At 43.6% G+C, this 65067-nt stretch overlaps 1 protein-coding gene across 1 annotated transcript; it reads left to right on the top strand.

The window, feature by feature from the left end:
- The first annotated feature begins 39188 nt into the window (after positions 1-39188).
- Positions 39189-62692, top strand: SYNM (synemin). Its single transcript, XM_028705771.2, has 4 exons — positions 39189-40217; positions 48318-48442; positions 52334-52407; positions 54756-62692. Exons 1-4 carry the CDS (start codon positions 39204-39206, stop codon positions 58685-58687), a joined length of 5145 nt encoding a protein of 1714 aa, XP_028561604.2. The 5' UTR covers positions 39189-39203; the 3' UTR covers positions 58688-62692.
- Positions 62693-65067: the final 2375 nt, after the last annotated feature.

Here is a 65067-nt window from a genome sequence, read left to right as displayed (position 1 = left end):
TGTGTCATTTCAACCGGCCATAAATGCATGCAAGTTGCGAGTCGACTATACATCATTCTGAATAATGATGTACAGTCTAACTGAAAAATAATCGCTTCATGTGGCAACATGCCGAAAAATCTGGGGAAAAACTGGCAACTATACCACTATAAATGGCACGGAAATATTCCTGTTTGTAATTTTTGAAGTCTTACATTCAGTTTTTCACATTTCCACACTAGAGCACAATTCCTCCCCCCCCATGTCCTCATTAATATTCATCTGCATTTTAGTGTGAAGTCCTCTTGAAAGAAACATTTATTGTGCAACTTTGCCTAGTATACACATTTTTGTCAAGCAATTTCCCCATATAGGATGCAATTTGCTATGTTTCTTTCACCTATATATTCATTTCTATGCACGCTTCACCCTAATATATACATTCATTACTTGGCTGGAGAACTACATTTCAGAATTCTAGCAAATTTCAAATGGTGGCTGTGTTTCAGCTCATGTGTTTTTCCGAAAGCGCAGATTAGGTAAATTTACTTTTAAATGTGAACTGAATCAGCCCATTCTCAGTAGAGTCAGGTGGAGAAAGAATTCCTAGCATGGTTTCCTGGTCCAGTTCTGGGTTCTCACACTAGTGTTCATTGGGAGTTATAAGATGCTAATCACAAAAACTGTCCTTTCTTTTAAATAAATTTTATTTGCTTTTGTGACACAAACAAAACAACATATAACATCATAAACACATAAATAACAGAGTTAAGAGCATTGACTGAACCTCTGTTGTACTGCAATACATTTTTTTTACTTATGCCTGCAATTCTCCTTTTTCTTTTAATACGTGGGGAGCGGGGAGCAATTTAATCTGAAGCAATTTAATATTAAATGTATTTACAACTGATAATTTTGTATGTGCACTGTGTCCCTCCTCATCCATGCATGCAGTGGAATGAAATGTGAGTGGGATAGGCTGTTCCATTTCAGAATTTGGGGGTGCGGGAAAACAGTTTTTTATTTCTCCACCATATTAAAAATATATGTCTACAAATAGAAAGCTATCACAATGCAGGGAAGACTATGGTAACCTTTCCTCCTAATCTATCATTATTGCTACTACTACTATTATTATTATTATTATTATTATATTTATTATCATCATTATTTACTGGCAAAAAGTTTTTTCTACATGGGAGAAAATTAAAAAGAACATTCCCTACCTATAGAACGATGTGGTACAATTTAGGATTTCTACCACCTCCTTTTGCTGTATGTGCACATTGTAATTTGGAGGATTGCAAAATTGAGAGTGAATGGGCAGAATGCTTGATGCATGTTGGACATTTTGCTGATATGACTCTCCCTGAGCTCATTTTGTTTTTCCACCTGCAAATTTATGGAAAGGTTTCCTCCTAACCACCTGGCCTTGAGCATGCTTATCTGTAACTTCACCAGTGCTCACAGTTGTTGTTTTTTTCAAAATTATGTATTAACAAAAGCAACGTGAACAGATTCACCACCTTGATCAGGAAAGCCTTGTTTTGTTTGTTTCCAGAATTCCAATTTGCTAACAGGAGTTGGGTGATAACAAATGTCATTTGAAACCTGTATTAAATATAAGTAATAATTTTTAAAGCACAGGAAAAGGACTAGGTGCAGAGCTGAGAATCAGCTTTGTGAAAATGATAGGAAGCTACATAATTAAAGCAGTATGAGGATCCCACCCCAGCCACCCTCTCTCAGTTTTTTTCACACTCTACCACATCCTCTGTTGCAAACTCAATCATCACTGCATATATTTAAAACAAACAACCGAACATATTTTCAAGATCAAATTTCTGGACCCAAATAAGGCCAAATTCTTCAGTTGCCATTTTCCAACTTCTATTTTGGAAAAGCTGTTTCTAATCTAACACATTTGCATGCTTATAATCTGCACCAAACGGAATGATACACTCAGTTTCTCCTTTGATATGTAACTGTCTTTGGATAACTTTGGGAATAAAGCAATTTTAGTTAAATATTTATTTATTAATTAATTAATTCATTCATTCATTTAAAAACCAATTAAAGCAAGGACAGAAATGACTGAAGGGCAACAAATGGAAGAAGGGATGTTAAAAAAAGGAAGGAAAGAAGAAAGAAGGGAAGGAGAGAAAGGCAGAGAGGGAATGAGAACAAGAGCAGAAAAGAACTAAGCAGTGATTGACAACTTGTAATAGGAGGCTGGCAATTTTAAATTCAGAAATTAGGGTTGTTGTTCATCTAAACTCCGAAACCAAAGGTGGGAAACTCAGCCATGGAACCAAATGTATGCCTTGACATGTGGATTGCAAACTGCTTTCAGAAGAACTCTTATTGAAAAGCAGCATGCAGATTTATTAAATACAATAAATAATAAAATATAATCCTCTTATAGTAGAATCTTTATTTGTTTGTTTGTTTGTTTGTTTGTTGTGTTTGAGGGGCATTTTTATGCACCTTACCTTTCTCATTGGCGATTCTGTAGCTTTTCTATTCAAGAGCCACTCAGTTTCCTAAACACTTTGAAAGGCAGAGTAAGGCTAGAGGTCTATTTTGCCTTGCAAACCAACCCCCTCAGACAAGCTCTATGTGAAACTCGTGCCATCTTGCCAAGACTCCTGAGTATGTAAGCCACTTTGCACACCTTTTGGCTGAAGAATGGGGTACATGTATTCAAAATAAAGCATCCCCCCATTTTCCTTAAAAGCAAACCGAGCAACTTACCATAACTTGATTTAGAACAGGTCCTGCTAGCTAGGGATGATGGGAGCTGTAGTCCAGAAACAGCTGGACAGTCTAGGGTTGCCAAATTTCAAAAATTAAAAGCAAAAATGAGGCGTATGGCAGCCCTACTGGAGACCCAAGTTTGGGAAATCCTGATTTATAATTTTGTAGGCTTACCAGAAGCCTGGGGAAAAGTGCTTCAGTTGCTCATCCCTGATATAATAAAAGCCTTCTTGCTGGTGGACACAAAGAGGAGAAATGTATAGCCTCATCCTATGCACATTTACTTAGATGCAAGGCTCCACCTGCGCTACACATTTGAAGCAGTATCATGAGACTTTAAACAGTCATGGCTTCCCCCAAAGAATCCTGGGAACTGGATACGGAGAGTTGATAGGGCATCCTTCTTGCCCTCACAGAGCTACAGTTCCCACAGGGATTGCTTGTTAAACCACTCTGCAGATTGTACCCTTACCCAACTACATTTCCCACGATTCTCTGTGGCAAGCCATTACTGTTTAAAGAATGTACTGTTTAAAGTATGATACTACTTTAAACCTATAGTGTAGATGGGGCTTTAGTCCTAATGAGTTTCCTGGCACTTACTTCTGAGTGTGATTAAGACCACAGCCTTAGACAATATAGCTTCCAAAATAAATAAACTGAAATCAGAGGATAAACCTTTCTCTAGATCTTCTCACTTCCCCCTTCTAGTTAGAACTCTCTACAAAGTCAGGTCTTTTAAAAAATGCCAATTAATGCATTTTAACCAATTAAAAGATCACAGTGCCTCTATAAACAAATATGCATATGTCAGTGGAGGGATATTTAATGACTATTTTTCGCTACTGTTCACTCGCAAGGCAAATCATTTGGGGATTGAAGGATGTACACAAATTTGTTTAAAATGCTATCAGTAATTAGCATTTTTAATAGGGACAGCTGTGATTTTTCAATAAATACACTCTTTTAAATCTGTAATTAATGCAAGGATGCTACATGCAGATTTACCAAGCAATAAATTCCAGTACTAGTAACGGCATAATCAGTTTATATTTTAAAATAAATCAGAGGAATGTTTGTAGAAGTTACATAACTGGATCACATATACTGTAAATCACCTGGAATTATTCCTCCTTTGAATTCCTGTATCAGAACAAAAATACACACACACCCTAGAACTGGCTTCATCTATATTTACATAGCTGTTTAGATGCCAACATTCATTGTGTGTTCAGTCTCAGAAGATTACGTTTCTGTTTGGTGAGTCAACAACTCAGAATGGACTTGTTTGACCACATGCAGAGAACTACAGATACATGAATGAGAGACACATAAATAATTGCAGAAGGGATGGCAGTGCTTCCTTATTGAAAATGAAATAGCTGGGAGGGGGAATTTGGGTGGTGTTTTGCCTGTGCTCCCCAGAAAGAAATCTATAGTACTCAACAGCTTTACTAAAAATAAAAATTAAAAGTCTAAGGGGCTTTGCACCATAAAGCTATAACCCCAAACATATTTGCTAACAAATGAGCAAGGGGAACTTGCTTTCAAGGGGTGCACTTTTAATTTAATCTTCCATTCTAAACCTAAAATAAAATAATTCTACATTAATCTATATTAATTATTTGTATCTATATATCTGTTTTGTGTGTAAATTTGTGTATACACACACAGGTATATATAAAAATAAAACCAGTGGATGTTTCTCTCTCAGTAATACTTGCACTTGGGGAAAGAACCTAACTACTTTTGCTCTGAGCTTAAAGAATAATGCAAGACACCAGCAGCGCATTAATACCTTTGAAGAAGGTATGTTGCTACCTCTCCCAACCACCAGGGCACCTGTGCTTTTAACAGCTGCAGGATGGGTAGAGATGAAGCTCTTCCCACCTCTTGTCTTTTCAAGGTTGGGAAAAGCTGCAACTGCTGGACATCTGCCTGTCAGCCAGATGTTTAACAGGCACAAGAGCCCTGCCAGTAAGGAAAAGTTGGCAACCTTAGTTCCTGGAGGATTTGACCCACCGAAGTAAGTTCTGCTTCCATCCAGGTGTGCTTCTGGAATCAACACATCCCCCTCATATTGAACTCATTTTCCCTAGTGTGGGTTTTTAAAAAAGAAATAATGATGGTTGAAATGGCCGAATTCTCGTAGACGGGAGTATCCCCTTCCAAATACTTCCTGGCTGAGGCGCCAGACTGCCCCAATTACTTTAATTAATTGTACGACAACCGAACAAGAATCAGGGAGCCAGCCCTAACCCTCCCTTCTCTCAGACATCTGCTCTAATAATCACATGCACTCGGTTTCAAGGCACTTAAAAAGCCTTTGAGCGGTGGGGAGGGATCCTGATTCTGTCTGAGTGAAACTCCACTCCACTTTTTATAGCATCACATATTTTGTTCATGACATATGAGCTACCCTCTCTGCTCTGCAGAAAACCCGGGGCAGATTTCCCTTCCAGAATCTGGCTTTTGATTGAAAACCCCCATTCATCCAGAGTAAACACAGCTACACAAAAGCCTACAGGCAGCCTGAGCAAGGCTATAAATAGGCACTGTTTATTTTACATGGATTTCACTGGGCCGTGCCAGCGAGTCACGAAACAGATCACCCCCCCATGTGTGTGTGTGTGTGTATATAAATCTGTTTTGTTGCCCACAATCTAAATTAATGATAGTTAAATATACACGAGTCCATTTCTTTTGCTTTGATAAATATGCCTATTGACTGATAACGTCGCTGAGTTCAAAACTGAGGCAGCAGCCAAAGGCGTAATCCAACAGCAAACAATGCACATAAAAATGTTAATTTCATATAGAGCAACATGGAAGGGGAAAGACTGGGAAGGATTCTCGTTTAAATGTGGAAGATTTGTGTTTGCGCTAACATTTTGCAAAAACCACCATGAAATTTGAAATCACTTTACAGAATTTACGCACGCGCGCGCACACACACACACACACACACACACTTACACATTTCAGGTATACATTCTGGCGCCAAAATCCATCTTAACGCGATTTCCAGTAAAATACTGAGATGGATTTTCCAGTACTAAAACCCCCAGCTCTTGTCAATTAACTAAATGGATACAAATGTCACCTGTAACCTTTTAAGAACAATTTAATGGGCATTTAAAATTTGATCCATTTTTCTTTAAAGGAGGCAATGCTTAACCAACATTTTGCTATTACCCCCCCCCCAAAAAAAAACACCACTCTGTGTGTCTGTGCTTGTAAGTGTTGGGAAACAAACCAAGTTTTTGAACAAAATCTGGCGTCGAGGGGCAGAAAACATGGAGACAGTTGGGGTGGTGGGGATGTGAAAAGTGACTTTCGTATTACTCACCAGTTGTTTATATTAGTGTATTTTAAGTGTCTAAATGTGTCACGAGCCATGTGGCAACATCTCTCATCAGGAGAGGAAGAATGGGATGTGAATGCCAAGCTGAGTCTTTGGAAGGGGCCCAGAGTAATGGGAGGCTCTGATCTACATCAGGGTTCAGCAGACTTTTTCAGCAGGGGGCCGGTCCACTGTCCCTCAGACCTTGTGGGGGGCCGGACTATATTTTGAAAAAAACAACGAATGAATTCCTATGTCCCACAAATAACCCAGAGATACGTTTGAAATAAAAGAATACATTCTACTCATGTAAAAACACCAGGCAGGCCCCACAAATAACCCACAGATGCAATAAAAGGACACATTCTACTCATGTAAAAGCACACTAATTCCCAGACTTTCCGTGGGCTGGATTTAGAAGGTGACTGGGCCAAATCTGGCCCCCGGGCCTTAGTTTGCCTACCCATGATCTAGATGCTGAGGCCCTGCAGGTTGTCTGAGGAGAGGCTTTCCTTAGCATTATTGGATGTCCCAACTGCCCATGGAAAAGTCACCTGACTTGACTCCAGGACCACCTCCTGTCCCTGAAGCTGTTCCCCACTTCTAAGGAGGTGCCTGAGAATATATTCGCACCATACATTTAAAGTGCTACTTTAAACAGTCATGGCTTCTCTCTCAAAGAATTCCGGGAACTGTAGTTTGTTAATGGTGCGGAGAGTTGTTGGGAGGCCCCAATCCCCTCAGAGAGCTACTATTCCCCAGAGTTCCCTGCAATGAAGGATTGCAAACACTATAGTTGTATATCTGTACTACAAAGTTTTAGCAGTCCTGTTCCAGTGTAACAGTAATGATTTCCCCGCAAAAATCCTGGTTATCTATTTAGCGCCAGTGTGAGGAAACTGTGGTTCTCCAAATGTTGCTGGACTGCAACTCCCATCGTTCATAACCCATGCTTGTTTAGGTATGACAGACACTGAAGTCTTGCAAGATCTGGAAGGCCACAGGTTCTTCGCCACCAGTTTATAGATCCCTGTTGCCAGAACGACAATCCCAGTCTTCCTGCTCCCACTAAAGCAGGGTGGGAATTCAGCCCTAAACACACCTCACTGAACTCGATGAAGCTTACTTCTGAATAGACACACAGAGGACTGCAGACCCTCCAAATCCAGATTTATAGAAGCTGTCCCACTTTCTGATTTGATCCCAGAATGTCCTGCTTCATCCCAGAATGTCCTGCTTCTCCTTAGGAGTTACTAGAGAAATGTTGGAGCTTATAGAGTTATGCGAGCCCTGGGCCAAGGAGATAACTATGCAACCTTCAGAAGACATCTAAAGGCAGCCCTGCATAGGGAAGTTTTTTAAATGTTTAATGCTTTAAACATTTAAAACGGGTGGCGCTGTGGGTTAAACCACAGAGCCTAGGACTTGCTGATCAGAAGGTCGGCGGTTCGAATCCCCGCAACGGGGTGAGCTCCCGTTGCTCGGTCCCTGCTCCTGTCGACCTAGCAGTTCGAAAGCACATCAAAGTGCAAGTAGATAAATAGGTACCGCTCCAGCGGGAAGGTAAACAGCGTTTCCGTTTACGGGACGATATGAGATTGAGGGGGCAACTCCCATCTCTTGCGGGGGTGCAATTAGTGCCAGCACCGTCCGTTAAGAGTTTGGGTGTAATCTTCGATACCTCCCTCTCCATGGAGGCGCAGATTGCAGCTACAACAAAGGCGGCATTTTTTCATCTCCGCCAAGCTAAGCAGTTGGCTCCTTACCTCTCTCGCCCTGACCTAGCCACTGTGATCCACGCGACGGTCACCTCCAGACTGGATTATTGTAACTCGCTCTACGTGGGGCTGCCCTTGAGACTGACCCAGAAACTCCAGCGGGTGCAGAATGCCGCAGCGAGACTCCTTACGGGGTCTTCGCTGCGAGATCATATTCATCCGGTGCTATACCAGCTGCACTATACCAGCTGTACTATAGATTACAATTCCCATGCTGGCTGGGGCTGATGTCCAAAATACCTGGAGGGCATCAGGTTATTGAAGGCTATTCATTGGTGCAGATGTGGCCTTAAGTGCTGGTTTACAGAAACAGAGATTCTTGGGAAGTACATAATCCATTCCGATGTTGCCTTAAATTGGCAGGCCTTATTAGGATGCACTACTTTTTACAATGCACTATTTAAAGAGTCCCATCAATGTGAAAATACCACACACTGCAAAGACAACGTTCTGTCATTGTGTAGGGAAGAGTGTGTGGGAGTATCTTCCAAGCATAAGAGGAAGAATGGCAGCACAAAAGCCATAGTTACCACAGAACTGGCTGTCTAGATGGAAATTGTTTTAAAATTGTAAAATGAATGCAGTGGAACAGAGGCATCTGTTTGAGAGCCTATAATGGCTGGCCCAAGAAAATGCCAGGTCTCTGGACTTGACGCAAAGTTTCAGGGAGGGGTTATGGGAAACAAAATTCAGGGACACTTAAAAGCCCATCTCAAATGACAGGTGGGGTTTTTTCCTGTTTGTAAAATCATTTTCAGAAATACAAATAACAGGAACATCAGATTATAAAGCCCCTCTCTCTAAATTATTCTCCGGCTCAGATAAAAATCTGAGCTGCAGATGAATCCCCAGTTTTCCCCATTCCCCAGCAATTGCATTAGCCCATAGGAGAACTACTCCCATGATCAAGGCTTTTGTGTCCTGTGAGTTCCCTGGAAAGATGAGTTTATTGATAAGCCGCTCCAAGAACTGCAACTTTGTGAGGGGAATGGGGTCTTGTAACAACTCTCAGCAGTATTAACAAACTACGGTTCCTGGGATTCTTTAGGAAAAGCCACAAATGTTTAAAGTAGTTTCTGTGTTTGCAAGGCATGTTGCATAGATAGAGCTATGCATTGAACGAGATGATCCTTGTGGGGTCTGTTTCAACTTTACAATTTTATGATTCCATTATCATCTGCCAGTTTCTTTCTTAAGAATGGGGAATGACACGGACAGACAAAATCAAATGATCCCTGAAGTGTTGTGAGGGAGGATAATAGGGGAAGCAATGTCACTGTATAAAGCATGTATTTTAGATCAGTCTTCCACAACCTGGTGCCCTCCAGATGATTTACACTACAACTCCCGTCAACTCCAGTCAGGTGCTTTTGGGAGTTTTAATCCAAAATATCTGGAGGGCACTAGGTTGGGAAAAGCTGATCTGATATATACACAGTTTAACTCTGGAGTGCTTAGACAAATATATAGACTCTCCCACTTCAAAGACCCTCATTTGCTCGGTCCTTTTGCTTATTTCATCTAATCATTAATTAAGTCATTGATTAGATTTATAACCCGCCTTTCCCCTAAGAAGCTCAAGTTTCTGAGCAGAGTTCTCCTCCTCTCTGTTTTATCACCCATAACAACCCTGTGAAGTGGGTCAGGCTGAGAATGAGTGACTGGCCCAAGGGAGCTTCATGGCTGAGTTGGAGATTCAAACCTTTCTCCCCAAGGTCTTAGTCCAACACTCTAACCACTACATCACACTGTCTCTTATCTAACCAGAGTTGTTTCTTGGAACAAAGTAAAGCTATATCTCCCACAGCTTTTCTCCATAAACCTCCTATGAAGCCTGAGGCAGGGGGAAGAAATGTAGTTGCTTAAAGGGTCTTAAGATAATAAGAGCTTGCTGGATCAGGCCAATGGCCCATCTAGTCTAGCATCCTGTTCCCACAGTGGCCAACCAGAAGCCTGTGAGAAACCCACAAGCAGGACCCAAACACAAGAGAACACCATTCTCCTGAGATTTCCAACGACTGGTATTGTGGAGGCAGAGCATACCCATCATGGTCCATGAGTCTTGTTGTTGTTTAGTCGTGTCCGACTCTTCGTGACCCCATAGACCAGAGCACGCCAGGCACTCCTGTCTTCCACTGCCTCCCGCAGTTTGGTCAAACTCATGCTGGTAGCTTCGAGAACACTGTCCAACCATCTCGTCCTCTGTCGTCCCCTTCTCCTTGTGCCCTCAATCTTTCCCAACATCAGAGTCTTTTCTAGGGAGTCTTCTCTTCTCATGAGGTGGCCAAAGTATTGGAGCCTTTGCTTCTTCCAGTGAGCACTCAGGGCTGATTTCCTTAATAATGGATAGGTTTGATCTTCTTGCAGTCCATGGGACTCTCAAGAGTCTCCTCCAACACCATAATTCAAAAGCATCAATTCTTTGGCGATCAGCCTTCTTTATGGTCCAGCTCTCACTTCCATACATCACTACTGGGAAAACCATAGCTTTAACTATACGGACCTTTGTTGGCAAGGTGATGGCTCTGCTTTTTAAGATGCTGTCTAGGTTTGTCATTGCTTTTCTCCCAAGAAGCAGGCGTCTTTTAATTTCGTGACTGCTGTCACCATCTGCAGTGATCATGAGTCTTAAGGGGAGAAAATGCAAGCTGTGCCAAATTCAAGTTTCTTTAACCAGAAGACTTGTTCCACAGCACAGTTTTGAAAGGATGGGAAGCCATCTCCGCTACAGCTGGCCCTCTTCAACTCCATTATTAACTCCCTGGAGCTGTCTCCATCCAGGAGCTGGCCCTGAACACATGTACAACACAGTACACAAAGATGCTCAAAGCCTAATCCTTGTGTGAATGGGTTTCCTATGAGGTATCTGCGCAGTGGGTGGCCAGGCAGAGGCACAGTGACGCTGAGGGTGGCTGTTGAAGCGATGTGCCCAATAATCCACCATCGGCCTTCTCACAAACGGTGCTTAAGTGATCCAAAAAGGGGGCTTGGACATGGGCGTCCTCTGCAGAGCTCTGGCGAATGAAAAGGCCTTTTAATAATGCTCCAGTCAACTTCATTGTGGGTGCCGAAAAAGTATAATTGGAGCCTGCATTTATTGGTGGTTATGTCATGCACCATTCAGCTACAGGCCCACGAAGGGGGGATACAACGAGAGAGTTAAGGCTTCCCTCACCACTTGGAAGCCTGGAAAGAGACAATTAATGATCAAGGAACATCTCTGTTCGTGAATGGGGCCTTTACAGAAGAGATTTCAGGGCTGAGGGACCTTTTTCCAGCCAGAAACCTGTATTCCCATCTACGCAACCTACTGAGGGCCACATGCCAGTGGTGACCAGGGGCCAGAGGAAAAAGTGGGGGAAGAAGTGAATATAATTTTTACTTTTGTGCAGTAGGCTACTTTCAGACCCTCCAAGTGTCCCTATTTTCCAGGGAGAGCCCTGGATTTACAGAAGCCGTCCCGGTTTCTGATTGGATCCCGGAATGTCCCACTTTTCCCTAGGACGCCCCTATTTTTATCAAATAAATGTTGGAGGGTGTGGAGTTATGTGACCCCCCCAGCCAACTGAACACCATTTCCTTCTATTTTTCTTATGTAACAATTGCTATCCTGATACGTTTGTAATTTGGTGATAATATTGTGATGGTTTGACCCCTGCGCTCTGCAAGGATTTTCTTTCAAAACAACAACATGTCTATTCATTTTTCAAATATCAAACAATATGATATAACACAATAGAAAGGAAAAATAAAGGAGGGTGTTTCAATCAGTTCCAGTAAAATGATTACATAAGTCATATCTGCCTTTCAAATGTGTCCTGCCAAAGTTTTTCCATGGAAGTCCTATGGTCTATATCCATGTCCTTTTGTTGCTGAATAAATCATAAAACTTGACCAAACAGCATTAAATTGTTTCCATGCTTTGATTTTTCCCCCTATAAGCTCAAAGCTGATTGGTTAATTTGTCCATGAGTGCCAAGTCTCAAAACTGCTGATGCCAGATCACCATAAGGTCCAAAGTTCTCAGGAATCGAGCTCCAGTGAGTTTTGCTGAGGTCACTGAATATGTTACTAAGTCCTTGCAACCCAAATCTCAGTTGTCAGACTCAAAAACAGAGAGATGGGCAGTTTTTAGATGAGGTGGAATGACCTGGTTAGTTATTAATTATACCTCATGGAAAACAAGCAACCAGGGAGGTTCACAACATAAAATCACAATATAAAAAACCCAAAATACATAATAAATTCAGTAACAAAGACAACCCTATAATCCTCCCTTCCACAACACATTTTAAATGGGCTGCCTCGTGCTGATGGAACTTGTAGTCCAAAAAATTTGGAGTGCTCCAGGCAAAGGCTGCTTGAGAATCATGTGACCAGAAGGCCCTCAGCCCCAACTTCCATTCTACCCAGAGTCAGATATTAATCCACATAATCCAGATCACACTGTACATTATGACTAAATTAACACCAACCGCCTTAAGGACCGGAAGCTTATTTTTAAAAGTTTGGATTCTAAATAGTTTGCAGGATGGAACCACATTTCCCAAATATGGGAGCCATATTTGACCTCTGGCATGGACTGGAACAGGGACGCGGGTGGCGCTGTGGGTAAAACCTCAGCGCCTAGGTCTTGCCGATCGCATGGTCGGCGGTTCGAATCCCCGTGGCAGGGTGCGCTCCCATCGTTCGGTCCCAGCGCCTGCGAACCTAGCAGTTCGAAAGCACCCCCGGGTGCAAGTAGATAAATAGGGACCGCTTACCAGCAGGAAGGTAAACGGCGTTCCGTGTGCTGCGCTGGCTCGCCAGATGCAGCTTGTCACGCTGGCCACGTGACCTGGAAGTGTCTGCGGACAGCGCTGGCTCCCGGCCTATAGAGTGAGATGAGCGCACAACCCTAGAGTCTGGCAAGACTGGCCCGTACGGGCAGGGGTACCTTTACCTTTACCTTTATGGACTGGAACAGAAACACACACATTCACCAATGTGGCATTTTTTAAAAACAGAAATTACAGCTGTTGCTTTTGAATTCTGTTATGTACTAAGCTTGGATCCTAGATCAATAGGCAAATAGGATCCAAGAATGCAACAACTGATTGGCTGGCAGGAAAAGACCAATCAGGCTCCAGGAGGGAAGCAGAATCAGCCAATCAGACGGGACTCATTGTGTAAATAATGTATATAAAAGCCTGAGGTTTGGGGGGCAATTCAATCACTGTTTTACAAGCTGCAATAAAGAGCATGAAATGACTACAGGACTCCGAGTGTATTTCAAAGTCTGAGGAAGCTTTTGAAAACTCAGAACACAATGCATACATCTAAGTGTTTTTAAATTTATTTCAATGGCAGAGTTTTAAGCATGCACTAGAATCCTGTTGAGCTCATGAAATGTTTATCTTGGGCTGCATTGCTCTGTGAAATCTTAAGATGTTTCATGAATTTTAAGTCAATTACGGTATATGCGCTCTTCACAGGTCCCCTGTTCACACTGTCCTTAAGGATTCTGCTTGGCTGGAATGTGCCTTTGATCTGTGTTTCTGAGACTTACTTGCCTGAATGGAGGATTGGCGGGGAGTTAAGTGTGTGTAGAAACTAGCCTGTTGTGCAAAGGTGAATTGCATTCATTGCTCCACCCATTTTTTTGCCTCTGGCCCCGCCCATGACTAACATGTCACACCTGGAAAGTTGTGCCCCTGGGCCAAAAAAGAGATACCCCTTCCTTGAATTAGATAGTTTCATACCTTATTATTTCCACACCCCTTAATCCAACAGCATCCACACATGAGGGATGTTGGGATGGGAAGACTATGGAAATCTACATGTGAATTTCTGCAAGCAAATCTGCATTTTAAAATGCTGCTGTAGGTTCCCCTCACTCCCATTTTCCTTCGTTTGCTTATCTCTGCCATTGATGAGCTCGTTTGTTTGTTGCGGCATGGTGTTTACGATTAGATAACATATGCAAAGTCTTCCAGCTAACAGGAGTTATACTGTATTAATGCAATCATAGCATTTCTCTTTAGCAAAGCCTGTTACAACTGAAGGATGTGGAGCATTACTAGCCATGGTTGTATTTTGTGTGTGTGCATTCTTGTGGGTTTCAGTCTCTGTCAATAAATCAGGGAATCCTATCCTAAACCGAGATTAAACAGGAAAGGGCAACAGAGGCTTGGAGATAAGCCTTAACTCTGCAAGAAAGCTGTAGACTTACGGCATGCATCTTTGGTAGGCATATAGACAAGTGTGTATGCTGAGATCAAAAGCACTTCATGAGATCCATGTCTCAGACCTAATAGCCAAGCAATGAAGATGGACACATTGGAGAGGTGAAGCTAGAAAAATGGCTGACCAATGCACTGAGAAATGGCTGCAGAAACACTAAGCTCTGTCTCCAAACACCAGATTTCTGTATGATTGTGACCACCAGTCTGACCTGGGAAGGTAGAGAATGTGCACCTCTGCCGTGCAAGCTAGAGAGATCTTAAGGCATTTTTAAAGCATTTCGAAAGGACAGGAACTGGGGCTTGTAGCGACTCAGCCTGTATAATGGGATAGCTTCAGCAAGTGCTTTGGTTAGGTCCAGACCTCATTCTCCTCAGAGGGAATTAAAAGCAATTTAGCAGTCTTTGTTTTCTCCCAGGTTAGTCCACTTCTTTCTTTTGGAAGAAAGTACATTTAAGAGCAGGGGCCATCACTGGTCCCATTTCCAGCTCCCAAAACTCCAAGTTGTGAATTCCCCAACTGGAAGATTCATCCAGCTTGTGTTCTTGCATATTTTGTTCCTGAGATGAAACTACGAAACTAGGGTTGGTGAAGACATTCAGTTTGGTTGGCACTGAAAGGGAAACCTACCTAATTCACACTTTTTGAAACAATACATTAACCTAAACACAGCTCTCCTTTGAAATTTTCCAAATGCAGTTCTTCAAATAATAATAATAATAATAATAAATAATAATATTTTTTTATTTATACCCCACCCTTCCTGGTTCAGAAAACTGGGCTCAGGGCAGCTAACAACAAATTTAAAACACTTAATTGTAAAAGCAACGTAAAATACAGTATAAAAAACATGAATAATAATAAAAATCAAAAATCAAAAATCAATTTGGGGGAAATCCATCCAATAAGCATTAGATAGTCACCAGGGCTAGCTGGCTGAATTAGTCCTACTTGGGCCAGCAAGGAGGCCAGGGGAGAATTAGCTGTGGAGTCTCAGAGCGGGTAATCTTCATAAAAGGGGAGGGGAAGGGAAGAGAAGGGAAATAAAAGATCAGGCTGAATTCAAATTACAGTGGTACCTCGGGTTACAGACACTTCAGGTTACAGACTCTGCTAACCCAGAAATAGTACATCGGGTTAAGAACTTTGCTTCAGGATGAGAACAGAAATGGTGCGACGGCAGTGGGAGACCCCATTAGCTAAAGTGGTACTTCAGGTTAAGAACGGTTTCAGGTTAAGAACAGATCTCCAGAACGAATTAAGTTCTTAGCCTGAGGTACCACTGTAAAGGCCTGGTGGAATAACTCTGTCTTACAAGCCTGATGGAAGGAGGTTAAATCCTGAAGGGCCCTAGTCTCCTAGGACAGAGCATTCCACCAGGTCGGAGCCATCACTGAAAAGGCCGTGGCCCTGGTGGAAGACAGTCTGACTTCCTTAGGGCCCAGGACCTCTAAACTATGGTTATTCATGGACCTTAAGGTCCTCTGCGGGGCATACCAGGAGAGGCAGTCCCGTAAATACGCGGGCCCTAAGCCACAAAGGGCTTTAAAGGTCAAACCCAGCACCTTGAACCTGACCCTATACTCCACCGGGAGCCAGTGCAATATGCTTCCAGGGCAGGGACCCCATGAGGAGCCTCGCTGCATCATTCTGCACCCGCTGGAGTTTGTGGGACAGTTTCAAGGGCAGCCCTACATAGAGCAAATTATAGTAGTCAAGCCTGGAGGTGATCGTTGCATGGATCACTGGGGCCAGATCTGGGAAGGAAAGGTAAGGGACCAACTGCTTAATGTGGCAAAGATGGAAAAATGTTGCCTTAGCTGTTGCTGTAACCTGCGCCTCTATGGAAAGGGAGGCATCAAGGATTACACCCAAACTCTTAACGGAAGGCACTGGCACTAATTGGGCCCTTGCAAGAGAAGGGAGTTGGTCCCTCATCCCCATGCCATCCCGACCCAGCCAGAGGACCTCTGTCTTCGAAGGATTTAGTTTCAATCGGCTCCTACGAAACCATCCAGCCACAGCCTCCAAGGATCTGGTCAGTGTGTCCAGGGCCGAGTAGGTGCGGCCATCCATCAGCAAATAGAGCTGAGAGTCATCAGCATATTGGTGACAACCCAGCCCAAAGCTCCGGACAATCTGGGCAAGGGGGCGCATAAAGATGTTAAAAAGCATCGGGGAGAGGATTGCGCCCTGCAGCACTCCACACACCAAGGAATGGTGCAACGAAATCTCCCTCCCTAGCGCCACCCTCTGTCCCCGACCAGAGATAAAAGAGCACAGCCATACACAAGAAAGTAATGTGCAGAAAAATTAATCTGCTAGGGTAACGTGTACATGTAAAAATGGTTTCTTAGGTAAAAATGCATACAAAATGTGTACATTAGGAGAACTTTGCACTAAAATGATGAGTAATGTTTGCGATGATTTTTTTAAAATTGCAAACTGATGTGGAAATGTAGAGAATTGAACTTGAAATTGGAAAAAAGAGAAACGGGGGGGGGGGGGGATGAAATTGACATATTTACTCATCCCTACCCACCAAAGGTACTGTCCTACCCTATTCTATAAAATAAGGTGTGAACTGGTAACTAGTTAAAGAACAGGAAGCAAAAAGCAGGAATAAATGGACAGTTCTCCCAATGGAGAGAAATAGAAAGTGGATTTCTTCATGGACCAGTGTCACGACCTGTGCTTTTTAATAATTGTGGTTGTTCATAAATGATATATAGTTAGGGGTGAGCAGTGAGGTAGCCAAGTTTTCTGCTGATACCACAGCTGTAATTTAGCTTCCTTAAAAAAACAGAAACAGGGGGTGAGGAAGTCATGTGTCTTGATTATCAGTCTGAGAACTTCCTTTGTTCTCAAATAAACTCCGTGCTTACAAAATGTTCTCCCACTGTTTGCATTGAATTTCTGCCGTGTCTACAGATAAAAACGAGAGAAGCATCTTAGGTGCCAATCAGCCAAGCTAGGAACACAGGAAGCTTTATTATACTGAGTCGGACCCAGTTCTTCAAGGAAGTTGAAGCGAAAGGGGATTATGAGGAGCTCCAAAATTATCTGTCCAAGTTGGATGAATGGGAAGTAAAATGGCAAATGATGTGGTGTACTGTTGCTTTACAGAGAACTGTAGGCAACGCTTGCAAGCACAGGCAAAAGTATTTAATTAGCCAGGTTGCTTATGCTCTTGCATAAGCTCTTGGAGTGTACGTTCAGTTCTTGCTCTTTGAGTGTACGTTCAGTTCTTCTGGGTCTATTAAATGCTAATGCTAATGCTTACAGAAGATTTGGATGCCTTCAAGTCTGTTTAACTGCACGCCTAAGCAGCCAGTATTACAAATGTGATTCAATGTAAACAAGTGTAAAGCGATGCCTGTTGTGAATCCTAAATTCGCATATATGCTAATAGGGTCTGTACTGGGAGTAACTGACCAGGAATCATTGGGATCATAGCAGATAGCTTGATGAAGATGTCAACTCAGTGTGTGAGACAGCTGTGAGAAAGGTGAATTCCACGCTAGGGAGATTATTGGGAAAGGAATTGAAAACCAAACTGCTAGTATCAATAACTTCTAATCATGATGGCTGCATTCCTGCCTCCACTGTTGGACCAGTTGAACACCAGTTTGTACAATGATACACAACATGGAGAAAGTGGAGACAGAATTTTTTCTCTCCCTCTCTCATAACACTAGAACTTGTGGAAATGCATTAAAGCTGAATGTTGCGGGATTCGGGACAGATAAAATAACGTCCTTCTTTGCGCAGCACGTAGTTAAACTGTAGAACTTCCTCCCACAAGAGGCAGGGATGGCCACCAGCTTGGGTGGTTTTAAAAGAGAATTAGACAAATTCATGGAAGAGAAGGCAGTTAATGGCTACCAGCCACAATGGCTGTACTATGCCTCCACAGTTGGAAGCAACAATGCTTCTGAACACCAGTTGCTGGAAGCCACAGGAGGGGAGAGTTGCTCTTGTGCGCCATTCCTGCTTGAGGGTTTCCCACAGACATCTGGTTAGCCACTGCGATATTTGGATACTGGAGCCAATGTGCCATTGGCCTGATCCAGCTGACTCTCCTTATGTTCTTACGTTCTTTAGTTGTGGACTGGTGTGCAAAGAAACCCCAATCTCTATTATGCCCTGGCTTAATACAGTCAAATTTCTGAATGGACACCTGTTCAACCATCTCATGCCCCATGCATCTATGCTATTTGACCTTCCAAATCTGAGGTTTGCGGGATTGATCTAGTAGGTATCCCTTTGTTGTCCAAACACAGTCTTCTTTAATACTGAAGACTTCTTGACGCTAGGAAAAGTTCAAAGAGAAACTTTGTGGTGGGCATGTAATAGATGCCCTTTGCACTGGATTATACAATATAAACTGAATCTTTTGAGTGAAGGGAGGGGGCTCTTTTAATTGGCTCACATGACTTGACATACGACAGCCTACTAAGTTTACACCATTGACTTGGCAGCAAGGTCAGATGTTTTTAATCAGATTTGACTCTTAGTCACCTCCAAGTGACATCTGAGAGGCCCTAATACTTTGGAGCTAGTAATAACAACAAAGAAGACGGGTGCAGGATGGTGGGCATCTGAGGCCAGCCTTGCTTTCATTCGTTGCTGTGTAAGGAGAGTGAGAAGCGCCGGTCAAATGGTGTCACCTTGGGAGGAAAGCACTTCTCTTGCCAAGAGAGGTCCAAAGGGAGAGTCTTGTAAAGTTCTCATAGAAGACACGTCCTTTGGCTAACATCTCCAAGCACCCAGAAATCACTGTGCTTACAAAATGGTTCATGACTCCTTAACAGCCGGTGCATATTGACACTGACAGCTCCTCAACCCAAAAAACAAACTGGGTCACACTGAGAAGATAAATTCTCGTCCTCTGAATTGGTTTCACCTACATGGATTTTACAGCAGAGAGTTGATTTGCTTTACACATAAATCCAAATTCTGTATCAAGGTGATGCCAAGTACAGTGGTACCTTGGGTTACATACGCTTCAGGTTACATATGCTTCAGGTTACAGACTCTGCTAACCCAGAAATATTACCTCGGGTTAAGAACTTTGCTTCAGGATGAGAACAGAAATCGTGCTCCAGCGGCGCAGCAGGAGGAGGAGGCCCCATTAGCTAAAGTGGTGCTTCAGGTTAAGAACAGTTTCAGGTTAAGAACGGACCTCCGGAACAAATTAAGTACTTAACCTGAGGTACCACTGTGCCTTTATTGTTTTGCTGTTTTGTTTTACTTAGGTTCATGTTTTTATCTTGTATTTTACTCTGTGAACTGCCCTGAGATCTTATGATGAAGAAAGGTATATAAAGAAATTAAATACCGTAAATAAACAATTAAATAAATACTCTATCTTCCCTTAGTTTGCATTATTTGTTTCTGTTCTTGCTAATGAAAAGCAGGGTAAAAAAGCTATGTAGACCATCGGAATATCAGCCCCTGGGAATGCCTACCCAGCCTCATGCATCAAAATATTTCAGGCAGGCTCTGAGTGATTCCAAAAGCTGTGAGTTTGTGAATAGGGTTGATGTGGTCGTAGTTGCTTGAAGAAGGTTGCGGAGTCTCAGGCACGGAGTCTAAGTGTGGCTCTCTAGATTTCTCCATCAGGCTCCAGGCTATACCTGCTATCCAGCCACACACACTCTCTGGCCTTGCCAAAATGGAAATAAGATTCAACTGTCAGTCTGGCATATATTGAAGCAGCATCACATCAGGCCGCAAAATGTCTTGGGTCAGTCCAGCATCCTGTTACCCAGGTGTGGGGGACCTCTGGCCCTCCAAATGTTGCTGAACTACAACGCCCATAAGTCCCAGGCGCCATGGCCAATGGGCAGTGATGATGGGAATTGTAGTCCAGCAATAACCAGAGGAGGAAGGGTTCTCCCCAAAACTGCTATAAAACCCTCTGGAACTGGAGTTTGGTTCTTTTGCAGCCCTAAGCACAGAATGGTGCAGGAGACACCATAATTATCTCTTGCAAGTCACAGGACAACCTCCCCACTTCATACAAACACAGCTCTCCCCCCCCCCCCCATTGATGCTAAGTTGCCGGACCAGCTTGGCAGCTTCGGAAGATAATAAACAAGACTTCCAACAGCACTTTCCATCTCCAAGGCAATAAACAAAACTCCCCCCCCCCCTTCTGTAATGAATGCTTGCAACACCGCCCTGTGCTGCTATTATTATATCTGTGTCACCAAAGGGAAAAACGGTGTTCCAAAGTGAGGTGAGGAAACCTGCCCGAGGCCATAGGGGGTGGTGAAAACACCGTGGCAGAGGTGAGATGAGAACTCTGTCATTCTCTCACGCCTACCTTCAGCAGCCAGCCTCGTTCAAGAGCAGCTCCTTCATCTTTTGCCTACACTAGGAACATTAAGGATGGGTAGGGACGGATTTTCAGTTTTTTCAGCAGGGTCTTTCAAACCATACACAATTTTCCCTCTGGGGCAGAGGTGGGGAACCTCAGGCCTGAGGTCAAACATGGCTGTCCAGTCTTCTTTTTCTAGCTCCAGGACTCTCCTGGGGCAACACTTCCTTTCCTCAGACCATGCCCTCGCTTGCCTTGCTTCCCCGCTCCTTGAGTATTGTCAACAGGCCGGAACGTGTCATTGAACTCCCAGGATGCCTCTTGCCTGGTTGGAGTGTACAGCCTACTTTGTAAAAGCACAATTTACAACCTGACCACTTTTGCTTCCGGCCATGTCTGCCACTGGTGTGTGGCCCCTACAAAGTTGCCCACAAGGGAATGTGGCCCTGAGGTGGAAAAACCACACACACAATCACCATTCTAGAGCACCCAGATTCCTTCACCTAGCCACCCTGAGTGGCTATTTTACAGTGCAGATTCAGGGCTTCTTTGCCAGGAAGATTGCTGATGAACAGCTCCAGATTATCAGTTGACGGGAGCTCATGGCTGGGAAGCTCTCTGCGTTGATCACAGAAACATAGGAAGCGGTTAGCTTATCTAACCCAGTATTGCTCGCTCTGACTGGCAGCTACTCTTGGGGATCTCAGGTGAAGGTCTACTTTGTCACCTGCTTACTCAGACCCAAGAGCCACCTCTGACTCCCAAGTTACAACATGGGACCCACTTTCACATTTCCGCTTTTGATTTTTCCTTAATCGACGATAGGTTAAAAACCAGATGAAAAGATAAGTTTCCTAAAAAATGTTTTTAGCAGGTGCCAAAAAGAGTACAGTGAAGGCACGTGCCTAATGTCAATAGGCAGGGTGTTCCCAAGTGTGGGTGCTGCCACACTAAAAGACAGATTTCTTACCAATGTGGAACAAGTATTATGTAAAGGTGCCAGTTCTGCAGATCGAAGCTGCAAACAATGTGTGAAAACCTGTTTGAAATATTAAGCTCCCATCTGCAAACACCTGTAGTCCAGTACTGGTATTGAAAGTCAGGGTTTGCCTCCAAATATCCCCCACCCCTTCAAAACACTCATCGTGTGTTCAAGAAGATTAGACTTCCCCTGACAGTTTCTCCCTTTTAAAGAGTTTGGGTATGTTTTAGCTGCAGAAGAGACAATTAGGAGGTGAGAGGATAGATATATCCATATATCGAAAGACTGTCCTGTAAATGATAAAGAAGGCTGATCGCCGAAGAATTGATGCTTTTGAATTATGGTGCTGGAGGAGACTCTTGAGAGTCCCATGGACTGCAAGAAGATCAAACCTATCCATTCTTAAGGAAATCAGCCCTGAGTGCTCACTGGAAGGACAGATCCTGAAGCTTAGACTCCAATACTTTGGCCACCTCATGAGAAGAGAAGACTCCCTGGAAAAGACCCTGATGTTGGGAAAGATGAAGGGCCCAAGGAGAAGGGGACAACAGAGGACGAGATGGTTGGATAGTGTTCTCGAAGCTACCAGCATGAGTTTGACCAAACTGCGGAAGGCAGTGGAAGACAGGAGTTCTCTGGTCCATGGGGTCACGAAGAGTCGGACACGACTAAATGACTAAACAACAACAAAGTTGGTTTTCTGTTGCCCCATTGGACAAGATCCAAATTACAAGATGAAGGATTTAGACCAAACATTAGGAAATCAATAACATAATGTTGTTAACACAAATCTATGGCACGCCCATACTGTGTATGGTTCAGCGTCATAGTAGTTTTGGTCACCTGACTTCAAAAACGATATTGTAGGAAAAGGTTCAGAAATGGGCAACCAAAATTATCAAGGAGATGGAGCAACTCCCCGGTGAGGAAAGGTCGCAGCATTTGGGACTTTTTAATCTATGGAAAAAGTGAGCTATAGAAGGGGGATGTGACAGAAGTATATAAACTTAAGCATAGCACAGAGTAAGTGGCGTGGGAATGGTGTTTGTCCCTTTCTCATAAACTGGAGAAGATAGAGAAAACTTTTTCTCCACCTGTCATAGCACTAGAACTCATGGCCATCCCATGAGGCTGAATGGTGGAACATTCAGGACAGATAAAATAAAGTACTTGTTCATGCAGTGCATAGTTAAAACTGGGGAACTTGCTCCCACGAGAGGCATGATGGATAGCTTTAAAAAAGGGTTGGACAAATTCATGGATGAAAAGGCTACCAATAGCTACCAGCCATGATGGCTATGCTCTGGCTCCACAGTCAGAGGCAGAGATGCTTCTGAACACCAGTTGCTTGGAAGGTGGTGCATTCTTCTTCACCAGAAGTTTTTAAGCAGAGGTTGGATCAAGTATGCTGCAGCAGTGGATTTCATGCATTGACAGGGAGCTGAATTAGATAACCTGTTGAGATCATGTCCATGATTGTTCCATTACTTGGGATTGGTTACTGTCTTAGGTCCCCCAAGGTGAGCAGCTGGGATGTAAGAGTTAACGGCAAAAACAGTGGAAAGGGCAAAAGATACATATCATCCCATAAAAATGTGACCACCCATGGCTGCTAGTGTCCGAGTCCTTCCTTTTAACAAGCACACCCCGTACTTTCATTAACCCGGGGCCAGCTTGAATAGCAGACTGTCTCTCTGAGTTCAGAGGGATTTTGTAAAAGCCGTTTCTCAATGTGAAGAGAAGGGGGGGTGGGAACAACCCAAAATATATATTAAAAAAAAACCATCCAGGCCACCTACTAGGAGCTCCTCTTTCTCACTGGGACCTGTTTCTTTAGCAGAGCTCAAGCATAAATAAACTTGTTTACCACCATCCAAATGTTAATGATAATGAAGCCTTGTTTGTTTTGCCACAATGACAAGTAATTTGTGTGCTGTTGAACGAGAGGGAGGGAGAGAAAAAGAGAGAGAACGTATTTATGGTTTATAGTTTCCCATCAACGCCCTGAGCCAAGGCCCATGCTGTCACTGGACTCTTTTCCTTCTGGACGCCCTTTTGATGGCTTTCCAGGGAATAAATTCTGTAGCCTCGCTTGATCTGGTGCCTCAAGAAGAGCAGTTGGTTAGTAACATGCAGCTGATCTGCATGTGCGTCGCTTGATGGCTGCAACATCAAGGGATGACTTGCATGTGTGGATAAGCCAGGGCAGATTTAGCCCATACTGCCATTTTGCCTCGCACCACTTTTATTTGGGAGTTCTCCCGTTCAGCTGTTGCCACTCACAGCTTCAAAAGAGAGTTAGACAAATTCATGGAGGGAAGCTGGTAAAATGTGGGCCAGACCATGTTAACGTGAGGTGGATTTGTAGCTGGTTGGCCGGCTGAACCCAAACTATGCTCAACCAAATGGTTTCACATCATCCTGGAATAAATTAACAAGTGTGGCGCTGCAGGCTTCAGTCCTGGGCCTGGCATTGTTTGACATATTTGGATGAAGCGCAAATGTAAGGTTCTGCACTTAGGTAGAGATAAGCAGATGCACAAATATAGGATAGGGGAGACCTAGCTTGACAGCAGTACACATTAAAAGTAGGCCACAAATTTAACGTGAGTCAACAGTGTGAGGTGGCAGCAGCAAAAAAGAAAAAGCTAGTGCAATTCTAGGCCGCATCAAGAGAAGTATAGATTCCAGATCAAGGGAAGTAATTTATTTCCCCTTGGCTAGACCCCACCTGGAGTCCCATGGCCAGTTCTGGGCACCACAGTTTAAGAAGGAAATTGACAAGCTAGAATGTTAGCAGAGGAAGGCGGCCAATATGACCTTATGTGGAATGGTTGAGGGAGTTGGCTATGTTCGGCCTATAGAATAAAATATTGAGAGGTGATATGATAACCATCTTCAAATATCTGAAGGGGTTACATAGACGATGCAGCAAACTTGTTTTCTGTTGCTCTAGAGCAGTGATGGCCAAACTTGGCCCTCCAGCTGTTTCTGGACTACAGCACCCATCATCCCTAGCTAGCAGGACCAGTGGTCAGGGATGATGGGAACTGTAGTCCCAAAACAGCTGGAGGGCCAAGTTTGGCCATCACTGCTCTAGAGGATAGGACCTGAAGCAATAGATTCAAATTACAAGAAAGGAGATTCCGGCAAAACATTTGACAGAGGAACAGCCTATTTTGGAAGGTAGTGGACTTTCCTTCGTTGAAGGCTTTTAAACAGAGGTTGGATGGCCATCTGTCAGGGATTCTTCAACTGCGATTCCTCCATTGCAGAGGCTTGGACTAGAAGACCGATGTGGTCTCTTCCAACCCTACAATTCTAGGATGCTCATATTCTCCTGTTATTCCATCAGGGTTGTATGGAAACATCCATCCCCAGCGAGAACATCTTTTCCGACTAAAGTATCAACAAGTATACGTGGTCACAACATCTAGATTTGCTGTGATGTGGCCGATATGTATTTTGTAAACACTTCTCATTAATATATAAATAAACAGCCACCAAATAGCATGAAAGGCACCCAGCCTTCCCTTTCTGCATCACTACATTATGGGTTATTTCCTCAGCTATAGGCAATCTTCATACATTTTTATACCCTCTGTCTATTCCCAAACGCTGTTTGGGCAATGGATAGTCTTGCTGCAGCAAGCAGAAATATCAATCTCTTGTTTTAAGGAGTGCAGTTTTGAAAGATGTGTTTCAGTTCACATATTGTTGTGGGAAGTGCAAATTAGGTAATTTCACGCTATAATGTGAACTGAACCAAATTTCTCTCCCTTCCCTACCCTGGCGATATTCAGTGGGATATTGTTCCAGAACTCTGATGTTCCATTCTGATATAATTCCTAATACCTGTCCCCTTGTCTGGTTCACTTTTAAATATGTGTACACATTTAATGAGCCCTGGAATCATTCCCCCACCTGAGTGGCAATGCATCAGGTTGCTTGTTGTTGTTGTTGCTGCTGTTGGGCATTATTTATTGCATTTATATACCAACTTTTTGTCCAAGAAGCCCAAGGTGGTGTGCCTGATTCTCCCCCTCCTCATTTAATCCCCACAAAAAGCCCGTGAGGTAGGTTAGACTGGTGGCAATGACTGGCCCAAGATCACCCACTGAGCTTCATGGCTGAATGTAATTATGAACCTTGGTCTCCCATAATGAGAAATGGTGCTTAATGGCATTTTAATCTTTCTTTCTTTGTAGGCGTGATCGCAGAGTGGGGAGTGGGGTCCGGAGGGAGCACACTCCCCACCCACAGGCGGCCACAGTCTGCCTGCACGCGTGACCTTGAGGTGCGGGCACACACACCCCCAGACAAGCCACAGCTGTCTGAACATCGTTGCCTCTGTCTAACCCTTTGCAGTCTCAGTAGTCTGCGGTGTCCTGTCTGTAACCTTTGTCTCTGAGACCTTTTGTCTCCTTCGTCATAGACTGTGCAAGGGGAAAATAATGCGGTGGAAACAGGTGCCAAAATAACTTTGTACCACCCCACTATCTTGGGACCGGAAGATGTGTGAAGGTCACAGCCCAAAATGTATCTGCCTGGTTTGCATATTTGTGTCAATAAAAGGAGGCTCCACAGGGCTGGCCAGGAGCTCGCTTTCAGCTCACCGGTGCGCAGCTCACTTGCTTTATCAACTCCTCATGTCCATCACTTACTTTCTTTCTTTCTTTCTTTCTTTCTTTCTTTCTTTCTTTCTTTCTTTCTTTCTTAGAAAACTTGAGGAGTGGAGGTGATGGGTGGACAGTTGTATATTAATCTTGTGGTGATGGTGGGGAACTTATGGAAAATCATATTAAGTAGGGGGGGGAATAGCTGCATTCCAGATGCAAGACACAACACCCTCAAGTCTAAAGGGGTGGGAAGAGAAGATTCTGCAAATTTTTGTTTCGGTGAAGGAGGGGAGAACAGGAAAGCTGCATTAGCAAGGAAGGACGATGAAGGGAAGTGTTTGACACATGAGTATCTCTTGAGCCCTGTTGCCAGCTGGCTTCTGCGTTGTTTTGACTGGTTAGACCAAGTTGTTCCAGAAGTGTGCAAGAACATGGACCTTGTAATATTGCAGGAACTTCTCAGAATGTGGTGTATTTTCAGGAAAAGAACAAAGAAATATGGGCTTTAGATTGCTGTGGGCACATCAGGGGCTGTAATTTCCATGGAGTGCCTTGGATGAAAGTGAGCACTCTTCAGCAAAAAGCAACTGATAGCAATGGTCTTTCAGTAGAGACTTTAAAACAGGGTTAACTAAATGTTCACAAAGGAAGCGGTTTGTTGCATTAGCAAATATAAGGGTCGTCTTCACACAATACATTTGAAGCACTGTGATGCCACTTTAAACAGTCATGGCTTCCCCCAAAGAATTCTGGGAGTTCAGGGTGCTAAGAATAGTCAGGAGACTCCTACTCCAAGAAAGGCAATCAAATGAAAGTTTCTCTCCACAATGTTCTATGAGTCAATGGTGTCAATAAAAGGATACCATGTTGAATAGAATGTTTGAGTATTTCCGTCCCCTGACTGATATTCCTTTTGTGAAATGGGTAATTTGTCCAGAAGCACAAAGTCCCATACTTGCAAAATCTAGGCTTCAAAAAGATTTGCATTTAAAGTTTTCCATTTCCCCCCTCAGTCACTAATCTAGCTGTAGTTAATAAATGAAGGAGTTTTTAGTAGTTATGTAAATAACTTATTTAAGTTCTTTAGTAGTTATGTTAATCTGAGGAGTAAAATAAGATAGGCTAATTTTGGGTCTGGTTGTAGCAATTGTCCCATGATTTGATTAACTGTTTGGAAAACTTTTTCCTAAAAGGGAATGATTTTGGGGCACAATTTTCCAGGATAAGAGGACTGCAAATGGATTTTTTCCTGGAATCAAATAACATAGAAATGAGCATGAGACATGCACTAAATTCCATTTGTTTTTTTACGTCATGTGAAAGCGCAGATATAATGCAGGAATTAACAGTTAGGGAAACATCTGGGAAATGGAATAAACAGCTGTGTGGATGCTGCTCTGGTCCACACCCAAAACTCAAACCACTACACAACACCACATTGCTACTAGTGAAGCAACTGCTTCAGGAGAAGCAGGAAATCAGGCTAGCAGAAAAGAAAGTTCTAGTAGTTTGAAAGAGTGTCCCTTTCAGGAAAAGCTCAGAGCAGGCACCCAAGAATTCAGTCTCAGCCTCTTTGAACAGAGCATGCTCAACTCAACCAGAAGGATGGGGAGGGTGGAAGTCAAACTTCTAAATGATAAACACAGCCTTGCGTCATAATGAAGGCTTTCAATTTGGGAGCTGGAGCTAGATATTATGTGCACAAGTGAGGAAATAAACAGCGCAGATACATTATGAGCAATGAACATAAAAACCACATGTCATGGGCACCGATTGATATTGATAGCAGCGTAATGCAATTTAATTTGGGGGGGCATTATTATAGATTAAGTTATGGGAACTCTGGAGTCAACTGCAGTTAGGATAATGAAGATGAAAAGGTAAGAGCAGAAGGAAAGCCTGGATGCTGAATCAGGCCAAAGCCCCATCTAGTCCAACATCCTGTCTCCACAGTGGCCAACCGATGCCCCAGTGTAAGCAGAACCAGAGCACAACAGCACTTTCCCCTCCTGTGATTTCTGGCAACTGGTATTCAGAGGCACACGGCCTCTGAAAATGGAAGCAGAACATAGTCATCATGGCTAGTAGCCATCGATAGCTTTATCCTCCATGAATTTGTATAATCCTCTTTTAAAAGCATCCAACAATGACTATGTGGGAGACAACCTTGTTGTTGATGCTTCCCCACTTGATGCTCTAAGCTATCTCAGGGCAGGCTTTCCTCTAGCGGTTTTCTAACTTTTTAAGTCTCAGGGAACTCACTCCAACGCTGGCATTTTGTTAAGTACCACCCCTCTTCCCCGAGGATGCTAGAAGAATGATAGAAGAATGAATTCCTGTACAAAACATCCTCATCTACTCCCATCTCGGCTGTGGCTGATGTAGTCCAAAAGATCTGGAGGGTGCCAGATTGTGGAAGGCTGGTTTGAATGTTATCAAAATATGCCATTAAAATGCATATTATGCAAATTTGCTCTAATCTTTCGCTCTTGATTGGTAATGCATTTCTTCGTTCTTTCTCTCTCTCTCTTTGTTGATGTGTAAGTGGCCCTCCAAATAATTTTTGAGGATAATATAGTGAGATGTGGATCACTGGAAGCTGTTTTGCAGTGAGTCAGACCAGGATAGCTCAGTCAGTTGAACACAAGACTCTTAATTTCAGGGTCATGGGTTCGAGCCCTACATTCCTGCATTGAGGGGGTTGGACTAGATAACCCTTGTTGTCCCTTCCAGCTCTACAAAATCTATGATTCTATAATTCTTTGGTTCATCTAGCACAGTGCAATCTACACTGGCTGGCAGCAGCTCTCCAGAGTTTCAAGAAGTGAGACTCTCCCTGCCCTATCTTGTCCATCATCTCCCTCTTGAATTTCAGGAAATAGTGGGGAGATGGTGAAGAAGGAGGAGAACCATGCCAGGGGTCAGAGAGGTTGTATCCACAACCAGTTTTGGAGTTGGTTGTGTAAGCTAGACCTGCTGAAATCCCCTCTTCTGCACAACTACTAAAAGGCACAAGGTCTCTGTCCTCTCTTTTTAAACGTATTTATTTATTAGTGCATTGCCGCACACGCGCATGCGTGCGCGCACACACATGTTCCAAGGCGATGCACGAAATGCAATAAAAGCAGCTAAAAACATTGCTTTAAAAAACACAGAAAGTAACAGCACAAAAAAATTAAAATGATACCAAGTAGAGACCATGTCTTCAATTGTTTCTGGAAAGGACCTATATACCATCTCAACAAGAATGCTATTCCGAAGAAAGGGGCAGCCACCAAGTTATTGTGGAGTCAGCTTCTGACTTTGGAATTTGCAGGAGAGACTCTGCCACAGACTGCAGCCATCTACTAGGAGTATATGGGATAAGGTCGTGCCTCAAGTCCTGAACTTGTATAGGGTCTTATATGTTGGTACCAAAACCTTGAACTTGGCCAGGTAGCAGATTGGTAGCCAGTGCAAATCCTGCCAGCGAGGTGTCAGGTGCTAGTGGTAGCTTGCCCCCACAAGAAACTGTGTTCTGCAACAGCTGCAGTCATCAAACCAACCTTAAGGGTAGCCCCAAGTTGAGGGCATTGCAGCTATCCAACCATGAGGCTACCAACGCAGGGACAACTGCAGCCACGCTATCCCAATCCAAGGTAGCTGTCCAACCAGCCATGGCTGGTGAAAGACTATCCTAGGACACCTGTGCCTCTGGCGACAGAGCCGGCTCCAGGAGACCCCCTTCCTGCCTTTGCACACGTCTTGCCTCTGACTACCCTATGTCTCATCCATTTTGTATCCTGCATCGGCAACCTTCACACCAACTCCCGACGAGTGTCAGGGAGGCTGAAAGGTGCTCTTCAACGTTGTGCCTGAAGAACTTACTCATCGGTGTCAAGTGCGTGACTAGCAAGAATTCAGGTGTGTTTTCAAGCATTTAAAAATAATTCAGAGTCCTCCTTTACCCTTTTTTAATTGGGGACTTAGGAAAGGGGCTGTGTCAGCCAAGCAGTGCCATCTCTTGGTTAAAAGAGGAGTTGCTCGAGCATTATGGGGGTTGAGGAAACAGGATTCTGCTGGTTTAAACAATTAGCATTTCTGCTTGCTATTTTCTCCGGGGTTCAATCAGTTACTACAGAGAATGCTGCCAAGCTACACTTGCTGAAGTGCTCTCTTCTACTAAAGATGAAATATAACGCAGTCCTTTTTCTCAGCTGGCCACCCTAGTTAAGACCCAGGATGCATTCTGACTTTGGGAATACAGTCGTACCTTGGAAGCCGAACGGGATCCATTCCGGAAGTCTGTTTGACTTCCAAAACGTTCGGAAACCAAAGCATGGCTTCTGATTGGCTGCAGGAAGCTCCTGGAGCCAATTGGAAGCCACAGAGGCCCCGTCGGACATTCGGCTTCCAAAAATAGTTCACAAGCCGGTACAGTCACTTCCGGGTTTACGGCGTTTGGGAGCCAAAATGTTCAACTTTGAAAGGTGTTCGGGATCCAAGGTACGACTGTATTGCATTAAGTTTCCCGATTATAACACTAGCACTTCCATCCCATTTTTAAACATTCCTTTCACACTGCAGCACCTGCCATGTGGGGTTTTTCGACCGACAACTGGCATTCTGCACTCAATTTCATTCACGCTAGCAGGCATGGTGTGATATAGTGACATTATTGGACAACATCCCTACTCTGCCACCCTTTCCACATATGTGGGCTTCTGTCCCCTCTTAATTTCCCATGTAAACAGCTGGAAGGACCTGTATTGCTGACCCAAATTTAGTCACTTTACTCCTGCAATTATCCAGTTTAATGGGATTGCAGAAAGGTTTTTTGGTTTGTTTTAAATAGCACAGAAATGAGCCCTAAACATGCACTATATTCCATTAGTTTTCTGGAGGTGGCTCGGGCATCATGTAAAAGCTCAAACACAACATGGAAATTAACAGTTGTGTGAACGCAGCCCTAGTATGCAGTGACGTGTCTGCCTTTCACATGAAGGCTGGCAAAGCACTGTTGGGGGAGCAGTGTGCAAGCACTGGCAAAGCCCCAACCTGCTGCGTTGCTTGTATTGCATTTCCTGGTTCTGTTGCCAGGGTCTTAGCTACATTCATAAAGAAAAAGCGTTTTATATGCCTTATAACACTGTGACACCAGATGGCGCTGTGGAGTCCTGTCTTTCGCCAACGTGATTTCCCTTTATGAAGTTTACAACATGTTTCACTGAAAAGCTTTTTTGATGTGTCTATATCCAGCCCAGCACTGTACCAGTGACTGTAACATCAGCAGCTGCAAACTGTCGTGGGCAACAGACATATGCATATATACACACTGCAGCTGGAGAGCTAATGTGGTGTAGTTGTTCGGGTGTTGGACTATGACCTTGGGAGACCAGCGTTCAAGTCCCCACTTGACCACAAAGCTCATTGGGTGGCCTTGGGCCAGTCACTGCCTCTCAACCTAACCTACATCACAGGGTTGTTGTGAGGACAAAATGGGGAGGGGGAGAACCATGAAAGGTGGGATAGAATTGTAAAAATAAATAAACAACATTCGTAAATATGCCAACCTATGCCATTGGCATCTGGAGGTGTTTGAACTTGATCAAGGGCTGCCAAGCTTTTTCACTCTATACGTAGAGTTGCAAAATGAAGAAACTGTTGTGGGCAACACACACACACACACACACACACACACTGCAACCAAACACTTAGCACAAGCATGCACTGCTGCCTATTCAATTCTAAATATATTTCATGTTCAGAATGCAGATATCCCATTTAAATCCCTTATTGGTTACCTATTGTTAGAAACTAGACTTGCTATAACCCAGTTTTGGAAAGACTTGGTAGAGGCAACCTTCTTGAACTGGCTTGACAGAGTTTGGAAATCGGCCCTAACAGAGGAATCGACCAACAAAATGTGATTAGCTAAGGACTCATTTACCTTTGACTGGAACTGTTTTATTTATTACATTAATGAGAAAAACAATGCCTGAACTTTTGCAGGCATCCAGACTATTTTGGTTACTCAAGGTTAATTCATATTCTACATGTTATACTAATGACTGTGTATTCTTATGCTGTATTTTCACTGTATACCTTAAATCTTTCCTGCCACCGAAGGGGTGTGCGCTATTTTAAAAAATACATCAATAAAGTTATTGATGTATTTAAAAAACTCCAACCCCTTCAACTGGCTACAGTTGATGGGCGCCGTTGTGGACCAAAACATCTGGAGGGTACCAGGTTAATAAAGAATTCTGAAGCCTTTTAAATATGCCTTGATCTTTATGGTTCTCCCAGAATTCAGAATTGGGGAGCCATACACAAGCTTTTTGCAACACCCTGCGAAGCCCACATGAAAGGCTTAAGGGGCGGTGTAAGCCCTTCTGTCATGAACCTGGTAGAGGAATGTGAAATTTTACACACCGCAGCGAAACATTCCACATGGCACCTGCTAGGCTTTTTTGAAGCTGCCTTGTTCAAGCAAGCAATATATTTAAGTCTACGTAACAAGACTGCTGATAGCTGAAAGCGTTCTGTTCACCTGGGACCGCCATCTCTAAATCCAGCTTTGCAAGAGACTTTTAATGGAAAATGTCCTTGTTTTTTTGCAAAGGGCTCCTCAGCTGTTATCCCCTCATGTTGAAAGCAAATTCTAAGGCATATGTAGGGCTCCAGGAGACTTTACCACAACTGACTACTTTGTATGCTTTTAATTTTGTTTTAAATGCATTTGCTATTCCTGTGTTTTTAACTGCTTTTAAATATATTTACTATAAATTGCCTAGAGATGGTGGTTTAGAAGGTGATTAATAAATTAAGGATGATGAGAATAATACTTAAGTGTTAGATTAATTGGGGGGGGACTGCTTACGAACTTTGTTTGGGACAGGAAGAAACACAGGATTACACGGAACACTGTCAAACTGTCACTGTAAAAGATGGTGAGCAGCTTTTCCACATATAAAGAAATATTACGAAGCACTCGGTTTCACCCAGATATAGAGTTATTCGCGAAGCAACAAAATGTGTTGATGGAACATGAAGCTGTATTGCGGCACTGCAACAGGTTTGATACGGAAATATTCAAAGCAAACCTATGAACTAAAAATCGATGTCTGCAACAGGTAAAAATGAGATTTAAGTTCAGGGCTGTCTCTGATTATAGCTACTTGCTACAATCAGGAACTAAAAGAAAAAATGCCATTAGATGATCAACAGATTAGAAGGAATACTGAAATAAGACAAGTATTGAAAGGTATTTTAAAATCTTAGGAAGAAATAAGTCATAAAAAGGGGCAACAACACCCTACCAACGATGTTTCATTATTAGGCATTTCATTAACTGTGGAAATAAGATCCATTCAGAGATATAACAGAATTTGAAATCTTAATGTTTAAAGAAGAAGAAGCTTCTTAGTAAAATATATAGCTTTATCAGCCTGATATCTAGAATTGCTTCGGAACTCATTAAAAAAACCCCAGTGCTTTGACACCAGTATTTAAAATCAATGCAATTTTGAAAGATTCAGTCCCCCATCTTGCTTCAAAATGGCATCCAATTGTTTCCAAGCATAGATAAAAACCTGCTTCATGATTTCAGGAACCACCCCTCAAAACATGGTTGAAATATCCAAATGCATTGTGAACAAACAACTTTCCAAAATGCATAGTAGATAATTATGAGTAGGGGCTTACCTAATCTAATAATAATAATAATAATAATAATAATAATAATAATAATAATAATATATTTTAATACCACCCCATACCCTTAGATTTTAGGGTAGTTTACAACATAAAAAAATCATATCAATGTAAATGGGACAAAGAACTGAGAGAGAACATTCCAGAAGCCGGAGGGAAATGGAAACAGCAACATGTCCCACTGGAGACTTGGCTCACAAATTTAAAATAATTTCTTTTTATTTTTTAAAAAAACACAATTTAGTCATATGTCAGAATGGTAGAATTAACATGTGATGGAGCTGTAAAGCATCCAGTGCTTACACGCTTCAAAATTATTGATTATGTCTCAAAACAATTATATTTTGGAAAACTAAACATGAACTTAGAATCATAGAATCATAGAGTTGGAATAGACCACAAGGGCCATCGAGTCCAACCCCCTGTCAAGCAGGAAACACCATCAGAGCACTCCTGACATATGGTTGTCAAGCCTCTGCTTAAAGACCTCCAAAGAAGGAGACTCCACCACACTCCTTGGCAGCAAATTCCACTGTCGAACAGCTCTTACAACGGGCTACGAGTTCCTGGCACAACCACTTATAATTTTATCTGGATATGTTAAGGTTTAGTTTCACCAGCAGATATGGAATCGATAATACTCCCATTAAAAGCTGCTTGTGTAGCAATGAACTATATTTGGGGGGAAATGTTTATCCCTACCTTGGAAGACTGGATAATAAGAGTGTGGGAGCTGGCTCATATGGTAAAATGGATTAATGCTTTAAGATTAAGAGAAGGTAGATGACCTGATTGTTCATTGAAAACTATACTGGTGTAATAAGACACAAGAATATACCGGTGACCACATATACTGCTGGATACAATCTAAGGAAGTTTTAAAGATGTTTAAAGATGTTTTTGTTGTTCTATCACTTGTTTGCTGCTATAGCTTCCTTTGGGAGGAAGGGTGGGATATAGACAGACAGATATAATTTATCATACTTATTTTTTAAAATAAATATCTATTCAAAGAAGAAAGAAAATTCTAATTCATGTCCTAAACCTAAAAACCTCACTGCAAATATGAACCTTGAAGCTAACTGTTGTTCTTTCATTTGCACCAAGTTAACGTTATGCCTCTCTTTACTACAGACGAAATATGTTCAAAAGTCTGTTGTCCTTCTTCCTAAAAGTCCCCTCTCCAGACTACCTCTGGGTACTACTAAACCTTCCAGATGGTTATGTAATAAAAGCCCAGATCAAAAAAAAAAAATACAATGAATACAAAACACCATCTAGAGGTGGACAGAGAATTTGCAGGCAATTAAAAATAATAACCATAATGGGGGGGAACTGTGGCAGATACACACACCCCAAAGCAAGAACTGGAAGCTAGAGGGAAATCTTACACAGAAAGTAAGAACAAGTGTTTCTTGAAAGAGCAACCTATAAAGGAATACAGCTATTAACTGGATCTCTTTGCTCCTATTTTTCTGAGGTTGATGAATGGTGCACCCACAAAGGGGATAAGATTCCCAATATTGCTTTAGCCAAAGCTATATCTAGGTTTGACAGTCAATCAGCACCTCAGGGGCTCAGTCCTATGCCATTCTGCATTTCTGGTAAGCATTTCTGGTCTGATGTCCTCTTATTACACATCTCAGGTGCTTTCTCCTGCAGAGGTCAAGGCTCTTTCATCTCACCCCTCACTCAGTTTCAGCAGAGACACAGACCACTGGGAAGTCCTTAGCTGCACAAGTTTTCCATGCACAGCTGGTCATGTTTAAAGCCACTTCCTGTGTATAATACCAGGTAATAATACCAGGTATGGGGAACCAATGGCCCTCCAGATGTTGCTGAAATACAACTATCGGCCCCAGCCAGCATGGCCAGGGTTGATGGAAGCCGTGGTCCAATGATATCTGACATCTAGAGGACCAAGGCTCCCCCACACCAGGTGTACAGCCTTTCACATAAAACATGTGCCACAGCCGCTCATGAAGCAAAGAGCCATAAGCCATGCTGGTTGCACTGTAAGTAGTATAACCAGCTTTAGACATGCTTCCACGCATGTGGGAGCCTGGAGGGAGAAACTGCAGTTCATATATCCTCTCCTAACTATTAAAACCCAAGGGGACACAGGTGGCACTGTGGGTTAAACCACAGAGCCTAAGACAAGGTCGGCGGTTCGAATCCCCGCGACGGGGTGAGCTCCCGTTGCTCGGTCCCAGCTCCTGCCAACCTAGCAGTTCGAAAGCACATCAAAGTGCAAGTAGATAAATAGGTATACCGCTCCGGTGGGAAGGTAAACGGCGTTTCCGTGTGCTGCTCTGGTTCGCCAGAAGCAGCTTAGTCATGCTGGCCACATGACCCGGAAGCTGTACGCTGGCTCCCTCGGCTAATAAAGCGAGATGAGCGCCGCAACCCCAGAGTCGGCCATACTAATGGTCAGGGATCCCTTTACCTTTAACTATTAAAACCCACCCAACACCTTCATTAAGCAACTTTTGGTGAATGGGGGGGGGGGCATCCTATTCCTGTGAATGGAACCTGCAGGGGGTATAGGGTGGGTAACAATTTTAACGATAACGAATAACAATAACCCAAACACTGGTCCAGGACCTGCATGATCACCCCCAATTCAGATGTTACAGAGGAACTGTTGGGCATCTGTTCCGCAGGTGGTTTTAACAAGGGCACATATTTTTACAGGTCCGAAGGCAATAAGCACATTTATGGGTGAGGATTACCAATTTATTAATGCACAGCAACCGTAAACATAACAAGGCACATATACGTCTAATCGAACAGACACATAAAGCTTATTACGACATAGCTAAGGAAATATAAAAAAATCCAACTAGCAAAGCTAACACCCCTTCTGTTCTTGCCAGGGAAACCTAAATGAATGGCGGTGGGTGGATCCTGGGGCTGGATGAGGGGCAGCACCATTCCAGGTTGGTCTCATGCTGGGTTCCCAACAGTGGTGCCTTCAGATATATCCTGTTGCCTTATACTGGGGGGGGGGGGGCTGGCCAGGGGAATACTCATCCCCTCCCCTGGGTTGGCCCTATGTCAGGCATAGCCAAACTCCGGCCCTCCAGATGTTTAGGACTACAATTCCCATCATCCCTGACCACTGGTCCTGTTAGCTAGGGATGATGGGAACTGTAGTCCCAAACATCTGGAGGGCCAGAGTTTGCCTATGCATGCCCTATTGTCATGGACTGGCTGGATGCAGAGGAATGGTAGGAGGAACCAGCTTGGGGACCATCAAGGGAGGAAGACTCAGAGCCCGGGGAGTGGTGGTGGGATGAAGACGAGTGGTCAGAAGGAGAAGACCAGGAAGAGGTGGTATCAGAAGATGTAGAGGTAACAAGGCTTTGTGAGCTGGGAGAATCTGTGGCAGAGAGAAGTCAAGAATCAGAAGCTGAAACTGGCGAGTGGGAGGTCAAGAGGCAGAGACGAGTCAGGCTAGTGAAGAGGCACAGGTGCCCCCCCTCCTGCTGCAACAAGCTCCCCTCGTCTCCCAGAACCAGGAGTGGCATGAAAAGGGCAGAGCAGAGCTTGGCTGAACACAGGTGCAGTCTCTGATTGCTTGGGGGAAAGCCCTGGAGAGGAGCAGATATAGGCAGTTGTGGGGAGCGAGGACCTTTAGTCACTGCAACTGATCTCCTGGAGAAAGACTCACAGGGTGTGCTCATTAGGCCTGGTGTGCTCATGAAATCATAGAACTGTAGGGCTGAAAGGGATTCTAAGGGCTATCCAGTCCAACTCTCTGCAACGCAGGAATCCTATCTAAATTTGACACGATAGTATTATCATGGCATCTAGCTTGAGGATACCTTGCTCCAAATCTCCAGAGACAAAAAATAGGTGGGGCCAGAGATGAAAGTGGGCAAAGCAACCAATGTGATTCTTGCCTTTATACCACACGTGGGGAACTTCAGGCCCACAGGCCTAATCAGGCCGGACATGGGTTCCAATTTGGCCTGCAAAGCGATTACCCCAAAACCACAACCACATCATGTGTGCCATCAGGCAATGGGCAAGCAGAGACACAAAAGAGGTTTGTTGCCTGTCCTGATCAACTAACTGGGGTAAAAGCAGGCCAGGTGAAGTCTCGTTTGGCACTAAAAGCAGGTCATAACTCTTCAGGAAGGAGGGCTGATAGTGGTAAATCCATTTTAATTTCCTAGAAAGGAAATGCTCAGGTGAGGATTGGTGAGATATCCAGCTCCCTGTGACTTTCCCTGTGCAAATGATCCCAAGCACTTGAAATTAGTATCTATCAGCTTCAGGCTTTGTTTTCTGTGGCTAGTTAAGGCATTTCCCATGGGAGCTCACAGCAGAAAGTGGAGCTTGAAGCCAACGGCCTGTCAGTAGACTATCAGTGTGCCTATCATCTTCCATCCCAGAAAACAAAAGACAACATCCCAGTTTGAAGGACACACTTCAGTATGGTTGCCACCATTGTTCTGGCAAAATACAGGACATGCCATTGGCAGCCTTTTTTCCCCATCTGGTGCTGAAGTGACTTCAAGGCCCTTCCATTACAATCTATTGTAGCCTAACAGGATGGCCTCTCTGGAATTTGTCACACGCACACACATACACATGAATCTGTAAATCTGTCTGTGTTTGGCTACCCAGAACTTAAAATACATGACATTTCATACACCCTGTCAAACACATGCATGTGGAGAGGTTCCCTAACTTGGCAAACACACACACACACACACAAACACACACACACCTGAAATACAAGACAAAACTGTATCAATACAAAATGTAGAATTCTACATTGAAATATGGGGAAATCCTGTATTATACAGGGCAGATGGCAACCCTACTTCACATATCCTCCAACATTTCTCTCATGAAAGTCATTTAAAAAGAATTTATACCCTGCCCACCTGACTGGGTTGCCCCAGTCGCTCTGGGTGGCTCTCAGCATATATATAAAAACATAATTAAACATTTTAAAAAACTTCCCAATACAGGGCTGCCTTCAGATGTCTTCTAAAGTTTGTATAGTTATTTATTTCCTTGGCTCAGGGCTCCCAAAAATCCATACCCTCCAACATTTCTCTGATGAAAATTGTTGTTGTTGTTTAGTCGTTTAGTCGTGTCCGACTCTTCGTGACCCTATGGACCAGAGCACGCCATGAAAATAAGGACGTCCAATGGAAAAACAGGACATTCTGGGATCAAATCAGAAACCAGGGCGGCTTCTGTAAATCCAGGACTGTACCTGGAAAATAGGGACACTTGGGAGGATCTGACTTCAGCCAGGCGAAAACTGGTTGGTATTTGGGGCCTAAGTCATTTAGGCCTAAGTTTAAGCGCTCATGTGAGCACCTCAAAATGGCCTCCCCAACCAAAAGGCTGTTCCAGAACACAAATGTTTTCTAAAGCCTACTCCAGCCAGTCTACCTTGTCGCTGCGTTTTAGACAATCTGAAGTTTCCACGAGCTTCTAGGGAGCACAAAGCAGAGTGAGGTTGTCTGCTCTACTCCGGATGAAGCAGGACTGGAAGGGAATGCGACCAGCAGGCGCCGCTCTTCGGCCACCTCCGGCTGCCGGCTCTCCCCACCCTCCTGCCCAGCCTGCCTTCCCTGTCCCGGGCCAAAACCGCAAAGCAGCTGTCGGCGCGCAAAGAGCCAGCGCGCCTTGGAGAGGAGCAGGAGCGCGCCGGAGCAAGGCGGGAGCCGTCCGTGGACCCGAGGCTGATTTGCAAGAGGTGGCGACCATGCAGCGGGCGGACTGGGACGAGCAGAGCGAGCTGCGGGAGCTCAACTCCCGCCTGTGGCTCTACGTGTCGCGGGTGCGGGAGCTGGAGGAAGAGAACCGGCGCCTGGCGCAGGAGCTGGGCGCGCTCCGCGGGCGGGAGAGGCAGGTTTGCCGCCTGCAGGAGCACGAGGAAGAGGTGGCCGAGCTGCGCCTGCTGGTGAGCGAGCTGAGCCGGGCCAAAGGAGAAGCCGAGCTGGATCGCGACGCCCTGCGCCAAGAGTTGGCCAGCTTGGAGAGGTTGGGCGCGCAGTCGGTGGAGCTGCGACGGCGCCGCTTGGAGCCCGAGCTGGCCGAGCTGCGGCAGCAACTGGAGCTCTTGCGGGCCGACTGCGCCGCCCTGGAGGCGCTGCTGGAGCGCCTGCGGGCCGAGCACCGGAGCCTGCAGGAGGAGCGGCGGCGGCGTCCCCAGCGCCTGCCGGCCCTGCTGCCTCCGCCGCCGGCCAGGACTTCGACGCGCGCCGTCAGCCGACGGGAGCTGGAGGACAGTTACGCGCTGGTGCTTAGCTGGAGCTGCGAGCAGAGCCTGGAGCGCTACGAGGCCGAGCTGCAGGCGCTGCAGGAGCTGGAAGGGCGCCTTGGCAGGGAGAACCTGCAGAAGCTGCGAGCCCACAACGAGCAGAGCCGACGGCAGCTCGACGAGCTTCATCGCCGCTGCCAGGAGTTGGGCGCGCTGGCGGAGCGCTTGGAACAGGAGCGGCTGGCGCAGCAAGAGCGCCAGGGCGCCGAGCTGGCCGAGTATCAGGTAGGGGAGCGGGAGCTGGACGGTGAGCGGGAGGGCAGAGGCGCCGCAGAACCTCCATGGACCATGGCAGTCTACCTCTGAGTGCCAAACTGCTGGGCACTAAAACCTAGAAGCATCACTTTAAGGCACAGTATGCCTTATGTCAACCGCTTACTCTGTTCTTGTCAGTTAAGTGGTAAATAATTTTTCTTAAATACATAAAATGAAAAGAAATGCTGGCTGAGTAGCCCCTTGGCTTGATACAGCAGGGTTCTGCTTGCATTAAGGGCTGACTATTTACTGCTTTCAATCTGCCCTGGTTAGGTTGCCAACTCACCACCCCCTGGCAGAGCTCCTGCACCTTTATTTGACGAGAGGCATTTATGCTGCGAGTTCAGCTTTCATCTAGTGCATGGGATGGTTGGAAGCATTTCACATACTTTATTGCTCTAGTCGAAAGAGAGCGAGAGCGAGCGCCCATCGTTTTCTAAAGACTTCTAGTGAGTTAATGGGAAAGGCTGTCTTAGGTCATAGGTGGGCAGCTTGCAGCCCCCAGCCTCAGGAGACCCCCCCTCATGCCTCCTCAACCTGCTCCTTTCTTTTATCCCTTTTTCCTGTTTGTTTTCTCTGCTTTTATATATAAAAAGTTATTTTTCCTTTATGTAGTGTCTGGGGGAAAATTAATTGATTTTTATTTATTTTACTTTATCCGGGTTCGTGACTTGCCTTCCAGCTGTTGGTGAACAAATTATGCCATGTTTGTATAGCACACTTGAATGAGAAAATGAAGTACTAGCACTTACTTTCCGGAACAGTTGCTGTGATTCAACAGTAGCTGTGTTGTACTAAAAAAAAAGCAAAAAACTAAGCAAAAAAAAATCTGTATAATTTTTTGAGAATAGCTTCATCAAAACCAGTGGGGTAAACCAGCATAGGATTAGGAATTATATTCTTGAGACAGATATGGTAAAAACTGAGTCAGGGTGGTCTTTATTCCTGTCTAGTTAATCCAGAACGATTCTCTAATTTCCACCCCCCCTCATTTTTTGATTCCACTAACCACTGGCATGTGCCCCTCGCCCCAAGCGAATTACTCCCCAAGGAGTGTGGCCACCGATGGAAACCTCAACTAAAACCTGTCAGGGTCTTATCTTTTGTCCCCCTAACTAGCGCTGATGTGTGTGGCTCTCCCCGCCTTCCCCCCGGCACAAGAGTGCTGTGATGGGAGCAAACCGCACCAGCTGCATCTCCTGCTTCTCACACAGCTGTTGCCGAGGGGCAAAAGAAATGCTCTTGCCAAGCTCAGAGACATGCTCTTCTGTATTCATCAAGGATAAAACCCATTTGGCTTATTGTTTGTGCAGGAGCTGCAGTCTCCAAACTTGACAGTAGCTCATCCATCAATAGTCTGTAAAGGCTGGACCCGTAGGCAGGCTTGCGTAGGAGTAAGCCCCGCCGAACACCCTGGGACGTAACTAGGAGTAAATATGCAAAGGGATGCACTTCAAATCTCCCTGGGCAACTGTTTTATTAAATGTTTAGTTCAAGCATGAGGATTTTGTTTAGCACAGCTTATTAAACTCACCTCTAGCCATTTTTTTTTTTACCTAATTATAATTTATTTATTATTATTACTTGTTGCATTTATATCCCACCTTTTCCTTCAAGGAGCTCAAGGTGAAATATATGGTTTTCCCCTCCTCATTTAATACCCACAACAACCCTGTGAGGTAGGAAAGGCTAAGAGGCAGTGACTGGCAAAGTTCACCCAGAGCTTCATGGCTGAGTGGGGATTTGAACCCTGGATTCCCAGGTCCTAGTCTGACATTCTAACCACTACTCCACTCTGTCTCTCTCTATAATTACCGGGTTCTGTGGTGCTATTGTCTTCTTGCCTGGGGGCGTCCCTGTGGTCTCCTTTAGCGATGCCAGAGTTTCAGATGCTCCCATAGGAGTCTGGGAAGATGGAGGCAAACACAGTTGATATTTCTAGGAAGACATAAAAAAGAAAAAAACTCTCCTGAGCCATCTTAAAAAATATGACACTTGCAACTTGCCTTCTGGATTTCCTTAGCCCTTGCCACTCTGTGGGTGGTTGCACCTGTCACCCTCTCCTTGCTACAAACTTGGGCGCCCACTTTCAAGGAGTGGTGATGGGATCATGTTTAGCTAGGGAACATTGCCTCGTTATGGACTCTCCTTCCTTGGAGGTTTTTATGCAGAGGTTGGATGGCAACCTGCCATGGATGCTTTAGTAGAAATTCCTGCATTGCAGGGGGTTGGACTAGATGACCCTCGGGATCCCTTCCAACTCTGAGATTCTCCGATCCCACTTTTCCCAGTGGTAAAACAAAAGCAAAAGGATTCAGTTCCTATTTGGCTTCCAGAGTCCCCAGTACAGGACACAGTGTTCCCTCTGGAGGGGCTGAGTCGCACCCCTTTTCACACCTCACATGACTAAAGGTGCTTAGAATAGCACGGCTGGGTACTAAGTTTCATTTACCAGCAGGCTGCGATTTTGGCAACAATGAAAATATGGGGAGTGGCAGGACAAAATGGCTGCCTGGTGGGTTTTTTGTGGGGGGTGGGCGAAGGTGTCAGTTGTTTGTGACATGGAGAGTCAGAGTGGCTGGGGCAACCCAGACAGAGGGGTAGGGTACAAATAATAACATTATTATAATTATTATAGTGGAGCTTGGTGCATGTCTGTAGCAGCAGAGTGCAGAAACAGTCTGAGGTAGTGGCTGGTTGAAATACTAGAGAAACTTTATTCTGAACTGGCAGTAACTGACCAGGCATGAAAATCAGAGTTGAAAGCGATAACCCAATGAAGTTGTTGACCCAGTCTGCTACAGCTGTGAAAAATTCATGCTAGGGATTGTTAGGAAAGGAATTGAAAATAAAACGGCTGATACCATAATGCCATTATACAAATCACTGGTGCCACCGCATTTGGAATAATGTTTGCTGGTCTGGTCCCCTCATCTCAAAAAAGATATTGTAGAGTTGGAAAAGGATCAGAAAGGGATAACCGAAATGATCAACAGGATGACGCTCCTCCATTATGAGGAAAGGTTGCAGCATTTGGGACTTTCTAGTTTAGAGAAAAGGGAAGTAAGAGGTGTCGTGATAGAAGTTTATGAAATTACGCCTGAAGCAGAGTGAGTGGAGAGATAGAGGTTTCTCGTGTAACACTAGAACTTGTGGAGATCCAGTGAGGTTGGATGTTGTAGGAGTTAGGACAGATAAAAGAAAGTACAGTGGTACCTTGGTTGTCGAACTTAATCCATTCTGGGAGTCCTTTCAACTCCCAGAATGGTTCGAAAACGAAGGTGCGGCTTCCAATTGGCTACAAGAGCTTCCTGAACTCAATCGGAAGCCATGGAAGCCGCAACGGACGTTTGGCTTCCCAAAAACATTCACAAACCGGAACACTCACTTCTGGGTTTGCAGCGTTCGGGAGCCAAAATGTCCGATTACCAAGGCGTTCGACAACCAAGGTATGACTGTACTTAGTTGTGCAGTACACAGTTAAACTATGGAACTTGCTCCCACAAGAGGCTGTTGAATGGCTTTAAGAGAGAACTGGAGAAATTCATGGCCGTTGTTGGCTACTGGCCAGGAGGGCTGTGCTCTACCTCCACAGTCAGAAGCAGTGATGCTTTTGAATACCAGTTGGTTGAAACCGCAGGAGGGAAAAGGGCCCTTGTGCTTGAGTCCTGCTTGCAGGTTTTCCACAGGCACCTGGAATCAACGTGCCATTGGCCTGATCCTTCAGGCTCTTCTTAGGTTCTTCACATTACTCCTGGCAAACAAAGCCATTCTGAGTACAAGTTTATGTGTGGCCATCTTGGAGTCAGGAGGTTAACTCTGAAGGTCCAACGCTAACACTAGCCAAAGCAGCAGCAGCAGTGAGATGGATGTTATGACACCTCCACCACTGTATGGAAATGTAGGGCAGCTGGGTGTGGTGATAATGCTTGTGTGGTACTATCTGCAGATGTCTCTCTACAAAGCCACAGTTGCAGCCACCTTGTGGGGAGCTTAATAGCTATGGTGGTTGTTTGCTGCTGCACCTCGAGTTCATACCTGCACTTCTCTTGATTTCTTTACATGTGATGTAGAGAATGTGCAAACTGCTGAATGTGACCTGACACCCATTTAAATGTATTGCACTTTAGGTGGCTTGAAAGTCTTTGAGACAATGGCATGATAAAATTCAAATCTCAGATCTTTGGTTCAGGCCAAATATGAATTTATTTGGAAAGGCATGTAATTTCCCCTTGTTGTCTTTATTACTCCCTGGTCTCCCCCTCATCCAGCTGTACTGTAAACTCTTCTGTTTACACTGTTCCTGTGTGGTGATTTTGTTTGCCCCTTGACCTGGCAATTTCCTTCATCCCCCTCTTTCAGTGCTGTTTTTCTGATTTTGATGATACCACTTGATATTGTCCTTTGCATCCTTTAACGTGTATGTAATTCAATAAAAATAAATTAATAATTTCCAAAGGCGTGAAAAGAGCCATGTTGAATTCGAGCAAATGCCTACTTAGTCCGCCATCTTTTTTTCTGCAATGACCAACCATTTTCCTCTAGAAAGTTACCAGGGAGGGACTGCTGCTTCCCAGTAGCTGGCATTCAAAGGCAGAGTGCATCTGATATCAGAGGCAGCACGTAGCTTTTATCCTCCATGGATTCGTCTCACTGCGCTTTTAAAGATATCTGAATTGGCGGCCATCTTGTGATAGCAAATTTCAGTTGAACCATGTGCTTCATGAAGGAATGCTTCATGGGCAGGCGGGACTTTTCCAGGGGCGCTGATCCAACAGGCTCTTCTTATGTCCTTAAGCAGTCTTTGTTCTGGTGCCACTTCTCAGTAACCCACTTTGTCGAGGGTGGGGAAAAGTCTTGAAATAAGTGGGTTTTTGTTTTGTTTTGGTAGAGTTAGAACAGTTAATGTAACCATAGTAGACTGTGAAAGTTAACGAAAGTCATTCATCCAGCCCGCATATCTTTTCCTCTGTTTCCTGTCGGTAACCATTTCTTTTGTTCCCGAACAGCCGTTTTATTTGCACGCTGGTAGATTTCTGTTGTCTGTGCTTATCTCATTAACAGCTGCATTGTGAGCAGGGCCATTGGAGATTATGGGGATATTGTATATTGTGAAGGGGCAGGATTTTGTGTGCCTGGATTTTCAAAATGCCACTTGTGTGTGCCATCTGCTGAGGTTGCAAATTGTTACACAACCAAACTTTCAGTATGTAAAACGCGACAGTAGCTCAGTGATTAAGCATAATGGTTAACCATGGTTAACACCAGGGGTAGCCAACGTGGTGCTTTCTATGGGTTGTTAGGCTCCAGCTCCCATCATCCTTGGCCATTGGCCATGCTAGGTAGGGTTGATGGGAGCTGGAATCCAAAACAGCTAACGAGCACAATGTTGACTATTCCTGATTAACGCTCAGGCCTGGTTTCAGTGTCACAATAAACCATAGTTAATACAAACCATGGCTTAATTTAAGTGTGTAGTGTGCCAGTGCATATTGATCAAGTTGCAGGTGCTTCATTCCTCTCTTGCTCCTGCTGCTGCAAGGAAAGAAGGCATGGTCTGGCTAATCTGAACCCAAGCTCATGGTTTGCTTCTTGCTAAACAAACCACGAGCAGGAACTAAAGTTTATTCTCTGATACTGATTGTGGTTTGTTGGGGGGAAGCTTCCCCCAAAGTCCTGGCTTCCCCCAAATAGTCCTGGGATCTATACAGTGGTACCTCGGGTTAAGTACTTAATTCGTTCCGGAGGTCCGTACTTAACCTGAAACTGTTCTTAACCTGAAGCACCACTTTAGCTAATGGGGCCTCCTGCTGCTGCCGTGCCGCCAGAGCACGATTTCTGTTCTCATCCTGAAGCAAAGTTCTTAACCTGAAGCACTATTTCTGGGTTAGCAGAGTCTGTAACCTATGTATGTAACCCGAGGTACCACTGTAGTTTGTTAAGGATACTATTAGGGGTCTCCTAACAGTTCTCAGAACTCTTAACAAACTACAGTACCCAGGATTCTTTGGGGGAACCATGGCTATTTAAAGTGGTATGATCCTGCATTGAATGTGTAGGGGCCACTGTTGTTTATTTTGCCTGGCATCTGCTCTCATCAGCTGGGGTTCTTTCCAGAACCCGCTGTTTAAGACACTTTACCTGGAGGTGCCAGGGATTGAACCTGAGCTTTACCACTGAGCCATGAGCACCTTTCAACCTAATGGAACTTGCAGGGTTATCTTTCAGACAAATGGGAAACTGCCTGCTCAAAAATAACCTAGGAACTATTTATATTAACACTGTTACATGCTTCCTCCCCACCCAGTATTCCCTGTACAGAGTGACATTCCAGGGACGGGACAGCCTGGCATTTAGTTTCCTTTAGATGAGCAATCACAGAGAACCGCCTAGAGAAAGGTCCCGCCTAGAGAAAGGCACCAACTCATAGCCCTCTCTCACACCTTCCACTTCTAACTTTCTCTTCCACACTTCCAATCTAACACACAGAATGTTGTATCTTTAATTCTGCACTGTTTTCTACCCTGGAGTCAACTGGGCAATTACTACGTTAGGCCTGGTTCCCAGATCTGTTCAGTAGTGTTTCAAAGGAGATGGGTACTGCATCTTGTAAAATTAGCATTTTAACACAGATCTATCACAATGAATTAGTGCATTAATTCCCATCTAGCCAAGCAGCAGGAGACAAGTGTTTCCCCTTCACTAAGCTGTGTGTGTGTGTGTTACTTCTGAGTGACTATAGAATTAATTAAGTAAACTGACTGGGGGATCCAATCCAAAGCCTTTTGAATCAACTCCTTCTTCAGGAGCAGTACTTGAATAACGCATCTCAGGTCAATCTGAGCAGTTTGCAAATTCGGTTGAGAACTGTTTTTCAAATAGCTGCAGAAGAAGGATTTATTCCAAAATGTGTTGAACCTAACCATCTTTTTTACCTGTGCACCTAAAGCTCTTCTCCCTTTTTCTTCCTGTCGCTGCTTTCCCATTTGTTTTCCCAATTTTGTATGTCAGCCAAACCATAGTTGGCATAAGCCATGGCTTGCAAAGCTACTATTTTTCCTCTTGCTTTGCAGGATAGGCTGCCAATCTGCTAGCAGGCTAAGTCAATCCTAACACAGAAGTCCCTATACTGCTCTAGATCAGGTTACCTGAGAAACTGCCTTACTCCTTATATTTTCCCAGTAGACCACTGTGGTCTGTGGGAGAGCTGCACCTGCAAGATCTCAGAAGCCTACTCAGCAGCAGCCACAATTCTATGATTCTATGACAGGTTGTCAGGTCATGTGATGGAACTCAGAGCAGGGCCTTTACTGTGGCTGCCCCTGTTCCTGTCAATATACAACAGGTGCCTCCTTGCTACACCTTCTAGAAACAACTGGAGACCATAGGCTTTCCCAGCTGGATTAATAATAATAATAATAATAATAATTTTTATTTATACCCCGCCCTCCCCAGCCAAGACTGGGCTCAGGGCGACTGTGCGTGAGTAGGTGAGGTATTGGGAGCTCAGAGCCGCAGCGTATGAACGCGCCGCCATCTTGGAACGGAACCAAATGGCTCCTTACCACAATTGTCCACTTGTTAGGCTTGTCTTATTTTCAAAGTATTTGTTGTTTTTGTGTTTTTTAACTGCCTCCTATGTAAATTGCCTTGAGAATGTGATTTAGAAGGCAATTAATAAATAAATGATGATAATATTATAATAATAGAAGCATAGTGGAGTTTGTATAGGGAATCCATTGCAATAGTGCCCAGAAACATTATTAAAAGTAAAAGATAGAGAAGATCCAGAAATAGTCACAGCAGTATGTCCTAAATGTTGTGATGACAAATGACCCAACTTCACTCAACGTTGCCTCCAGAAAACAAGTGTTTCTGTGCTGGTGGAACTCTTTGGGGGAGATTTCAAGGGGGAAATCACCTTCCCTGGAGCTCTTAACTAAGACAAAATCCCCATCCATCTTTTCCTATTAGTTTTTTAGTCTCTGAAATTGCGCCATTGCCAGGGTTTTAGTTAGCTGACCCGTGAGCTCACTCAAGTTAACAATTTATATCCATGTTTCGCTTTAGGTGATCATTGAAGCCTTGGAAGAAGAAAAGCATTTCCTAACCGTGTCTATCGCAGAGTACCTAAAGGACTACCATGAACTCTTGCAGGTGAAAGCTGGTCTCAGCCTTGAAATTGAAACTTACAGGTAAGGATCATAAAAGTGACCAATGGTGCTCTTAAGAGACACTTGAAATTCCTCTTATGCTGCAGTGGACATGTTCAGTTTCAACCTCATTTCACATAAAGCAAAAAGTTGGGGCAAGTTTGAATGTCTCCGCTTGAATGGAACATCTGAGAAATTTAGAGACAAGCAAAACAAAAAAATGTTGATGAGTAGTAAAATCTGTTGCTGTAGAGTGTGCTTGCACACACATATTTAACTTGGAGATGACTAGTGATGTGAGGTGAGAACGTTCTTCAGAGAATATTCTCAAGAATATTCTCCGAAAGATTATTCTTGAGAATTTAACATCACTAGAGATGACAAACCAGTGCTCAAAACCAGTTCAGGAGCAGTGTGGGAACAAACTTACTCCAGATAAGGCAGAGATTTCAGCATATTCAGTCTGTTTGGATTGACTTGGTATAATTCTCTGGAAATCTTAATTGGGCTAGATAGTAAATAGAACACTTGGTGTCGGCAGCAGGGTGTGTGTGTGTTCTTTGATGTTGAAGCCATGGAGTCTGCATCTGGTCCCGATCTTTAAGATGGAGTGGGGAAAAGAAGATGGTGGATTGGAAATAACAAGTCAATTTTATGTTGTGGGTTCTAATCCAAGCAGACATCGACTTTGCTGTTGGACAAGATGCTCCAGGTGAGACAGGAAAATGAATCTGTTAAATACTATACAATTTCAACTATTTCTGCCCAGGATTGATTAAAAGGCTGCCCACATGCCCACCTGTTTTATACATAATGTTATTTGGTTTAAAAAACAAAAGTCACAAGAACATGAAATAATGAGGTTTTCAGTCAGGATTGGTATTTCCAATCAGTTTTGGAATGCTGGATTTTGTGTGAAGTTTTTCTGCCCTTTCTAATGAGAGAGAATTTTCCAGAAGTTAAATTTATCTTCTAGTTAGGATGCCAGCCCTGCTCATGGGTTGTTTTTTTTAGCAGTAATAGATCACTTTCAGTTTTCTTCCTTGCCCCCCGCCCCTCCCTCTGCTGGTATCCATCACCAGCTCTGTGAACACAGATGAAAATTTTATAAATCCGTATGAAGGAGCCTCTGGTTCCTTGGAAGCCAAAATAAAACCCTTCCATGTTTTACCAAAAGTAAGAACCCTAATACCAGTATTTTTAAAAGCTTTTTTTTTAAAAAAATAAAATCTTGGAGTGAGGAGCAACAGTACTAATTTCATTTTTCTCTTTTTAAATTCAGTGCAGCGTCATAGGAACAATGGAAGTTGCCTTTCATTAAGTCAGACCACTGGGTCCTATGCTGAATAGCTGTGGCTCTCCACCGTTTAAGGCAGGGCTTTCTTCCAAGTTTTACCTAGCAATGCTGAGAGACTGTGAGCCAGTCTCTCTCCCCTGCCTCATTTAATCCACACAACAGCCCTGTAAGGTAGGTTAGGCTGGGAGGGAGAGAGAGACTGGCTCACATTCACACAGAGTGGGGATTTGAACCCTGGTCTCTTCTCTCAGATGCTAGTCCAACAGTCTAACCACTATGCCACACTAGCTCTTGTAAGTTCTGCCCATGATTGAAGGAATTACTTCACAACCTGCCTCTCTGCAGCTGGTTGACTTGGCATTCCACCCTCCACCACCCGATTCTGGGTATGTTTGTAACCAATGGTGACTGCATAAGGAAAAGATGACAGCAAAATTTAGAAAGAATGAGCCACTGTCCCATCTTTCCCCCCTTCTCCTTTTTTAAAAGGTCTTCTAAGTAGGCTTTGCTTGTATTGTGATGCACAGCTTGTTTTCAGCAGCACTGCTCTGGGTTCCAGCTGACTGCTGTGTGCTGCTGCTGCTGCTGCCGCCGCTGCTGCCCTTTGCCATATACAGTGCATTGCTTGGAACTTATTTTTAGTGACTTCATTCGTTGCTCCAGCAACCGAGCAAACTGTTGTTTTATCAGCGGCCAAAAATCCTTACTCAAACTTCCCGCATTCCTAATTTCCATCATCACAGTTAACACTTTCAGGGAACTTCATCCTGTAAGGTGCTGGAAGAGATAATTTAATCCTTCCTGGAGGACTGTGTGTATTTCTTGTAGTCTACGGGAGGGACTTTAATTTGGCATTTCTGCATCCTGGGAGAACAATATGTTATAGACTGTTCACTGCAAAAAACCACAGAGCAAAAGGTTTGCAAAATGTGCAAAATTCAGTTTGGAAATGTGCTTATCCCTAAGCTAGATGATGATGGCAATAATTGGAAACTACTACCAGGCCTCCCTTTTGTATTTTTAAACACAGGAAGCCAGATCAGACTGAATCAGACCTTTGGTTCACCTAGGTCAGGACTGTCTATATTAATTGGCAGGGGACATTCCCAGCCCCACCTGGCCAGGCTAGGGATTGAAACTGGGATCTATTGCATACAAAGCAGATTCTTTACTATTGACCTATAGCCCTCCCTAGGGGTGCCAATTTGAACAAAATATTGAGGGGCCCAGATGAGCCCCTCCCCATGTAATCAGTCACATGACTTGGTGCATGCACACACACCATTTAAATGGCAATGCCCATCAACTTTGGGGACCCCCAGAACCCTCAAATATTTTATTGGGGGGGGGCTCCTTCACATATGCCAGCCCATCCTTGCCGTGGCAGCAAGTGCTAGTGTGAGAGGATCTCCATTCTCTGACTTTTCTAGCTGTTGTCTTACTTGGGATTGTAAAACCAGCAGTGAATGATTCATACGTGTGGTTCTTCATTAGGCTGATAGTTTTTAATTGAAAAAGCTAGTCAAATATCTAGTCCTCATGTTTTTAGAGATCACTTTGTGATGACAAGGACTCCTTGGTAGAATGTTCAGTGTGCTGAATGAATTCCCTGCTTTCCGTCACAGTAAGTGGTTTTAACTCCAAATCTAAAGTTCATGGTATTAAATGTCATCATTGTTAACTATTTCACAGTGAGTATGTGTTAATACATTTTATTAAATTTCTTTCTAAAAGGAAAATATTCCATAACAAGTATGTAATTTCACACAACTGTTTCATAGTTATATTCAAACATACAGTTACATCTATTTAACTTCTTCCTGTATCTTAAAATGTCAAGCATAATCAAATAAACAGTTTGATTGAAGCATGCATTCCAAAAGACTGCAAACTGTTTCCAGCAACTAGATATATAATCTTATTTATCCTTTAACTTCTTTCTTGATACCTCGCCAGATACGTCAATTTCAGCATAACCACAACTATCCATCGGCAATTTACCCACTTAGCTGTGCTTGACCCCTCCACTCCCTTCCATTTAACTAGCTATTAAATTGATTACAAGTTCGTGAAGTTCCGTAGCTATGTTACCTCTTTATGTAACCTAGAAGGAAAAATAATTTGACTTACTGGGATGGCTATTGATGTTGTTGTTACACAATGTTTTTGGGTGGTTCTTTTTTTAAAAAAAAATTACAAAATGCTATCTAGGAGCTAGAATTTTTAGCTATCACACTCTTCCAGATGAGCCATTTACAGAGCTGAAGTGGTCATTTTGTTATCTGTTCGAAACATTTAGCAGAGTTGAAACCAAAAGTGTGTTCCAGCAGAGTATTAAAGTGGCAGCTTAAATGAACTCTATGTTTAAAGTCAGCTGTTCAAGAATTTCCACATTCTTACAGGTCTTAGTTCTAGCTTTCAGAAGAATATATTGCAACGGCATAAACAGAATCGGCTCCGGGCAGGTTTGTGTGCAAGAGAGAAGGAGGGAAAAGGAGGAGGTAGGAGTCACAGAACTCTTCTGGTCTCCTTAGAATGATTAGAAGATCAGGAATGTGACATGTCTGTACTGTACCATGGTCCATATGAAATGCCAACCCCTGTACTCTTCTAATACTTGCTTTTGTGTATTACAGAGCTTTACTAGAAGGAGAGAGCAGTCAATGGATTCTTATGTGGGATGAAGAGCATGGCAGGAAATTACCACAAGGTATGAATTGCAGACATGCATGTGTGCATTTCAGAGTAAGGAGTGGAAGTGACATGTTGGCATCATCACTAGTAATTCTGCATATCCTTGTTTCAACAGAGGGGGAGCTCTTGCTTCTAGTTCTGTGAAGGTTTATATAATTACGTATGGTGCAAGGAGAAAGTGGACAAAGACGTTTTCCTCTCTCTTTCATAACACTGGAACTTGGGATGGCCCGGTAACATTGGCTGCCAATGAGGGCAGCCCAAATTAAGCATGTATTTCACACAATAAGAACGTAAGAATCACCCTGCTGGGTCAGACCAAAGGCCCATCTGGTCCAGCATCCTGTTCTCCCAGTGGGAAGCCAATAATAAGAACCTGAGTGCAGGTTGGGGAAGGCTCCAATAGCCAGAGCCAGTGAGATGCAGAGCCAATTGATTCTAGCTTTGTTCCCACCTTCTTCCTTACTGAGTTGTATAATGGCAGCGCTGAGACTAAGGAAAAGGAAGGTAACAGTGGCGCCACTCTCTAGACTAGTTGGAAGAAAAAAGGCAGTGAGGAGGCTGGGGTCAGACTGATGTTGGTGGGGCAGTGCGCCACTTGCTCAAATGAACCGGCCTCCACTGAGTAGCTCTTATGGATAGAAAAGGCTCCTCACTTCAGAAAATATATGTCCAGGAGGATCCATGCAACTTGGAGAGTGGGGCGATAACATGCATAGCCCTGTAGCTCCTTTTGGTAACATGAAGAGGTCTTGGGAAGAAAGGTTCAGAGACAAGGAGCAACAATTTGAGGGAGCAGAAGGTCTTCAGAGATTGTAGTGGAGCTGGGGTAGATTGAGAGTTAACATCAGATAAACATCAAAGAAATAAGGGGGAGGTTGTTGTTGTTTAGTCATTTAGTCGTGTCCGACTCTTCGTGACCCCATGGACCAGAGCACGCCAGGCACTCCTGTCTTCCACTGCCTCCCACTGTTTCGTCAGACTCATGTTGGTAACTTCAAGAACACTGTCCAACCATCTTGTCCTCTGTCGTCCCCTTCTCCTTGTGCCCTCCATCTTTCCCAACTTCAGGGTCTTTTCCAGGGAGTCTTCTCTTTTCATGAGGTGGCCAAAGTACTGGAGCCTCAGCTTCAGGATCTGTCCTTCCAGTGAGCACTCAGGGCTGATTTCCTTAAGAATGGATAGGTTTGATCTTCTTGCAGTCCGTGGGACTCTCAAGAGTCTCCTCCAGCACCATAATTCAAAAGCATCAATTCTTCGGTGATCAGCCTTCTTTAAGGGGGAGGTAGAATCAATAATTATAAATCACCATCAATTCCCTCCATTTCTAATGTTGAGGCACAAATGCCATGCCAAAATGACCAAGGGGAACCCTTATGAAGAAGGGTTACGGTATTGGTGACTTTTTAGTTTAGAGAAAAGGTGTGAAAGAGGTTACATAATGAAAGGTATTGTGTGGAATGCACTTCTGAAAGAGGCAGCAATAATAGAATTGTAGATTTGGAAGGGATCCTAAGGGTCATCTAATCAAATCCCCTGCAGTGCACAGTGGCCGCCATCTTGAATGGCTTTAAAAGAGGATTAGACTAATTCATGGAGGATAAGGCTATCAATGGCGGTATGTTGGAGGCAGTATGCTTCTGAATCTCAGTTGCTGGAAATCACAGGTAGAGAGAACGCTAGTGCCCTTGAGTGATGTTTGCAGGTTCCCCAGGGCCGTTTGGGTGGGCGCAGTGAGAGTGGAGTGCTGGACTGGATAGGTTGCTACTCTGCTCTAGCAGGACTATTTTTACGTTCTTAGCCAAAATAGCACTATCCATGGCCAAGAGGGAGGCATCATTGGAAGCCCCAAGGTTCGCAGGTGTACAAAATATCAGTGTGGCATACACATAGCTCTGGTTTTACCTAATGGATTTTAGCGCCCACTGTGAAAAGAATTGGAAATGTGTGTTTAGGATTAGCCATTAGTAGCACATAATACTAGGGCTCCCTAGCTGAGTGGTGTTAATAATTATGAACGGAATGTTTCTCATGGAATTTCATCCTGTTTGCACACCAATATCGCTTGTTGCTCTGCAGGTGCAAATCTCATTTACTTTGATGGTCAATGCGTTAGGGACCTTGTGATGAACTGTACAGAAATTAAACCTCCTGGGATTATGCAGTTGTCCACATTTGTCATCTGTGTTTTGAAAAGATAAGCAGGAATGGATGGTTTGACTGCAAAGCAGCACCCATTTTTCTTAGATGTGTTAATGCTATGCTGTAATTAAATTTTTGCCAATTGTGTGTGGCTGTGTTTGAACACTACTTAAGTATACTATGTTAACAGCCATGATTTTCATTTGTTTTATCTATCGGCAGGTGTCCGGAACAAGCTTTATGAGTACAGCAACCGCCACTCAGCTTATCAACAGGCGAAAGGAAGGAGAACTTTTCCTGCAATCCAGAATGTTGACACAAGATATAAATCCCCTGTAACAAATATTAGCAGCTCTGCAGTTTATACATCTCAAACAAAAACTGGTGGAATGCAGACAGTGACTCCTGGGAGACCATTAAGAAGAGATGCCTTCAGGACAGAACACCGCCCTTCTGCAGCCGTCACAAAGGACACAACTCGCAAGAGAACTATGACAGAACAGAGAGAGATCCGAACATTTACCCCACCTTATCTTATTAGCCAGGGGAAAGAAGCTCAACGAAGAACGTTTCCTGAAAGGCAGAAAACTGAAGCTGGGAGTACTGTGTCTTTGAAAGAATCAACAACTATTCAGAAAGGCACAACAAGTCCAAATATTTCTGAAAATGCAAGAGTGAAAGTGGGTATGTTTCCATCTTCTGGGCTAAGTTCCAGTTCTAAAGAAACTAAATATGAGAGAACCATAGAAGGAACTCAGACTAGAGTGAGTGAACAGATCAAAGACAGCAAGCCAGTGAAAGAGGAAAAAACTGCTTTGCTGGAGGGAAGAGAGAGAAACGAAAGATGGCCCAAGGAAAAGACAGACTCTGCCACTGTGAAGACCGACAAGAAATCCATCAATGTTAGCTTTGAAAAGAAGACTGAAATTAAGGAAGGCATCAATGAAGAAAAGCAGACAGTGGAAGGATCTACCATGAAGGATAACATGAGGGGAAGAGGCCTTTTGGGAGATAAAGCACCCAAGCCCGGAAGCTATGTGAGATGGGAAGAAAGGATTAGAGTGGACACACCAGGGAAGAATCTTCCAACAGATACAAGGATGGAAGAAAGCCATTCATTTCAAAGGGAGAAAAATGTGAGCATGGCAACACAAAGTAAAGAAGCTGCTGAGATCCCTATCCCGTCAGAAGTGTATACTCACAGCCAAGTACTGAAAGACAATAGCGTAGAAAGAACATTACAAGACTTGAAGCCTTCTGTTGAGAAACAGAAGGATGACACCACATTTAAACTTGTCAAAGAATCTAACCAAGATGAAAAAGGGAGCTCCAAAATAGACACCTTACTTCAAGAAAGTATAGCAGAATCCATTGTTTCTGACATTCTTAAAGGGTTCGTGCAGAAACCTTCTGATGGTGGAGATCCCTCTGATTTCAAAGTCATCTCCATTGAAAAGAAAGACATTTCAGAGAATGGAAAAGTGAAGACTGAGATCAATATACAGTCTACAGTTCAAGATGAATTGCACATTTCTGATGAGTTTGACCTGGGAACTTCCTTAGAGAAAGATGTTAAAAAAGTTCTGGGAGACATTAAGGGAATTCCAGATGAAGGTGTAATAGAAGATCTTGTGAAAGGAAAGGGGGGCAAAGGCAAGAGGACTGTTAAAGTTGAAATAGTTGAGGAGCCAATGGAATCTACAGCTGAAATGGAGTCTTCAACACCGTTTGAAGTAGAGGAAGTAGAAGATACATTGCCTGATATGGCCAGGCATCTATACTATGGGGATGAAGATAGAGCTACCACAAGTACTATCAAAGATGTTAAGCAGAAGCAACCTAGTGTGATCGTGTCTCATGTGGAAGAAGTATCTGAGGGGGATGATGTAGTTGATGAAGAAAAGTATTTTGTGTCTACTCCAGAGGAGCGCCCCTTGGGTGAAGAAGAAGCCTCATTATATGGTCAAATCCATATCGAAGAAGAATCAACAGTTAAGTATTCCTGGCAAGATCAATTCTTGCAGGGATCTCAAACAAAGATAAATGAAGGTATGCGCTCCCCAGAACTGATTTACCAAGTGATGGGCGGAGGGACAGCTGCCTACATTTCAAAGGAGGAGGTTCCAAAGGAGCAAGTGGCTCATGCCGAATCCATTGTTATTGAGAAAGAGATTAAAATCCCGCAAAAATTTCAGGAGTCCATAAAGGATCTCTTTTCTCAGGAGTCAAAGGACCCAAAGCTTCAGTTGAAAGAGGCACTGGAAAAGCTTGATCACACCCTTCCAGAAAGTGTGAAACAGGAGCTCTCTGCATTAACGGAAGAGGGCCAAGCTGATGCTAGCAGTCTAGAAGTGGATATTAAAAAAACAGAGGACACAAAAAAGGGGGGGTTGGTTACTATAGTCGCAGAAGTCAATCTGTCCCAGGTGCTCAACCCTGACCAGTTAAATGCAGAACTTTTGGGCAAGATGAAGTTGCCAACACAGTTACCAAGCAATGATGATTTTGATGACCGCCGAAAGCAAGAGTCAGAAAGCTACAGTGGTGGTAGAAAGAATGTTGACATAGATGTTTCTTCCACACCTTGGACTATAGAAGAGGTTTCTAGCTCTAGCAAACTAAGCAGCAGTGATGCCAGGGAATATCATACAAACGAGCAAGTTATCCACCAGGTCCCAGTTTTCAAAACTATGGAAATTAATAGAGGAGGAGGTGAATATTCTTCACAAGGGTCATCTGACGTTAACAGACATTTTCAGCAAATTGTAGTTGGTCCAACAGAAATTCACAGAACTGAGCAGCTTTTATATGAAGGCCCTATTTCTGAAACTCTGGAGTTTGGTTCAGGTGGCTTTCAGACTGGAGCATCTGCAGATATCAGTCAGTCCACAAAGGAATTCAATCTTGGCCCTAAAGAAATTCAGACCACAGAAAAAATAATTTATAGAGGGCCTGTTCATAAAACCATGGAAATGAGTGGCCCTGAAAGTCCTACTCAGGCACAGTTTTCTGCCGAAATTAGGTCCTCTAAGCACGTTACTTTGGGTTCAAATCAAATTATTGAAGAAACTGTTTTTGAGGGGCCAGCTTCAGACTTATCATCAAACAGCAGCAGTGAGGCTGTTTCTCAGACAAAAGGGCCAGTAGAAAGCAGCAGTTTGATAAGGCACATTCGGATAGATCCCAAACAAGTACACACTGAACAAGTTGTATATGAAGAGCCCCTTTCAGGATTTGTGGAGCTTAGTAGCACTGGAGGCCATACTGTGACTGAACAGACAGTGAGACATATTCGTCTAGGGCAAAAAGACACCCATATATCTGACCAAACTATATATGATGAATCTCTCCTCAAAGCAACTGAATTTGGTGGCTCTCCAGACAAACATTTCAAGGAGGGGATGGTAGATACCAATACCACTGTTCGGCACATCAAATTAAGTCCAAAACCATTTGTAACAACTGAGGAAATTGTTTTTAAGATGCCCACTTCCGAACAGCACCTAGAGTTTAGTGAAATGGGACAGGCATTTTCTTCTGAAGGGTTAGTAACACACATTAAATTAGGGCAGAAGGAAGTTCTGAGCAGTGAGCGTGTTGTTTACCAAGGTTCTCTTTCAGAATCTTCAGGGATCAGTTCTCCTGGAGAAGACATTTGGGAAGAAGGAGGTTCCATGGAGGTCAGTAGATCAATGAGGCACGTCAGACTCAGCCCTGCTGAAACTCACACTGAACAGATTATATTTCATGGCCCTATTTCTGAAACAGTGAGGGTCGGCACTGCAGAACTATCCCCAACAGATGGGCCCTTAGAAAGCAGCAAATCTGTTGGGCATATAAAGATAGGACCCAAGGAAAAGTCTTTTACCTTTCAGATGGATGTAACCAATGTGGAAGGGGGAAGGCAAGATGCTACCATTCTCGTACCGAACAGGAAAAAAGCAGCTGCCTCACAGCTGGAGGGCACCATGAAAGATGATCAGAAGGACACAGATAGTGAACAAAGATTAGAGGAGTCAACATTTGATGAGACTGTTCAACTTCAAAGGATGGTAGACCAAAGATCAGTGATTTCTGATGAGAAGAAAACGGCTGTTCTTTATCTGAATGAGAAGGAGGAGGAGGAAGAAGAAGACGATGGACCTTGGTTCTGAAAAGAATATTGTCAACTTTTTAAAAAAAATCTAGGAGCTTGATTGTCATTTATATATAGCTGACTTTAAAAGGGGGGATTCCCTTCAACTTAGCCATTAACAATGACGTTATATAAGAGTATTTTTTTAAGCAGGATCTTTTGAATGCACATGTGTTCACATGTTACAACACTAGGTCAGACCATTGGGTCCTGAGTCTGAGAGTATTTTGACTCTACAAGAAAACCATCAACCTCATTTAAGTCTAGAAAGCTGTGATACTATAGCAGCTTTAAAAAGTATTCAAGAGAAATCCAATTTAAATCATCTGGGACTTGTCTGGAGAAAATGTCTTTATGGCATATGCAGATAAGTTTCACTTACTTTTGGAACCATTTATTAAAACTGAAAGTTGCGCAAAGCCAGTTGGAAAAAAACATAGCAAAAATAAATGAATAGTGTTGCCAGGCAACCCAGTTAATCGCTGATCTGTCAAATATACCGTACCTTTCAGTAGGTGACCAAGTAGGAAGATAGGAAGCTGCCTTATACTACGTCAGACCATTGGTCTATCTAGCACAGTGCTGCATGCACAGACAGGCAGCAGCTCTCCAGGTTACAGACAAGAGTCTTTCCAGCTGTATCTGAAGAATGCTGGAGATTGAACCTGAGACCTTTTACACATGCTCTACCACTGAATTCTGGTCCTTCTCCCAACCAAATGGATGCAACAGAAGACAAGTGAAAATGTGTTGAATTCATATAGGTTAATACCTTGTTTTATTTCTCTCTTTTACACACACACACACTCTACAACCACCACCTCTAAAACGGTGGGCATATTTTACTAGCGATGCAAGTTTGATTAGGATTAAGGCTCTCACTTTTAAGCATTTTCACAGAAATGGAGTTAAAATGCAGGGGGAGAATCTTCACCTCTTAAGTGACTTTTTTCAGGCTGCTCTTAAATTCACAGGAACAGGACCAATGAAAAGTGGCCACCCTGTTTAAAGTGAGTCCCTGCACAACTCCTGTTTGCTGAAATGGGGCTGTAATGTTGCAAAGTTTAGCACACTCACCATTAGCTTGTGCTAAAACGCCTTGTATCCAGTTGCTATAAGCTATGTCATAATGATAAGGGTGCTATAATACTTCAGCACTAAAAGAAAGAAAGAGCGAGCAGCTACATTTGGTGCTGGTAAATAAACATAAAAAATTAAATATCATGCACCCAGAATGTGCATTTTTCTTACATTTATTTCTAATCACAATAGGCAAGAAGAATTGAGATGAACTCAAAATGTAAGCTTAATGTGGGCATTTGGTTGGCCCTTGTGAAAAAAGAATTTCTTGACTAGGTGGGTCCTTGCAGGGCTCTTCTTAGATTCTTAAGCTTCCACAGCTGTGTGACTTACGTTTCGTTGCATGTGGTGCAGGATGGGGTGTGTGAAATTAAAAATTGCACGAAAGGCTGAAGTTTTGATTGTAAATTAGACCAGGTATCCATCTAGTCTAGCAGTCTGCTTCCGTGTAGCCAACCAGATGCCTCTGGAAAGTGCATGTCAAGGCAGTGGCACTCTTCAACGTTTGTTACACACACACACACACCAGCAACTGAGGTGCAGTGGTGTGATGATCCTGTGATTCTCCTCTATTTGGTGATCCAGTCCATAGCCATTGGTAGACCTAACCTTCCCAAATTTGCTCGATCTCCTTTTAATCGAACCCAAGCCAGCAAATAGGTGACTTTTTAACAGGCCAAGAAGAAAGGAATCGGATTTGAGAACATTCAATGCTGTCTTATATCAACTCAGTCCACTCTAGCTAAGAATTGCTCTTGCCAGGGGTGAGGGCAACCCTTCTCTAGCCAAGGGGGTGATCTGTCAGGGGCTGCATACCGGCAGTGGGTGGAGCCAGAGTGGACAATGGGCAGAGCTGGAGACAAAAGTTTACCAGAACGAAGAGCACCCTCATTTCAATTTTCACCATGGCTACTTCAGAGAATAAGTACCGATCCTATTCAGGTCTGTTCAGAAGTATGCCCCATAGCATTTGAGGGGGTAACTCTGAAATACATCTAATAATAATAATAATAATAATAATATATTTATTGTTTATACCATGCCCATCTGCCTGGGTTTTCCCAACCACTCTGGGCAGATTCCAACAGAATATTAAAAATAGAATCAAACATTAAAAACTTCCCTAAACAGTGTCATAGAAAGGAAGGGAACGTGATTCCTTTATTACCTTAGTGTGTTAAACTTGCTCCCTCTCTTTGTCACAGACATGGCATTAGCTTACCAATTTGTTCTCAGGTAGCTGGGGTGTTTCCCGCCCCCCACAAGCAGCTGGGGTGGGGTGGGAATAAAAATACATCATTTTGATAAAATATAGAAGGACAGAGGAACACTTTTAAAAGCCATGGAAAATGCCAGAGATACCAAAGAGGAAGGGAAAAACTGATAGGGTGGAAGACAGGCAGCCTTTGAAAGCATTGGGGGCTGCATACCATGTTGATGGCCACAAGTTGCCTATCTACGGTCTACCATGACTGGAAGTGGCTTCGTGGAGTTTCATATGAGTCTGTCCCAGGCCTTTCTAGACCACATCTGCACTATACAGTTCATTTAAAACACTATTGTACCACTTGAAACAGTCATGGCTTCCCCCCAAAGTATTCTGGAAGTTGTTAGGAGACGCCTAGTGGCCTCATGAAGTTGTAATTCTCAGAGTGATTTAATTGCAGCTTTGTTGGGGGAATAGTCTCAATGACTCTCAGCACCCTGAACAAACTACACTTCCTTTGGGGCAAGCCATGCCTTTTGAAAGTGGCATGATACTGCTTTAACTGTATTTTTTTCATAAGATTTATACAGTATACTGTTCGATGGTAATAAAACTTCAAAGCAGTTTACGAAGTAAAATAAAACAATATTAACAGTAAAAAGCAATTAAAAACAACTGTTTAAAATATTAAAAATAATTGAAATCTATTTCATTTGTATAGTACAGATGAGGCTCCAGATATTTTCTGCATGCAAAACAGTTCTGGCTTCTGCCAGAGGAATTTTGCAACTGGATGCTTAAGGCTGGACATGCACTTACAGATTCAAACTTAGAATCTTAGGCATATTTCATTACTGGTTTTCTACACCTAAAACTGAATCGTCACTTAGCACAAGCTGCTGTTTCACTTGTTTTTATCCAGAGAGAATACAACTTACTAGGATCTAACCTGTCACATATATGCCAGTCTGTCCTATTTAATAGTTGTGTTTCAATAGCATCGAGCTAGAAAGATTAATAACATTGCCTCAGGCAATGTTTCTACTCACAGGCAGAGCTTATTCAAACATTTTTTTTAAATTGAATATGAACAGTGGGAAGTTGGGGGTGGGTGTAATGTTATGCAGTAGAATATGCTTGTAGTTTACCTCAGAAGTGGGGCACTTTTCTCCTTAATGCTGCAATCTTAAGCACACTTGGGAAGTGAATTCTGTTTCAAGTGACACTTTCTTCCAATGCTTTTTAATACCCATTAATATAATAACCCAGGCCCTGATCCAGCTTATGCAGGACTTAATTCCATTTAAAGCAAAAGGAGACAAGTTAGTGGTAACTGACTTTTTCCATTGGCTTCAACTGTAGCTGGATTGGGGCCAAAGTCATGGGAGTATTCAATATCTGTGCAAGTGAAATGGAAAAGGTGTTGGGAGTTGCAGTGTGAGAACTGTAGCTCTAGGTCAGCCACCCCTAACCTGGTGCCTGGGGGTGCTGGGCATTGGAGTTCAAAATGTCTGGAGGGCACCAGGTTGCAGAAGGCTGCCATAGGCAAAAGATTGCTACAGTAGGTGTTTTCAGAGGCCGTAGACATGTTGAAATTGGGTGGATTAATGTCAGGTGGGATTTTGTAGGCCATTTTTGTATTTGTTGGTTAAAATGCAGTGTGTGTTTCTGTGATGGTTTAAAGCTATTGTGACTTTGCACTTTTTTCTTTATTAAGTATTAAACATTAAAAATGAATGTGTCTTCCTCTTTTATAAACATGTTTTATATTATTTTTAGAAAAAAAACTTTTAAAAATACATATGAAATGAACAGGTTTTTATCTAGGGCAGAGTTTCCCAAACTTGGGTTTCCAGCTGTTTTGGGACTACAATTCCCATCATCCCTGTCCACTGGTTGTGCTGGGAGTTGTAGTCCAAACACAGGTGGAGACCCAATTTTGGGAAACCCTGATCTAGGCTCTGAGGCATCTTTATTTGGACCAGTGGACACAATTCTGCAAGCACTTAAAGGCCACAGTTCAGCACAGTTATGTTAAAAGCACCATGCCTTTCTTAACCCGGTTGGATTGCAGCCAGAAATGCATTCAACGTTATCAGTTACCTTTTTCTTAAATCTCACCACCTGTTCAAGGGGCACAGGATGGCAGGTATGGTTTTTCATCCTCTCTCTTTATCTTGACAACAGTCCTGTCAAGTTGGCTAAGAAGAGAGGTGATGACTTTCTCAAGGTCGCCCAGGGAGCTACGTGACAGACTTCAAACCTGTGTCTCACTGGGTCTAGTCAGACACACTTAACCGCTACACCATACTGGCTCTCATCGGGATACAAAAGCAAAAATATTGTTCTGTATACCATTGTGATATTTTTCCTATCGTTATTCATACCTATTCATTTTTCATCTGGGTTGTATCCAGCCATATGCTGCACATGAAGAAAAGGAGAGCTGGCAGTTAGAAAAAAATGTTTTTAGGAGGAGGGTTTGGAGTGCTTTCAATATTATCACGGGTAACGACAAAAGAAGTACAAGTGGGTTGTGTTCCTCTTTCCTGGCTTGTTTTGTTATGTTTGAAAAGTGAGAAATCTGTTCTCTGTCCCCATGTGACCTGCTTTGATTTGGCCTCCCCCAAACATAGGCTGTGTATACATAACCATTTATTCTGGTTCTAGTGCTCTCCCACTGCTGTTGTTCGAAGCCCTGCACACTTGGTGTTAACCACAATCCAGATCTAGCCTATAGTTTCTTGAGAAACATAGCAGTTTGAGACATTTTCCCTCAAAACAGCTTCCATCCAATTTGAAAATGCCCTTTGCAGTTAAGTGGAGGTATATACATTTGAGATAGCCATTACACATGCACAGACAGCTTCATGAATAGAAGGGGTTTTTTTGGGGGGGGGGGATTGTACATGCAAGGAAACCAAAAAGGTAATAACGCACATTGGTGAAGACACCTACCCCCTCTCCAGTGTGTGCAGCCATGTACAAATGCTACTTGAAATGCAATGTTAGGGAGAGTACCTTACTGTGTCTTAAGTCAAAGATGTGTACATAGTGCTAGAGAGCAGAAGAGAGAGAATGAATGGAAGAGAGTGAAAGGATGGGAGAATGGGGTAAGATGTGCATTTGAGTGAATAGATGTGTTTGTGTGAATGAGAGGGATGAATGCAGAGGAGAGAAGGGGCTGTCACCTATTGGTTGGCTCTGCCTGCCACCACTGGTATGTATAGTAGGTAGTCCTTGACGTCAAAAAAGTTGGCCCCCTTTTGGAGCACATGCATCTTCTCAAAGGATGGGGAACATGTGGCCCACCAGATGTTGGCCATTTTATGGGCTGATGGGAGTCCAAAAACATCTGAGGAGCCACAGGTTCCCCCATCCCTGTGCCAAAAGGTTGGATGCTTAAGCTTACATTTCAAATGCAGAAGTGCAAATATAGGCTGTCCCTTAACTAATCATAGCTCTCAGGACCTAAGGAAGGGCTCTTTCCCATCCCTACTACCTGAGACCCTATAACTTTCCAGGGATTGAACCTGAGGCTTTATGCATGCAGAGTTATTTGCTATGGTCCTGCTCTTGTAAGTGGATTGTGGTTTAAAACTGCCAGTGCAAAGCCTAATGTAGAAGAACAGATAACAGAAGGTCACAGTTCTGCTAGTCATCTTGTCTTCCTTTCCCTTTTAAGGAGTCCATGCAGTTTACTGAGTAAACCATCTGATTATCTCTGACAGCTTCTTGTTTTTTAAATAGTGAAGTAAAGTGAACTGAGTTCCACTTGGTTGTGTTGCAAATTTCTGTGAGATGGGAGGGAAAGGACAATCTCTATGCTCATACTTTCAAAAACCTTTTTTGGTAACAGTCATGCTCAGCAGAATATAAAACTGCATTGAGAAGTATCCTCCTGCAGTGGTCAGTGATGTTCAAGACAGAGGTCACTACCAGAGAAGGACAAAAGTCCAAAAGCTTGTACTAGTGTGCTGCTGTATAGAGTAATGACCTTGGAATCTTTTTGACAATGACTCATCTATATTTTCCAGGAGGCATTTTTGTGACATACACTGTCTACCAAGCTTGCTAGGGGACATGTAACTTAAAATAACAAGAGCAGCTGC

Source organism: Podarcis muralis, chromosome 14 (genome assembly GCF_964188315.1).
Source record: "Podarcis muralis chromosome 14, rPodMur119.hap1.1, whole genome shotgun sequence".
NCBI classification, from domain to species: domain Eukaryota; kingdom Metazoa; phylum Chordata; class Lepidosauria; order Squamata; family Lacertidae; genus Podarcis; species Podarcis muralis.
The sequence above is the reverse complement of the archived record's forward strand: the minus strand, read 5'-3'. Positions and strand labels throughout refer to the sequence as shown.

Excerpts from the sequence above, each read along its gene's own strand:
- SYNM (XM_028705771.2), top strand. The coding sequence starts at position 39,204 with ATGAAGCAGGACTGGAAGGGAATGCGACCAGCAGGCGCCGCTCTTCGG. Across the intron at positions 48,443-52,333 it reads CTTGAAATTGAAACTTACAG|AGCTTTACTAGAAGGAGAGA; the intron begins GTAAGGATCATA and ends TGTGTATTACAG. Across the intron at positions 52,408-54,755 it reads TGGCAGGAAATTACCACAAG|GTGTCCGGAACAAGCTTTAT; the intron begins GTATGAATTGCA and ends ATCTATCGGCAG.